The 72089-nt window shown below is 45.5% G+C and overlaps 1 protein-coding gene and 1 pseudogene across 1 annotated transcript; one reads left to right on the top strand and one right to left on the bottom strand.

Annotated features, from left to right (window-relative positions):
- Window positions 1-56018: 56018 nt before the first annotated feature.
- Window positions 56019-57482, top strand: SOX3 (SRY-box transcription factor 3). The gene has a single exon (XM_070366729.1). It carries the CDS (start codon window positions 56019-56021, stop codon window positions 57372-57374), a length of 1356 nt encoding a protein of 451 aa, XP_070222830.1. The 3' UTR covers window positions 57375-57482.
- Window positions 57483-68214: 10732 nt separating this feature from the next.
- On the bottom strand, window positions 68215-68522 carry LOC102272407 (U6 snRNA-associated Sm-like protein LSm3 pseudogene; annotated as a pseudogene).
- Window positions 68523-72089: the final 3567 nt, after the last annotated feature.

Here is a 72089-nt window from a genome sequence, read left to right as displayed (position 1 = left end):
GAAGGAAAGTTATGACCAACCTAGACAGCATATTAAAAAGCAGAGATGTTACTTTGTCAACAAAGGTCCATCTAGTTGAGGCTATGGTTTTTCCAGTAGTCATGTATGGATGTGAGAATAGGACTATAAAGAAAGCTAAGCGCCGAAGAATTGATGCTTTTGAACTATGGTGTTGGAGAAGACTCTTGAGAGTCCCTTGGACTGCAAGGAGATCCAACCAGTCCATCCTAAAGGAGATCAGTCCTGGGTGTTCATTGGAAGAACTGATGTTGAAGTGGAAGCTCCAATACTTTGGTCACCTGATGCGAAGAACTGACTCATTTGAAAAGTCCCTGATGCTGGGAAAGATTGAAGGTGGGAGGAGAAGGGGATGACAGAGAATGAGATGGTTGGATGTCATCACTGACTCAATGGACATGGGTTGGGATAAACTCTGGGAATTGGTGATGGACAGGGAGGCCTGGTATGCTGCAGTCCATGGGGTTGCAAAGAGTCAGACACAAATGAGCTACTTAACTGAACTGAACTGAAGAATATCACAAATAAATTCAAAAACAAGTCTGAGAAATACAAAATAGAAAAAAATACTCTTGTATGTTTGTGAAGTAACCTATTACTATAAAACTATTGGGTTAAAAAGGTAAATCATGAGTAAAATTATAAATTGTTAGAACTCAAGGACAATTAAAACATCATAGATCAAAAATGTGTGGGACACAGAAAGAACTTTAAGGCTTTAAATACATTTATCAGGAAACCAAAATTTTAAAACAGTTAAGCATTTAGATCAAGAACTTGGAAACAGGGCAACAGAGCAAACTCAGAGAAAAACAGGAAAAAGAAAATAACACAGGTAAAGGAAGAAATCAATGAAATGGTGAAAGGACATTGAAGATTAAAAAACAGAGAGCTGGTTCTTTGAAAAATAGTAAGATGGACAGGTCTTAGGCAAGATTTTTTTTTAAGGGGGAGAGAGACAGACAGACAGATATATACACACACATACATGACCTCAATGACAAAAAGAAAAGAAACACAAAAGACCTAGAAAATGATCTGAATAAATGGAAAACCATTCCAGCATCTTCCATGGGACAACTTAATACAGTTAAAGATCAATTCACCTCAAAGTGACATATAAAAAGGAAATTCTGATCAAAACTCTTGTTGCATTCTTTGAGGAGCTTGAGAAACTTACTCTAAAATTTACATGGAGGGTGAATTTCCACTTCAGTGGTGTGTGTGCAGGGGTGCCTGGATCCATAGACCCTGATCATGGCAACGATCCTGGGTTACTTGCACCTCCATAGGCTAGCTCATATAGTCTGCCTGCCTGCTCCTGGAATGCACAAACTCAAACTATGAGGAGAAGAAGTACAGGATAGGGGACAGTCCCAACTATGACAGCAGCATCCCACTCTTCTTCAGTGAAGTCATCCTTGACATTATGCTCTCTGCTCCAAGGACAACCAGACCGTCCTTCCTTTCTGTGTGTTTTTTTTTTTTTTTTTTTTTTCTGCCACGAGTCACTTCACCAGAACCCTGGCCTGCAGACTTCAGGCCTGATTTCCTCAGCACTGCCCTGAAGACCAGTCCTGGCCTGGTATGCGGACCCTGCTCCCCCAGTGTGCTCCCTACCCAGTCCTGCCTGATTACCAATAAAGCCTTAACCACAAAAAAATAATAATAATAAGTAAAATAAAATAAAATTTACATGGAAAAACAAAGGTCCACAAATAGCTAACTTGGAAAATAAGAACTAAAAAGATCACAATGTTCCATTAGCTACTGACATACTTAAAATCTGTAGCAATATTTTTTGAATATTTGCTAACCAGGGGCTTCCCAGGTGGTCAGTGGTAAAGAATCTGGCTGCCACTGCAGGAGCCGCAGGAAACGTGGGTTCCACCCCTGGATCGGGAAGATCCCTTAGAGAAGGAAATGGCAACCCACTTCATTATTCTTGTCTGGGAAACCCCAAAGACAGAGACGCCTGGTGGGTTACAGTCCATGGGGTTGCAAAAAGTCAGACATGGCTGAGCAACTAACACTTATCCTTACCCAGATTGTGGTCCTCAAATACCGTTTCCTACTAAACAAAACCAAAGCTACTTAGAGAAATGGCTGATTGCAGGTCTATGAAAGAAAATGTACAAGATAAACCTGAAACACATTGGCTTGCCATGTAGGAAGGAGGCAGTACAGAAATCACTAAGTCATGCTGAAAGGACCACCCAGGAGCCAACATGAAGAGGCTCCCAAAGACCAAAGGCAATCAAGTTCAGCATCAATAAGAATAATGACTGCCATAGATTGAAGCACATCAATTATGTTTAAATCCATGAATTTACAATGACACCAAAAACATAAAACAAAATTTTAAAAGACTAGTTAGTTACTTTTAAAGATGCCAATAAACCAACTTATTATTTTGGAAAATATGTAAATAAGAAGAATCAAACTGTTACTCTGACTCCTAAATGAATTGTACCACTGAATAACCAAATAGTAGATAGGGGGATGTTTTTCTTTTTTTTTTTTTTTGGATGTTTTTCTTAATTGAAGTATTCCAACTAAAAATAAGGGAGAAGTGAAAGAATTACAGTTTCATTATTTTGCATTCCTAAATGAAATAATGTATCGAGACACTGATCATCAGAAAAAGAAAGATAACAAAGCCTCCTGATGGAAGAAAACACCACTGTTTACAAAGTCACCTCAGAAAACCAAACCTGAATCTGATCAAGTCTCTAGATTCCACTATGACTTTATAAGAAATACAGAAAACAGAGGAACATATTAACAGAATAGAAATGCATTCAACAAAATCAAGAATAGGAAGTTTCACAGGAAAAAAGAATCAAATCTCTTCCTTAAATAAAATGCAAAGGGAAAGAGATGGAGGGCAGAACCAGCAAATTAAAATCATTTAAGAGACATATCAATGAATCACACTTTATTTGGATTCTGATTCAAACTACAGACACGTTTATGAAACAATTAGAAACTTAAACACTGATTAGATATCTGATCATGTCAATGAGTTATTGTTCTTTTCTTCTTGTCATAATTGTATTTGGATTGTTTTTGCTTTAATTCTGTATCTTTTAAAGATACATACTGAAATATTTATACATAAAATGACATGTCTTAGTCTGTCTTTAAAATAATACAGAAGGTGTGGACAGTGAGTGGAATATAGATTTTAAATGACTGTAAGTTTATGATTATGGAGGTTTGGCAATGATTACATGGTAGTTCATTATATTAATCAGTCTAGTTTTGTTTATGTTTGATGTTTCTCTTAATCATGAAATGTTTAAAATAATACGATACTTTCAACAAGACTATATGAATTAATCAATGAAACAAGAGAAAGGTCAGAATCTGGCTCTGTCTTTCTATCTATCCAAATGGCTAACAAATATATAAAAGAAAGCTCAAACAGATTGGGGATTTAAAAAAATGCAAACTAAAGAAACATTGAGGTATCACTTGACAAAAATTAGGAAACCAGATGCTGCCAATTGTTGGCAGAAATAAGGAAAATTCAACTATTTATATATTTTCTGGTGGGATCTTAACATGTAGACCTATAGTGTGCTTACAAATACTTAACAACCAGCTCTGGAGAAAGAAAAAATATATAGCTTTACCATATATATACAAGTGTATATATATATAGTATATATGTTTTTGTGTATACATTATATATAGTTTACTATGAACTTTATTGATATCTAGGCATATAGCATACAATTCATAAATAATGATAAACAATACATTTATTGTAACTTCCATAGAATTAATTGATTTTCATAGAATGCTTTTGTTGATTTTTGCCAAAGTGTTTTCCTGTGGATGCAATCCAAGAAGGAGTGCAGATCTGATATGAATGTTGGTTGATATTTTAGTGCATATTAGGAAGACAGCAAGGGCTTCCCCAATGACTCAGTGGTAAAAAGTCCGCCTGCAATGCAAGAGACATGGGTTTGACCCCTAGGTCAGGAAGATTACCTGGAGTAGGAGATGGCAACCTACTCCAGTATTCTTGCTTGGACAATCCCAAGAACAGAGGAGCCTGGAGGGCTACAGTCCATGGGGTTGCAGAGCATTAGACATGACTGAGCGACTGAACAGGCATTAGGAAGAAGGCAAAAGTGAAGCAGTGAAGATGGAGATGTGTTTGTCAGTGATCTGAGCAACTTCATTGCTGAATCAAATATTGGAGGAATACTTCCTTAAACTTTTGTGTTATTTACAATGTAACAGCTACAGACCTAATATACTTTAAAATTTATTTATATTACTAACATTTTCTTCATCACTTTCCTAAGCCTAAACAATTAATGAAACAATAAATCAGAGGTCACCAAACTTTTCCTGTAAAGGGCCATATAAGAAATGTTTTAGGTTTTTGTGAGTCGTATGATCTCTGTCACTATTGAACTATTCAACTCTGCTGTGTAGCACAAAAGCCATCGTACACATTATGTCAACAAATGGGCAAAATTAGGCAGTAGGTTGGGTTTCCATTGTTTGGCAACCCCAGTAATTTGTGGCATTTGCTGATTTTGCTACTAATACGATGTCACTGAACGTGAAGTTGTGAAGAGATATGCATTAGCACACCACTATACAGCATTTCTACAATAGAAATAGAACACGCATAAATGCTGATAAGTGCAAAGATAATCATACTATACAGTAAAATAATTAGCAAGTGATGAGTTTTGAATATTTATTACTTTTGATTTTTATATAATTTATCTAATTGAAATTTTATACAATTTAATGTATAATAATGTCTCTTTAACAGTCAGCTTTGCACAGTTCCTAAAAATTAACCAGCTTTTGTGAGCCTATTTGAGTAAATTGGTAAAGATTATTGAGAAGAATCTACCATCCCTAATCCAGTGATGGAGAGGATCTTCCACTGATAGAAAGCATAGATATGATGTGGTGGATATAAATCATTAAATGCCAGACAACAGAAGAATGGACTAGACATACACATAGGAACCTGTTACACAACTCGAAGCATTCACATTACTGTCTTTGCAATGGCATCTCTTGAGTAAACCATAACAGTATGATTAGATCTTAAAAACATAGTGCTGAATTCTACTTCAAGCCATGATGGAATGACTAGAACTAGATTAACCCTCTTGACGTGAACTTTTAGAAAATTGTACAAAACATATGAAACGAAGTTTTTAATCACTGGGCAACAGGCAGCAGAAGACTGTGATCCATGCAAGAAGAGAAAAGAGATACAAAGTAAGCCCCATAATTACCCTTTGTTTCTTACCTGGATGCATTGTTAGACCACAGTGGAGGATGAGGTGGAGAGAAATGTAAGCACAACATGGAGGGCTTGTTGACTTAAGAATTCTTGATAGAAATCAGAGTCCTGGGAGCTTGAAGCAGTTAGAATTTGTAGGACAGAGTACTGGAGAAGACAGATCACACAGAAAACCGCTTTAGAACTCTACATTGGGAGAAACTATAAGAAACACTAGTAGCTTAAAAAAAAAAAAACAGACTAGTAACTAAAAGCTAAAGAATTTGTAGAATTCATAGAGCCTGGAGAGTCATTTGATTTCTAAACAATCAGAGTAAAGAGTCCTTGTTGAGGATGATGGAGGGAAAAAATATTTGAGGGGAAAATTGCCTTAAATTTTAAAAATTTAATAGAAACTCTAAACCACAGACTGAAAAGCTCAAACAGGATACACATAATGAGATCCACACCAAGGCACATCAAAATCAAATTGCTGAAAATCAATTATAACTTTAAAATCATAAAAGAATCTAGGAAAAGAAAACACATTATATAGAGATATGAGAACAAACTCAGATCATAAGACAGAAAGCATGCCAGCCAGACAAAATATGGCCTATCTTAAGAGAAAATACAATCAATGGACACTGAATCCAATATGACACAGATGTTGAGATTATTATGCAAGAATTTTAAAGCAACTATTTATCACTATGCACAATAAAGTAAAGAACAGAGAAGATAAAAAATCTCAGCAGAGAAACAGAAAGTGTAAAACTGTGAAAGGGAAGTGTTAGTCGCTCAGTTGTGTCTGACTCTTTGTGACCCTGTGGACCGTAGCCCACCAGGTTCCTCTGTCCATAGAGTTCTCCAGGCAAGAATACTGGAGTGGTTCACCATTCCCTTCTCCAGGGGAGCTTGCTGACCCAGGGATTGAACCTGGGTCTCCTGCATTGAAGATTGTTTACCATCTGAGCCACCAGGGAACCGCAAAAAAGAGAAGCAAATGTAAATTTTAGAACTGAAAATATAACTCTGAAATTTTAAAAAGCACTAGACGGGCTAACAATATAATGAACATAACAGAGGAAAGATTCAGTGAGATTTGAACACAGTTCAACAGGAATTATCAAATCTGAAGAACACAGAGCAAAGATTTTTTTTTAATGAATAGAACTTCAGGGACCTATGGATCAATCTATATATGTTAAAATTCTAACACAAGTGTAATTGCAGTTCCAAAAGGAGAAAAAAGAGAAAGAATGTGGCACAAAGAACATTAGAAGAATAATGGCCAGCATTCCCCCAAATATAGTAAAGACATACATTTACAGGTCTAAGATGCTAAGTGAAATCTAAATAGGATAAATATGAAGAAAATTAGATTAGTCACATTGTAATAATATTGGTGGCATCATTTTGAAATATTCTAGTCAAAGCTATGGTTTTTCCAGTAGTTATGTATGGATGTGAGAGTTGGACCATTAAGAAAGCTGAGCACTGAAAAATTGATGCTTTTCAACTGTGGTATTAGAGAAGACTCTTGAGAGTCCCTTGGGCTGCAAGGAGATCCAACCAGTCTATCCTAAAGGAAATCAGTCCTGAATATTCATTGGAAGGACTGATGCTAAGCTGAAACTTCAATACTTTGGCCACCTGATGCGAAGAACTTACTCACTGGAAAAGATCCTGATGCTGGGAAAGATTGAAGGCGGGAGGAGAAGGGGACAACAGAGGATGAAACGGTTGGATGGCATCACTGACTCAATGGACATGAGTTTGAGTAAACTCTGGGAGTTGGTGATGGACAGGGAGGCCTGACGTGCTGCGATTCATAGGGTCCCAAAGAGCCGGACACGACTGAGTGACTGAACTGAACTGAACTGAACTGATATACTCACAGATTGGGAAATAGTGGAAACAGTGTCAGACTTTATTTTGGGGGACTCCAAAATCACTGCAGATGGTGACTGCAGCCATGAAATTAAAATACGCTTACTCCTTGGAAGGAAAGTTATGACCAACCTAGATAGCATATTAAAACGCAGAGATATTACTTTGTCAACAAAGATCCGTCTAGTCAAGGCTATGATTTTTCCAGTGGTCATGTATGGGTGTGAGAGTTGGACTGTGAAGAAAGCTGAGTGCCAAAGAATTGATGCTTTTGAATTGTGGTGCTGGAGAAGACTCTTGAGAGTCCTTTGCACTGCAAGGAGATCCAACCAATCCATCCTAAAGGAGACCAGTCCTGGGTGTACATTGGAAGGACTGATGCTGAGGCTGAAACTCCAATACTTTGGCCACCTGACATGAAGAGCTGACTCACTGGAAAAGGCCCTGATGCTGGGAGGGATTGGGGGCAGGAGGAGAAGGGGACGACAGAGGATGAGTTGGCTGGATGGCATCACCGACTTGATGCACGTGAGTTTGGGTGAACTCCGGGAGTTGGTAATGGACAGGGAAGCCTGGCGTGCTGTGATTCATGGGGTTGCAAAGAGTCAGACACGACTGAGTGACTAAACTGAACTGAACTGAATATATACTGCCACAGACAGGATAACAAAGAAATATGAATAAAAATCAAAAGAATTCATTGAAAGCCCTGTAATCTTAATTTGAACTGGAAACATCACTCTGAACTCACAATTCATTTTTCTCTTTCTAAAAACCACATAGCACCTAGTTCTGCTCACTAAAGAGGCCTTTAAAAGTAATGACAACCCAGTAGTAATGAGCATCCCTAACACTCAGATGCTGGTCTGAATGGTCTCAAAGTAAAGCATTTGCCCCCAAAAGGAGCCAAGTCCCCTTAGAGAAATGACTGATCCTGTTAGAACAATATTCAAGATGAGTCTGTAACATCTTGTTTTGTCCATAAGCAAGGAAGCTACCAAACAGTAGAGAGATCTGTTAAAACGAACCAAAAATTAAATTTATGGGGCTCCCACTGGCCAAAAATGAGCTAATATCAGCATTAAAAAAATAAGGACTTCACTGGATTGAAAAGTAATGATCATTAACAAATCCATGAATCTGCAATGCTTCTAAAAATCTAGGAAATGATTATCACAAATTCTCAAACCATGAGGTGAAATGTTGACAGGAAAATTTATAATTGATAGATTGAGCTGCCAGTACCTACACTCACTGATGAATCTGAATATCACTAAAAGTTGGACAACCAAACGATATGTGTCTACTGATAATTATAGGAAATACACATTAACACCTATGAAGTAATTTTGCTAAATGATAATAATAATCTAATCAAGCCTCTATGTCTAACTATCTAATTACAGGAAATACGGGATATGGAGGAGATATTACACGACACCAACAGATCAACCAAATCCAATATGCTGGAAATTTAAAGAAAAAATAAACTTATTTCTTCAACAAAAATGTCATTAAGGAAAAACAGAATGTGTGTGGAGGGGGAAGTGCTATTATAATAAAAAAGAGAGAGATTTAAGAGACATAGCAATCAAATCCAATGTAGTTTGGATCTGGCTTCTAAGAAGGCAAGTGCAAAAACAAAACAAAACATTTTTTATACAATCAGGGAAATTTGAACACGGAGGATTTAATATTAAAGAAGTATTATTCTAGTATACATGAAATGATATTATGACTATGTTTTTTTTTTTTAACATGTCCCCAGTGTTAGCCCAATGGCTACCCATGCCAGCGTACCATCTTTCCCTGGTAGAACTTATTTTTAAAGAACTGAGTTTTAAAGAACCCACTCCTCGGTAAAGATTATCTTTGGCTACTAAAATCTTTCCTTAGATCTTTGTTTAGCTGCTTAATTCTTTGTTAGGGAAGATTATAATGGATGGATCAGGCTGTCACCAAACCAGCTGAGTAATCCTAGGAGCTCTTCTACTCCAGCACCTCCTTAAACATTGCCCTCTGGACCGTGTAGCCGTTCTTGGTTCAGGTTTCAGATGGCCAGTGGTCTGCTTCCTAGCCCTGATGCCATATCACTACAACCATCGTAGACTCAGCTTCTGCTACCTTGGGAACCGCATAGTTATCCACCAAGGGTTATCTCTCTTCTTGCTTCATGAGGAAGCCAATTTTCTCCTTTCTGGTATTACAGCTGTCTCTACTGACCTCTGGAGGGCTGGCTCAGAAATGGCCACAGCCTCTCTAATGGCAGTTCAGATGGACAATTCTATATGTCAAGGAGGAGATGATGCCACAAAGCCAAGATAGGAATGTCTACCTCTTCATATCTCCTCATGGGCTAGGGCATCTCTACTGGTCAGCACTCTGCCAGGGCACTGAATGGCTCTGGGGCCCTTCAAATTCTCTCCTCTCTGTCTGACTTCCTGAAGAACCCTTGACTGGTCCCCACCCCTGCTTTGTGCATGGCAAGAGGAATGGGGGTATTAATCTTAGTGTCCTTGGAGCACCATGTTGCTTCTCCCTGAGGGCTCAGGGGTTCTCATCAAAACGGACCCTAGGAATTGCATCTATACCACAGAATTCCAGAGCTCTGCATGTAGATAGGCTTATCCAGGACACCACAACCCTTCAGAGAGAAATGAAAAGCCATCTTTTCCTGGAACAAAAATGAAACACAGGAGGAGGAGACAGTAAGCACAGGCAGCATTAAGAGTGAAAGGAAAGAGCTGAGCAAGCAAATTAAGGCCTTTTCTCTAGAAAGTAAAGCCAGGCAGAGGTACCACAAGGGCTTCTAATGCTCAAGCAGTGATTAACACCCCAAATGGAGACTGAACAAGAGCTGAGCACAGCAGCACAAGATTTTAGCCTCTAATAAAAGTTCAGGGTGACTGAAGGACATTTTTTAGTTCATCCCAGTAAGGAACACCACTTAGACAAGAAAAAATTTCCAAATGCTCATAGTTAAACCATCTAAGTGATTTATTTTGATAGATAGACTATAGAGACAGACTAAAAATGTAGATGCATGTACATTTCTACAGTCTGTCTTTTCATTAAATACACACACATGATATGAAAGCTTGCTTAAAGTGTATCCTTGGTGCCACTTCAGGGGGTACAGGTTCAACCCTGGTTGGGAAACTAAGGTCCCACAGTGTGGCAAAAAATAAATAAATGCAGCATATCTGAAGTCTAAAAAATAATAATAAATCATATTGTTTATTGTTTATTGTTGCTTTTCCAGAAAAAGTTCTGACCAACTAAGTCATGGGCTTGGTTCCTTCGCCTTAGCTGTTATTCAGGAAAAACCCACAGCCCCTAGCCAAAAGGCCCCGCTTTCACTGCGTTGTAGATACCCACACTGCAGGTATGTGGCCCAGAAAACCACCCCAAATCATACAAAGACAAATGACCCACACCCACTTTGTCCTTTCCAAAGTTAGACTAGCTCCCCAAGGTACCCTATGGTGTCTTATTCCACCCTACCCACCCCAGAAGTAAGAAAGCACGCCTTCGTTATCTATTTACATACAAAGTAGACTTGGGTTTCTTTTTTAATCATTTAGTAAAACCTGATGGCGCATACTGCGTGCCAAATACTGCTATGAACCCATCAACATAGAAATGCTAACTCCTTTATTTCAACCAGGAACTTGTACGCAGCCACGGTTCCTTACTCCTGTGCACACTGGCCTCTTACACCAAGTTCATGTGTGTGTTTCAAGGAGGGTGGGTATATATACATTGTCCTTGAAGCAGACCCCCACCTATTTGTAATAAACACTTGCCAGATAGAAAGAAAAATTCTCAAAGGCTATTTATGAAGTTCCTAACTTCCTCGGGATGCCATGTAGGACACTGTAATTACAAGAAACATTTTCGACTCTGCTTCTTTGACCGCGTGGCTGGGAGGCCCGGGGAGTGGACCATGGTAACCATTCTTCATTTTCCTGGGCCATTGTAACTCTAATGAGATCCGTTCTGATTGCAATTAGAACAGTGCACGGCAGGTGAAGCCATATGGAACCTGGTCATCTTGAAGCAGAAGCAGAAAGCAGGCTTTTGTCCTACTCGGCTCTGCACATGCATTTTCTAAAATCAAGTCCCACCTGGTCCTGCCACTGCGGTGTAAGAACGGAAATTGTCTGAGGGCCGAAGCTTCACTTCATGCCTGCATTGCAAATAGAAAATTAATTGCTGAGTGCCTACTGCATGCTTGGTGCTGGGCTGTCTTGTTCTTCTGTCTTCTCATCAAACTCACGGTGAGCCAATTATCCTAAGCGACATTCTACTAAAACTAAGGCCCAGAGAGGTCATCAAAACTGCCTTAAGTTGCACCACTTAAACGTAACAGCACCAAACCTCCTCACCCTAGTGCTTAAATGTTTTCTCTCCCCAGGGACATTGTCATTGAACTCTTAAACTTTCTGTACTTTTTTTCATTGCTTGACTTGGATAAACAGATGGTCATAAAAGATTCCGTTCTCCAGAGGGACTCTAAGCTCTTTCTGTGCCATATTAAGTGATAACTGACTGTGGGTAACTGCTGACAAGGCAGAAGCCCTCACAGCCCACCTTCCTTTGGCATTTTCCATTCAGAGCGGTGGGGGGAGGGGAACGTGGGGGACAGGAGGGGATGGGTTGGAAATCAGATCCCAGAACCTCACATATCACTGTGAGTCTTACCCTGCTCACCTGGACTACTGCCCTGGTATATAGGCTGGATAAATTCAAGTACGAAAAACTCTTTCACTGCACATAATCATTTTTTATCAGAATCACAGTACCTCTTTCCTTCTTTCCCTCCCTCTTTTTCCTGCCACCCCCACCCCCGACGTCTCCCTCCACCATGGCTAACTCAGCCAGTAGCATGGAAAAAGCAAACTTAGAGTCTGCCAGTTCAGGGTCACATTGGTCTATTAAAGCCTAACAAAGAGTAAAGCTTTATGCTGAAGAAAACAGGTTTACCTTGAATTTGTGAATTGAGAGCCTATTGAAGGAGCCAGAGAAAACCTTTAATATTGGGCCAACCTATTATTCTATAGACTGCAATAAAATAGTATTTAATTCTAGGTGGCCACGTGGCCTAGCAGACTCACCCTCAGATGAATGTGTGCTCTGCACAGAAAGGAGCTTAGGTTCTAATTAGAGAATTTAAGTATTGGCTATAAACACCAAGAGATAATACAATTATGTATTTGTGTGTAAACATGTCAAATGATTGATGCAAAGATGAATTATTTTCTAAAAGAGAACTGACTCTTCTCAAGACCAGTGTGAATTCCTATCATCAAGGGAGTTCAGATCTCTCTCAAACCTCTAGAAAACATGTAATGACTTGCCCTGGGTTCTGCCCGCACAGCCCCCTCCCCAAACCACTGTCCAACATGCAGACTCACCTCTGCTCAAAGCTCTAGCCCATTGTCACAGCCCCTAGGCATTGTGGCCTTAGGCACACTATTTAATCTCTGGGGGACGTGGTATCAGGTCAGTTTTTGCTCCGTCTTACTGTCAACGTGCATGCTCAGTGGCTCAGTTGTGTCCGACTCTTTGCAACCCTATGAACTGTAGCCTGCTAGGCTCCTCTGCCCACGGGACTTCCCAGGCAGGAAGACTGCAGTGGTTTGCCATTTCCTTCTCCAGGGGATCTTCCCAACCCAGGGATCGAACCCACGTCTCCTGGGTCTCCTGCATTGGCAGGTGGATTCTTTACCACTGCACCACCTGGGAAGCACCTTACTGTCAACATTAGACCTCCAATTCCTGCCATGGATCCTGTTGCTGGACCTTTATTCTGAAACCTTGGTCTTAGTCTCAATCTTGACCTGCTTACAACTTCAGTCTAGAAGCCAGGAGACCCCGGCAGGGCCCCAGTGGTCTCTTCCTGCACAAAGAGATGCCTTCCCTCAAACCCCAGCCTGGAGACTGGGTCCCATTTATATGTTGGCAGCCAGTCTTCTTGCAGCTGTCACCATGCTTTTCTGATGCCATGCTCTGCTTGGCTCCTGGCCACCTCCTCACTCCTGTTCTACTGCTTCATTCATACCAGGTAGTCAGGCTTGGTTCAATGTCAGCAAACTCTTTTGAGGTTGGCCTGGACACTCAGCTCACCTAAACCTCAACTTCCAGTAGAATCTACCTAGCAGTGTTCCAAGTACCACTGTCATGCCTGGCCTCTCACATGACTATGGGCATAGAAGAAAAAGCCACAGCCCCATAGACTCAAATACTGAGGGGAAATGAATTGCATTTTTTCTAGCATCTGGCTGAACCAGTGCAACAAAATGGTTTTGGGGGGATTAAGAACGCTTTAGAAAGGGGACAGTATTTCATATGCCAACTGCTTTAATTTAATAGTCATTCTTCGCTGTGCCCATGAGCTGTGGAGGCCAGAGAGACTGACTAGAACTACAGATCAAGGAAGCAATTTGCCCAGCCATCATTTCCATTCCTACTGAGAAAACAAAACCATTCAAACATACTTGCCTCTTTTTCCCCTTAAAACATCTCTTCCTCTATAAAAATGAGAAAGTTCATCATAATAATGTGGAATTTCAAAGAGCAGGAAAAAAAACAAAAAAACAGTTGTCCTAGTACTCAAAGCCAAGAACGATCTTTTTTTTTTTTTTTTTACCTTTTTCCTATCTTCAGCAGCTGAAACCCGTTTTGGAGCATCTTAATGCCCAATGAATGACGGACGCCTTTTCCCTGTCCCAAGTGTCTGTCAGGTATTCTGGGAGCACTGTCCTTCACAAGGGATGCGGCAACCTGTTTCAAGAGGAGGGAATATAACAGCCGTCCTGCCTGTCCTCACCCTACCCCTGGATTCCCCACTACTGGGGACAAAGAACAAGGGCATAAATACACCTTCAAAACACCATCATTTTCTAAGTACTTACAGATCTACCACCTTCAAGAAGCTCTTAAGGTAATTCAAGAAGGGTTAGTATGTATAAAATAGATAACTAATGAGAACATATTGTACAGCACAGGGAACTCTGCTCAATACTCTGTGGTGACCTAAATGTTAAGAATTCCAAAAGGGAGGGGATATATGTATAGCTGACTCACTTTGCTGTACAGTAGCAACGAAGTCAACATTGTAAAGCAACTATACTCCAATAAAAATTAATTTAAAAAAATAAAAAGGGACTAAAGTTGAGCAAAAAGAAAGGAAGTGCATCCCTCTCTGACAACTGAACATTGTTGAATACCGATGAAGAAAAACCATCAATGGGGGAGGGAGGTGGGCAGGGGGTTCAGGATGGGGACCACATGTATACCCATGGCTGATTCATGTCAATGTATGGCAAAAACCACTACAATATTGTAAAGTAATTAGCCTCCAATTAAACTAAATTAATTAATTAAAAGAAAATAAAAACCATCAATGGTTGGAGAACCAGGCTCAAATCTCATCTCAGTCTCTATGGTTAGAGACAGTCTTTGAACCTTTATCTTCTGGGCTAGAGATTCTTCACTTGCAGGGTGAGGGATTTCCAACACTTTCTAGAGGCCTGCCCAGTTCTAGGACTTATTTGAATTCCAAAGGCACCAGAAGAACTGTGTTGGGAGTTGAGAGGAGGGGTCAGGCATGACAACTAATAACCAAGATCTGAGGTGTAAAGTTCCAGGCATCAATTTTCTGCAGCAAATCATCACTCAGGCTGATGCAACAAATCCTTTGTGATGCCAGCACAGGAAGTCTGGTGCCCCAGTTCCTGGATAATGTCAGAAAACATGGAAAACCTGAAGAACAGATTGAATCCCATCCCTGAGGGATCACTAATACGTCTTTCCAAAAACGCCTGAGAGACCATAGACACATAGGAATTTCTCATATTTGTTTGGCACAATAAAGTTCTACCACTGACCTATGAAACAAGATCTCAAGTCAACCAATAAGGCAGAAGTTGAACAACAGGAAAATAGTTAAATAAGTAACAGAATATCATTCATCAATTGAAAATGCTTTCAAATAATAGCTGATGAAATAGGAACATTCACAGATTATGTTAAGGGGAAAAAGTAGGATTCAGAAATATATAAATAGTGTAATCCCAACTATTTTTAAAGCCAACACATGGATAGAGCAAAGACAAGAAAGAGACATACCAGCAATGTTACAAGGAAGCAGGACCAGCTACATAAATTGCAGGACTCAGTGCAAAATGGAAATGTGAGGCCCCTTGTTCGAAACTTAAGAATGTCAAGACAGGGACTTCCCAGGTGGTTCAGTGGTTAGGACTCTGCACTTCCACTGTAGGGGCCACTGGTTGAGTCCCTGGTTGGGAAAAAAAGACGCTTCATTAAAGTATTTCTGGGTGTTAATAATATCAGTTAGTTTGTATTTATCTGTATTTACCAGATTCTATTCGTGAACATACACTATCTTTTATTTTGAGAAAATATGAGTGAGGTTTAAAAGAGCCAACAAAAGTTAACGGATATTGACCTATAATTATAAAGGAGCCTGATTGGGAACACCAGCCATACTATTGCAATATATCACAGACAGATGGAGATTGAAGCTGGGATGAAGGGAGAAGTGGCAATCTGGCCAGAGGGGAAACAGTCAGAAGGTGCCACAAAACGATAGGGAGAGGGTAAGGAAGCTCTACACCTGACTGAGGAAACAAGACCTTAGCTGGCTGCAGAAAACAAAAAAAGTCCCTCCCCCAATCTAGGAAGACATGAAAGATCAGCCTAGTGTACGGACAAAAATTATGGTTCTACAGCAGTTTTATATATATATATATATATATATATATATATATATATAGCTGATTCATTTTGTTGTACAGCAGAAACACAACATTGGAAAGCAATTATACTCCAATTAAAAAAAATTTTTTTAAGTAGTGGTCTGCTAAGGAACCAAAGGCACCCAAGTAGGGAGGGGCACCCAGGTGTTTCCCCATGCTAGGTAGCAGAGGCAAGGCCCAGAGGACTCGATGCTAGTATGGAGTATATCTTTGTACCTTCAGGCTGGATGATGGGGAACCACATCTATTTTACTGATTTATTTAAACTAATGTTTATTGTCTGTCTCTGCCCAACTAGAGTATAAGGTCATCAAGGACTAGAATTGTTAACTGTTTGTTCACTATTGTACCCCAGCCCTTAGGAACATGCCTAGCACATGTGTGCTGTGCTTAGTCACTCAGTTGTATCCGACTCTTCGAGACCCCATGGACTGTAGCCCACCAGGCTCCTCCTCTGTCCATGAGGATTCTTCAGGCAATAATACTGGAGTGGGTTGCCATGCTCTCCTCCAGGGGTCTTCCCAACCCAGGGATTGAACCTAGCTCTCCTGCATTGCAGGCAGATTCTTTACCATCTGAGCCACCAGGGATAGTAGGCACTCAAAACAAAAACAAAAAAAAAATCATTGAATTAAGTAATTGTGAGTTTGGTCCAATTCTTATCTCATTACGTGTAAGGCAGAGATTAGTAGTAGATAGGCTAGGCCAAGTCTCAGGAACAATCCCAATGGAAAAAAAAAAATTCCTTATTTTTAAATTCCAAAGGGAACATGAGAGATTCCTTCTTAATTATTCACTGCCTTGATTATTCATTGTTCATCCCATAGGGGATGGGGAAAAAAAAATATACAACAGGGTCAGGTGTGAGCAATACACCTATCTACATCTCATTAAGATAAATCAATTCCTGGGAATTCCCCAGAAGACAGGCAGTCTCTTCTCTTAGCTTCACTAGGTGACCCCAGACCCCACACAATCTCAGGGTCATTCTGAAATTGTATTAAAAATTCCTGCCACCACATTGTGAACAGGTGGAAGAGAAAAAAAGGAAAGCAATTACTGAGACAGTAGGAGCTGAGAAAGGGTTAAATATGGGCCTGTGAATGAACACAGCCCACCTCCTTCTCCAACCAGATTGTGTGCTTGCCCTGTGCCTGAAGCCCCTGATGCAGTCTGGTACTGCTCCCTCACAATGGTGGCCACCCTACCCCAATGCCAAGAGGCCTCTCCTTCACATTTCTCACCTACTCTCAAGCACTTTGAGAAGGTGAACGTAGCCACAAAATTCTTTTTTCCCCCTCTTCTTTTTGGGCCACCCATCTCCCCAGCATAATAAACAGGAAATGTCTCCAATGTTCCAACATTATCTGCTGCAGGTACTTTTCTGAACCAACAGATAAATGCAGGCACGTACCTCCCCCTTTCTATTTTCTTTCTCCGAGGCAGCCTTAAAGAATGCAGTTATCTCAAGTCAAAAAATAGCAGCTCAGGAGAATGTTTTCAGCCCTTGTAGAGACACGGGCTGTCTTCCACGTTGGCCTACAATGCAGGGTCCAACTAAAGGGTTGAGCTGAGACTCATACTTAAAGAGTGGGGAAAGGAGAAGAATGTCCTTTTTGAACCTTGGTTCACAGCTGTGAATTCTAGGCTGTGTGTGGAGACATTCTAAAAGGTCCAGCTATCCGCCTTCCTAGCCTGGAGTTAGGACAGAAGTGGGACATTTGAGAGTCTCCTGGTTTAGCCACAAGACTGTGGTGTGCACACAGGGGCTGTAAAGTCCCAAGCCCTGGCTTTGCCACAGAACTTGTGGGTAGGATGCAGCCCCTGCAGGAGAAATGAAGTACAGCTGAGCCCCATGGGTAGCCAACTTAGGGATTTAAGACAAAACATAATTTTTCCTAAGAGAGCACATTCAAACTAGTAGTAGAATAAACCGCCTGCTACCAAGGAATTTGAAAAGTTGAATCCAAAAGTGGAAAATAGCCAGGTTTTCTCACTGCAGATGAATGAAAATGTAGACTTAAACAGTCTATGCTAGCCAAGATAAAATTGGTAGGACCAGCCTCCTTCATACCAAGAGAATTTGTTCCATGAACTTTGCTAACAGTGTGTATCAGTAGTGTTTGTGCTCATAAAGCTTCTACTAGCTGGATGACCCCAGGGAAGTTAATAACCTCTTTGTGCCTTGGTTTCTTCATCTATAAGATACAGGCAATAATAACTAACTTAGAAGGACTGTGTAAAAATTAGGAATGATGTGTATAAAGTACCTAGGACATGATAGATAAGATAGCAGTGATGTTCCAGTTACTATGTGATAGAAGAAGTGATCAAGAAGATAATTTTCCCCTGTACCTCTGCCTTTGCCCTTAACTGCTACCAGTTTATGGGATATTTAGAAGAAAAAAAAAACACACACAAGAAAATTCAAATTACGACCATTCTATAATGATGAAATTATATGGAAGTGGGTATGCTGCTGCTAAGTCACTTCAGTCGTGTCCAACTCTGTGTGACCCCATAGATGGCAGCCCACCACGCTCCCCCATCCCTGGGATTCTCCAGGCAAGAACACTGGAGTGGGTTGCCATTTCCTTCTCCAATGCATGAAAGTGAAAAGTGAAAGTGAAGTCGCTCAGTCGTGTCTGACTCTTAGCGACCCCATGGATTGTAGCCTACCAGGTTCCTCTGTCCATGGGATTTTCCAAACAAGAGTACTGGAGTGGGTTGCCATTTCCTTCTCCAATGCATGAAAGTGAAAAGTGAAAGTGAAGTCACTCAGTTGTGTCCGACTCTTTGCAACCCCATGGACTGCAGCCTTCCAGGCTCCTCCATCCGTGGGATTTTCCAGGCAAGAGTACTGGAGTGGGGTGCCACTGCCTTCTCCAGGAAGCAGTTATAATCAAAAGTTATAAAAGAACTTCCAGAACATGTATGTGAAGTATAGTTGACATGGAGATTATGGTGAGCAATGAGGTAGAAAAACACCAAGGATGGACACTGGTTCACAAGCTGCCCATAACGATCAGCACATGGCTGATAATGACTCAATATGGCTTTTCTGAAGAAATGAGGGTGAAGAAAGATCACTGGTTTTCTATTAATAGTAACAAGACTACTCAGTGATCTGTAGAGACCATGCCTGCTTCCACCACTGAGCAGTTGTCTCCATGAAGACCATCTCCATGCTTCCCTGCTTCCTCAGAACCCTATAGCACCCCCTAGTCCCCTAGAGGCTCTCAGAGCCTCCTTGACATGCTAAGTTGTGTTTCTTTTTCACAGATCCATTTTCCCAGGTGGCACAGTGGTAAAGAATCTGCCTGCCAATGCAGGAGACACAAGAGCTGTGAGTTCAATCCCTGAGTTGGGAAGATCCCCTGGAGTAGGAAGTGGCACCCCACTCCAGTATCTTTGCCTGTAAAAACTCATGGACAGAGTAGCCTGTCAGGTTACAGTCCATGGGGTCGAAAAGAGTTGGACACAACTGAGCACACACACACATTGGTGGCCCACAATCATAAAGTCCTTTAGAGCAGGATTTGATCTTACACTTCTTTGCTGCTGCTAAGTAGCTTCAGTCGTGTCTGACTCTGTGCAACCCCAGAGATGGCAGCCCACCAGGCTCCCCCATCCCTGGGATTCTCCAGGCAAGAACACTGGAGTGGGTTGCCATTTACCAGGCTCCTCCATCCACAGGATTCTACAGGCAAGAGTACTGGAGTGGGGTGCCATTGCCTTCTCCATACACTTCTTTAGGACTGTGTAAAATTGACCAACCAGGAAAAGTCCCTGACACTGCCCCGTGTGCTCAGCAAATGCGTTAATGTGATGAAGGGCAGAAGAGCTGTGCCATCCTGGTCTCTGATCACAACATTAACCCCAATTCTCTGGATGGTTCTTAAAATCCTGTCCTTTCCTCCTCCCTTTGTAGCCCTCACCTTGCTGAACATGGGACCCATCAACAAAGGAGGTCAACAAATAGGCTGAATTAATGAAAGGCATGCTGCCAAGATTGCTGACATCGTACTCTTTCATCACCATACAGAACCGAGCGGCTTGCTGATAAGAGGGTAGGAGGTTACTTGTTGCAAACAATTCAAAGCAAGCAGGAAATATGCCTCCACTCTTTGTATGTCAGGAGTGGGGATCGAGAGTCTTCTCTACTGACAAGCTTTAAAAATGGCAGTATTACCAAGTAATGACGAGACAGCCTACAGTATTAGTGTGGGCTAATGAAGTTCAAGAACGGATGCTTTTCAACTGTGGTGTTGGAGAAGACTTTTGAGAGTTCCTTGGACTGTAAGGAGATCCAACCAGTCCATCCTAAAGGAAATTAATCTTGAATATTCATTGGAAGGACTGATGCTGAAGCTGAAACTCCAATACTTTGGCCACCTGATGCAAAGAACCGACTCATTGGAAAAGACCCTGATGCTGGGAAAGATTGAAGGCGGGAGGAGAAGGGGACGACAGAAGATGAGATGGTTGGATGGCATCACCAACACAGTGGACATGAGTTTGAGTAGGCTCTGGGAATTGGTGATGGACAGGAAAGCCTGGCGTGCTGCAGTCCATGGGGTCGCAAAGTCAGACTGAGCTACTGAACTGAACTGAACTGAATGAAATTCAGTCATAAAAGTCACATTAGTTTGCAACATAATGCCTGGAGAACCATCACCAGTGGTGCCTGTGAAGTGAGTCCTTCCTGACAAGATGGGAGGCATGGTATGGAAGGTAACGTCCATTGAGATTCAGAAGGGGGGACACTTGAAGCCTGGAAGAAATGAAGACCTTTAAGCTACTTTCCAAAAAGATAAAGCAGTTGAAAAAAAGAAGGAATCAAAAACTTAAAAAAAAACTCTGAGTGTGTGTGTGTGCATGCGTGTGCATGTGTATGTGTGTATTTCTGACTAGACTTCCAGGTTTTTTTGAGTACAGGGACAAGATCTGCTTCCTCTGAGCAGTCCAGCCCCTGGTACATGCCATGTGCCTAGTAGATGCTCATGGAATGTTACATAAGATTATAAAGTACAGATAAGGGAGCGAGAGAGCTTGGCAAAGATAAAAAGGAGTCTTTATGAGACCCCTGAAAAAGAAAGGTAAAAATCACCCCCACAGCAGAGAGGGCTAATGTAGGATTAGAAGTGTACCCCTTTCACTTCGATGCTTTCATCTTGAGTACAAGTCCTCACTTGGAGGACAAGTACTTGCTTTTTTTCTTTGCACTTGCCAGCAGACAGAGTGGTTAAGTTACCAGTTGGTCTTCTCCCTGGGGGTTGGTCACTTTTTCCAACAAAGCACTGTGGACCTCAGACCCTACCCCATCTAAACACCAGGAACTAGATATTTCCACCAGATCTCTGGTAGGACCCACTCTGGTTCAGCACAGCAGGGAGCCTTTGCTATTTCCAGGCCCAATGGCACATCTACGTCTACATTCCTATCTTCCGTTGTTGGTGAAAAGCTGTCAACAGAATCAGTAACCAAGCTTCATTTCATCTTAAAATAACTCTTGGGGATAGATATTATTTTTTCCATTTATAGGAGAAAACTGCTGCTGCTGCTGCGAAGTCGCTTCAGTCGTGTCCGACTCTGTGCGACCCCATAGACTGCAGTCCACCAGGCTCCCCCCTCCCTGGGATTCTCCAGGCAAGAACACTGGAGTGGGTTGCCATTTCCTTCTCCAACAGGAGAAAACTAAGACTCAGTAAAGTGTCCTCATTGAGTTCAGCTAGCTGGTAAGGTGGGCTTCCATCTATGGGGTCGCACAGCGTCGGACAAGACTGAAGCGACTTAGCAGCAGCAGCAGCTGGTAAGGAGCAGGCCTGGTAGCAGGACTCAGGCCTCCAGAATTCACCCACCTACCTTGGGCGAATTCTTAGATGTCCAGGACTAAAAACCAGGATGTGCATGAGTGCATAGTTACTTCAGTCGTGTCCGACTTTATGCAACCCTATGAACCATTGCCCACCAGGCTCCTCTGTCCATGGGAATTTCCAGCGGAAATTATAAAGAATACTTGAGTGGGCTGCCATTTCGTCCTCCAAGGGATCTTCCCCTGACCCAGGGATGGAACCCACATCTCCTGCATTGGCAGGTGGATTCTTTACCACTAGCACCACTGGGAAGCCCCCAAACCAGGACAGTGTCGGGCAAACAGAGACGAATGCTGACCCTGGCAGAGACGGTGTTACCTTGTTCACTGTTGTATACCTGTGGTGCATTGTGGCTGCTCAACAAAGATTTGCTGAATGAATGAAGTGAAGTTAGAATGGATGATTTTATGACGGCTCCAGGACACCTTTAGGTGCTCCACTTCCTTTCTGAAAGGCCATTCAAGAAGTCTCTTAGCCCCCTTCCCCGCCTCATCAAATAGTAAGTGAGGATCATTGAGTCACCCCGCAGAAGAATTTCAATGTGAAAAAGGAAGACGGCAGATATACCCCAACAAGCAACCGAAATTGTGTACTGCTTGTCTTTGTCGCCTTAGAGGAGGAAAAGAAATGAACAGCCAAGTTGATTCTTATTTTCAAATAAATTAAACATTCATCAATGTGTGTTTGTTGCCTACATTTAATAGCATGTTTCTTTCTTAAGCCAGACTCCAAGCCAGCCTCCTGTCCAAGTTTTCTGTCATGCCTTATTGTCGAGTCTGTTCAGCTATTTTAAAAGATGTTGAATATCCATAATGGCTTTCAGGCGAGCATTGTCAACTTTTGTATGAAGCAATCTTGGTTGAAAGAGAAGATCCCAGAGCTTATAGTCGCCGTCTACTGTGCTGCCCGGGGCTGGGCTTGAATGTGTGTGACTGATAACAGGACACATTTCTACCCTCGTTATTAAATTCCTGCTCCATAATTCATTGGCCACTCTCTTTTTAGGAAAGATCTTTATGGCAAAGTGGGCAGGACAGCAGGTAAGTGCTCTTAGGAGGAAAGTGTGAAGTCCAGCTGCCAGGTTGGATGCTCATCTCCCGGGACCCCTGACTGGCCCTGGAGTGGCTCTCCAGGAGGGCTTTCCAACACCAAGCAGTGAAAGCCCATCCATCTACCTGCCTGCTGCGCTAAGAGTTCAGGCTCTATAATAAGGGCATATTTACAAGAGACTTGCCCCACCTTGGTTTGTTTTTCCTTTGGCTAGGCTAGAATGAAAAACGAATATGATGATTTGGAATGGCCTTTCTTCCCCATTGCTGGCTGGTGCTCCTCTGGAGGGTTCTCTAGGAGGTGCAGCATATAATTTCCTGCCTTTGCAGAGGGCTCCTAAGCTTCGAAAGAGCCTTTACTTTTTTTCTGTCCTCAGGTAAACAAGGGTCCCAGGAGGGGCCAGGCCACTGATCCCAGATAACTTTAAGATTTCTGTTTCTTCCAACAAAAGAAATGTATTGAGTTTGACAAACTGCTCTGTGTTCCCTATCAAGATAAATCACACTTTGAGATTGCATATCTTAGCACTGAAACCCTCAAAGGATAATTCCTGGGGAAAGCTTTGGGAGCCGTCATGGCTAACTCAGCCTGTGTGACAGGCTTGCTTCCTGGGTGACTGGCTTAGAAAAGATGACACCAAGTCTTTCCTGAATCTGAATGCACTGCATAAAGGCAAAGACACAGGCCCCAAGTCATTCTGGGCAAAAAACCAAAAAACACGTCGATAAGTAACTTGAGAAAAACAGAAAGGCAACAAGGGCCCCAGTAAGATGAGGTGGGTGGAAGAAGAAGAATGAGGGTGGGAAGACATGAGGGAAGACCTCTTCATACAAACTACTTATCTGTGAATAAAGCCACATCCTGAAATCTAGGGGATTCTAGCTGGGAAGGGGGAAAGGAGTGAGATATCCCATAGTGTGTTAACTTGGTGATGGAGCCATCCAGACTCCTGAGTCCATTCATGTATCTGCTGTGGTCCCCTCATGTCAAACCCAGAACCTTTGTCAAGGCCTCGCCGTGCACATGCTTCACGATGGACACAGGAAAAAGATGTGCAAAGCGCTTTACAATCACTTCCAGTTTCTGAGGAGCAGCACTCCAAAATGGTATTTTGGTTGGCGTGTATTTGGCTTTCCAACAAATATATGAGATACATTAGACTTTGCAAACACACAAATTAGTGGATGACAGCCTGGCTGGCTTTCCCTTTTTTTTTTTTTTTTTTGCTTTCGCAGGTTTAGGTTTACCATCTTCCTGAGGTTTTCTTAGGTTTGCAGGTTTCATGGTTAGAAGTTCTTGGATTTTGCATTTAAGTATGCTACTAGTGAGAGTCAGAAAAGGCAAATATGCTAGAAACTTCCTTTTTTCCAAAAAGAATGCTATTTAAAAAAATACACGTGTGAAAGATTAGCTGGGGAATTAGTAGAAAGCCACACAAGTTAACATTGGCCAATAAATTGGCCAACGTTGGTCTTGAAAAATGGGAAAATAAAGATTGCATGCCTGCGTGCTCAGTTGTGTCCGACTCTTTGCGACCCCATGGACTGTAGCTGGCCAGGCTTCTCTGTCCATGGGATTTCCCAGGTAAGAATACTGGAGTGGGCTGCCATGCCCTCCTCCAGAGGAGCTTCCTAACCCAGGGATCAAACCCTCATGTCTTGCATCTCCTGCATTGGCCGGCATATTCTTTACCACTAGTGCCACCTAGGAAAGGCCAAAATAAAGATTGCTACTGGCTTCTCTGGTGGCTCAGATGGTAAAGAATCTGCCTGCAATGTGGGAGAGCTGGGTTCGGTCCCTGGGCTGGGAAGATCCCCTGGAGGAGGGCAGGGCAACCCACTCCAGTATTCTTGCCTGGAGAATCCCATGGACAGAGGATCCTGGCCAGCTACAGTCCATGGGGTCGCAAAGAGTCAGACATGACTGAACGTCTAAGCACAGCACTGTTCTGTTAGTAAATAATAGTCATATGTATAGTGAATTTAAAAGAATGCAGGCATTCACATTATTTTTCTAGTACATCAATGATTTTTTTTTCTGGTTCAGCCTTATTTACTTTTATTTTTAATTAATATTTACTGGAGTGTGGTTGCTTTACAATGTGTATTAATTTCTACTGTACAGCAAAGTGAATCAGCTATACCTCTACATATATCCCCTCAAATGATACAGATGAACTTATTTGCAAAGCAGAAATAGAGATGTGGATGATTTTTAAACTTGACACCCTGGGTCAGGAAGATCCCCTGGAGGAGGGCAGGGCAACCCACTCCAGTATTCTTGCCTGGAGAATCCCACAGACAGAGCCTAGTGGGCCACAGTCCATAGGGTCACAGAGTCAGACATGACTGAAGCGACTTAGCATGCATGTGTATGAGGCAACAGATTTAGGAAGATATATTTCATCTGTTGATGAAAAGAAAAATATGTGAGGATTTTAGTCTTGCTCTGCCACCAACTATGTGCTGTGTGACCTTAGGCAAACAGCTTGCCTTTTCTGCGCTTCAGTTTCTGCCCTTATTTTGAGATAGTCATATCAGATGAGTTCCTTCTAGTGTTTACAGTCCACGATTCTCTTTTATTCAGTCTGGGAATGGGGAGCATGGTCAATGGGAAGGCCTGTAAGGGGACAAAAAACAGAATCAACTGAGAGATGTTTGGAGTAGGTGGGGATAGAGAGCCCGAAGAATAAAATAGCAGCAAAAAGTGAAATTTAACTCTTTTGAACTCACGCCAGCCATTCAGCTTAAAATAACAGGACTTATGGAGTAAAAGAAGGTTGCAACAGTGAGTCACCACACACAGCAAACCAAAGTAGGAAGATGAGTGGTAGGATGATAATCAGAGAAGTTCACTCTCTAAAGAGGAAGGACAGTAGTGCTTGGGTCCAGCCAAGAATGCAACATTCATTGAACTATGAGCGACTGCTGAGTACCAGTGACCGTACTCAATGAGGATATGTCATAAATATTATGAATTATGAATATGTACTCATTATTGGGCTTCCCTGGGGCTCAGACGGTAAAGAATCTGCCTGCAATACGGGAGACCCAGGTTCGATCCCTGAGTCAGGAAGATCCCCTGGAGGAGGGCATGACTACCCACTCCAGTATTCTTGCCTGGAGAATTCCATGGACAGAGGAACCTGGAGGGCTACAGTCCATGGGATCGCAGAGTCAGACACAAATGAGCCACTAACACTTTGACTTTTTTCACTCATTATTAACAGGACATTATGCAAAACACAAATGAAATAAGTCATAGTCCTTTTGCTTAGCATCTAAATAAATCCAATAGATTAGATTCACAAAGGAGGGAGCTGGCCATCTTGTGGAAGGGGAAGACCCCCTATAAAAGCAGACTCCTGAGGCTTGACCCCGAGTTGTGTGCAACTGGACTAGACGACTGTACCTGAGCTGAGCAAAAGAAAATGGAGAAAGCTCCTGGCAGGGAAGAAAGTCAAGGGCCAGGAAAGAGGAATCAGAGGAGAGGCCAAAACAGGAGGCTGGAGAGCCGGGAGGTAGGACTACAAGTCTACAGCAGATATGAGAACCCAAGGTGATGGGAAAACAGGGTCTTTGCGAGACACACAGTGTGGAAGTGTATGTTGGCTCAGTCGTGTCTGGCTCTGCAACCCCATGGACTGTAGCCTCCCGGGTTCCTCTGTCCATGGGATTCTCCAGGCAAGAATACTAGAGTAGGTTGCCATTCTCTTCTCCAGGGGATCTTCCTGACCCAGGGATCGAACCAGGGTCTCTTGCATTTCCTGCATTGGCAGGTGGATTCTGTGCCACCTGGGAAGCCCCTGACATGGAAGTGGGACTCGCAAGTACAGAGACAGGAGGAAAGGGAACACGTGAGCCCAGATGGAGCAGTGTGGGTGGGCCTCAGCAAGGCACTCCTGGAGGCCAGCGACTAAATCCTGGGCTTCTCTGTCCCCACCACTGCCCCACCCCTCTCCAGGCATAGAAATGGAATAGACAGCAAAGGCAGTAAGCAGAAGCCATCACCATGGAGGAGGGAAAAGATCTAGGGCGCTTTAAAGGTGAATTGCTGAAAGTTCACAGGCTCTGAACACTGAAAAGAAGTGAAAATTCCTTAGGATACAAATGACAAGTAGCCATAGCGCAGGCGCCTACAAGGAGCGAGCAGGTGGAGGGGCATGGAGCCGTTGTGAAGCACAGCCCTTACTATGCAAAGAGTGCTCCGAGGACCCGCCCGTGGGTATCACCTGGGAGCTGGTTAGACGCAGACTTTCAAGTCAGGCCCCAGACCCGGTGAATCAGAATCTGCATTTGAAAAAGCTCCCCAGGGGATTCATATGCACATTAAAGTTGAAGAAGCGCTGCACTAAACCGGGGTCAGCAAACTTTCTGCTAAGGGCCTGATATGCTAGGCTTTTCAGCCGCCTTCATTTTTGGCCCCTGCTTCCTCCTCCCCCCCTCTTCCTCTTCCTCCTCCTCCTCCTCCTCCTTTACAAGCCTTCAAGTTGAGCCCACAGGCCTGGGTCTCCACCCCGCCACAGGGCTGAGCTCTGGGAGGGTGGTGTCAGGGCCCGAAACCAAAGTAAATAAGAGTTGAAATTCCCAGGGCGAAGTGTGAGCTTCCCATGTGTCTTAACCTCTCTGTGACCCAGTGTGCTCGTTTGTAACACGGGGCTGCTGGGGCTACTAGGAGTACAACATCTCACAGAGCCCTTGAGGGTAAACAGTAATGGGTGTTAATGGACTTTACAAACTATAAGACTATCATCTTGATCATTTTTGGTTCATTCAAAGTGAAGGAAGAGCTGGCTTTCCTGGCATGCAGTGGGTTGGACGACAGCTGTTCTCCTCGACCCAGATCACCGATTGGGGGAGCTGGCTTGTCAGCTTGAGATTCAAAAAGCTGAAGCAAAACCAAACAAATAAAACAATCAGACCTGAAGCTCACTTCAGCTACATTTTTTGCTTTGGCATTATCCTCTTTGTTCCCTTCTGGCACATTCTAAAGTTCTTTTAAATTGGCATTTCCCTTGGATTCACCTACAACTAACTAATTCAACTTGGGCCTCAAATCCCCAACCTCCGGGATCTAACGCCTGATGATCTGAGATGAAACTGATGTAATAATAACAGAAATAAAGTGCACAATAAATGTAATGTGCTTGAATCATCCTGAAACCATCCCCCACCCTGTCCGTGGGAAAACTGTCTTCCATGAAACCGGTCCCCAGTGCCAAAAACTTTGGGGACCCCTGCTGTAGACCACAGAATATCCTGCATCATGTTTAGGCTTCACCATATACTTTTCACCTGAGCTAAATTCTTTATATACATTAAAGTATTATCTTTATAACAACTCTGTTAAGTAGCTATTATCACACATAATATTTTACAGATGAGAAGATAAAGTCAAAGAACTAACTAGTCCAAGATGAGATTCAAACTCTGCTGTCTAAGTCCAAAGCCCATGATCTTAAGAGCAAAGACTTACAACTAAAGAAGAAAATGAATGTTAGGGTATAAAGATACTAAATAAACATGAGAACAGACTTTAGGGAAGTCTTTTTCAATACAACGATACCATCTGTGCAGACTGTGAGTGGTCATAAAGGTGTCTAGCATTTCTAACATACATGTGCAGAGGTGACAAAAGGCAGGAGTTTTTGGTTCTTTGGTTTTGGTTTTTTGTTGTTGTTGTTTGTTTTTTTGTTTTTTGCCATGCCATGAAGCTTGAGGGATCTTAGTTTCCCTGACCAGGGATTGAACCCAGCTGCCAAGCAGTGGAAGTACAGAGTCCTAACCACTAGATTGCCAGGGAATTCCCCACAATTTGTAAAAAGGAAAAGGCACATGTATAATGCATCTCACCTTCCTGCCTATGCGGCCTAAACTTTTCAAGCTCTAGGTGATACATTTGTTCTGTCTTGTATCCATCTCCCCTAGTCTAAGGCACTTAGGTTTTCTTGCCCAGAAGCTCAGAGGTGGCCAAGGCCCACACATCATGAGGTGTTCACGGCAGCAGGGCCACGATGGAGAACCAGCAATGCATACCAGGCCCAGAAAGCCACAGCACCCTCTCCCCGTAGTTGGTCAAGGTTACTATTTTGCCTTTTTGACATACTATCAATTATGCTGCTGATAGAGATACTGGACCTTTAGTTTTCTTATAAAATAGGAAACTGAGTTTAATTAAACCATCAGTAACTTGGACCTAATTATTTCAGACAGTATTTAATTAATGTTTCATGGGTACCTAATGTAATTAAGGTTCCTTTAATAAGACCTTCTGTGACATTAAAATATATGACCTTTATCTTCCTTATCTACCCCATTCTGACAACTGAGATTTGTCATTTTCACTAAAAGGTATAGTTTGATTAAATAGAACAGACCATAAAATTAATCTGGCAAATTATACTTGTTTGTTTCTTTTTTTCCTCCCCCCTCAAGGCCTAATAAGTTAAGTCTTTTAATTAGCTGTGCAGATACAAGTGTTCATGCTACCATTCTACTTTTAATTTGCCAAAGCGTTTCTTTTGTACCTGAATTTTTGTGACCAAAGCAGATAACAACTATCCTTTATTAATCATGGTGAAGGGTTCAATCTTTTAAGATATGAAAAATAATGAGCTGTTCTTTACTTTAACAATGACTGGTGATTGTTTTAAGATGTCCAGCTGTTAATAAAAGGGTTTAATTCCCGATACTAATAAGATACTCTAAATACGAAAACCCCTACTGGCATTGCAAACAAACTGCATCCTAAAATCTAAGGTGATTCAAAAGGTGCTCATGACCTCAAAAGTCAAAAGATCTTCATGACCCTACGACCAAAATTAGAAAGGTCTCCATGGCCTTCGCCCCAAAAGATGCAAATATTCAAGACCCAATTGGGAAAGGGGAACAAGTTAGTCTCATATTGGCTAAGTATATAATTTGCTAAGAAATTATATTGTTGGACAAAAGCAGGGAAAGGTAGGCTAAGAGAATTATAATTCAGGCAGGGATCCTAATATTGCCTTCCCACTTTCAAGACCCCCAAAGACTAGACTCTCTTCTATTTTAGCAACAAAGAGAACAAATTTCTTTTGAAAGACAAGACCTGCCCCCACCTTCAAGGAGAAGAGCCAAAGTTAGGAAAGGAAAAAGAAACAATGAGGCACTAGCTGCTGCTGCTGCTAAGTCGCTTCAGTTGTGTCCGACTCTGTGTGACCCCATAGACGGCAGCCCATCAGGCTTCTCCTTCCCTGGGATTCTCCAGGCAACAACACTGGAGTGGATTGCCATTTCCTTCTCCAATGCAGGAAAGTGAAAAATGAAAGTGAAGTCACTCAGTTGTGTCTGACTCTTAGCGACTCCATGGACTGCAGCCCACCAGGCTCCTCTGTCCATGGGATTTTCCAGGCAAGAGTACTGGAGTGGGGTGCCATTGCCTTCTCCGGAGGCACTGGCTACAGGCTTGCAAAGTAGTAGACATAAGGAAGGAAGTGGGAGCCAAGCAGTAGCATCCTCAGAGGTCTGCAGAGTCTGGGGTGCACCTCAGTCTGCTGAGTGAGATTCTCAGCACATAGCATGTGCTGTCTAGACCAGCAGGATCCAGTAGAACTTTCTGCAATGACAGAAATGTTCTATATCTGCTTTGATCAATATGGTAGCCATGGGCTATTGAACACTTAATCTGGGGTTCCTGCAACTGAGCAGCTGATTTTTCAGTGTGACTTAATTTGAAGTAATTCACACTATAGTCACATGTGACTAGTGGCTACCTTATTGGACAGGGTGGCTCCAGATAACCTCCTTCCTGGCCCCGCCCACTCACAGAAGGGCAGCCTCCTTTGCTGAGCACTGCAATATCTGCAAGTTCAGTTTATTTGCTCAGTTGTGTCCAACTCTTTGCAACCCCATGGACTATAGCACACGAGGCTTCCCTGTCCGTCACCAACTCCCGGAACTTGTTCAAACTCGTGTCCATCGAGTTGGGGATGCCATCCAACCATTTCATCCTCTGTCATCCCCTTCTCCTCCTGCCTTCAATCTTTCCCAGCATCAGGGTCTTTTTCAATGAGTCCGTTCTTCACATCAGGTGGCCAAAGTATTGGATCTTCAGCTTCAGCATCAGTCCTTCCAAAGAATACTCAGGACTGATTTCCTCTAGAATGGACTGATTGGTTCTCCTTGCTATCCAAGGGACTCTCAAGAGTCTTCTGCAACACCATGGTTCAAGAGCATCAATTCTTCAGCGCTCAACTTTCTTTATGGTCCATCTCTCACATCCATACACGACTACTGGAAAAACCATAGCTTTGACTAGACAGACCTTTGTAGGCAAAGTAATGGCTCTGCTTTTTAATATGTTGTCTAGGTTGGTCATAGTTTTTCTTGCAAGGAGCAAGCGTCTTTTAATTTCATGGCTGCAGTCACCATCTGCAGTGAGTTTGGAGCCCAAGAAAATAAAGTCTTTCCCTGTTTCCACTGTTTCCCCATCTATTTGGTATGAAATGCCAGGACCAGATGCCATGATCTTCATTTTTTGAATGTTGAGTTTTAAGCCAGCTTTTTCACTTACTTCTTTCACTTTCATCAAGAGGCTCTTTAGTTCCTGTTTGCTTTCTGCCATATGGGTGGTGTCATCTGGATATCTGAGGTTATTGATATTTCTCCCAGCAATATCTATGAATCAGCTCACAAATCCCCAGCTAGTCTTCTGAGCCTGACTATATTGCCTCACTTTGACACTGCTTCCAGTCCATAGTGGCTTCCACAGTGGCTCTGGGATAATGTCCCTATGGAAGGACTTGCCCTCATGCTGCCACTGCCATGTCTCACTGGTTCAACAGATGATCAAACTACTACGCCTTGTGAGGTAGAAAGGGGATGCAGAGAAATAGCAATGCCTAGAGGCCACTATCCTGCAGAAAACAAAATATAAAGGGAGAAAGGATAGCATTTTGGAACACGGGGACAAGATTCTGTAGGTTTTCCTGCTCTATTAAGTAGCTTGGAGGTCAGATGGATCTAAAGTAAAATTCAAATACCTCTACTTTCTTGCTGTGTGATCCTAAGCAAGTCATTTCACTCTCTGAGTTTTCGTACCTTCCTCAGTAAAAAAGGAGAATACCCCAGGCCTTTCAGAGTGACTATGAAGACTCAAGAAAGTAATGAGGGAGAAAATGCTCTAGAAAATGCTAAAGCATTAAATCAAAGCTACATATGGTTATACCTGCTTCCCTGGTGGCTCAGATGGTAAAGAATCTGGCTGCAATGCAAGAGACCCAGGTTTGATCCCTGGGTCAGGAAGATTCCCTGGAAAAGGAAATGGCAACCCACTCCAATATTCTTGCCTGGGAAAACCCATGGATAGAGGCTACAGTCCGTGGGATGGCAAAGAGTCGGACATGACTGAGCAACTGACACTTTCATTTTGTTAACCAGTTTAACACTGTGCCCAGGATCAGGGGTGAAAGTGATTCTTTTTGCTCTTTTCCCAGATCCTGGATTGAAACCTAGAAGGCTGGGCTGAGACCTGGGAATCCTGGCCCTCAGGCTATTGCTCTGCTTACCAGCAGGTCCTCTGGACTTGGACTCTACAATAGAGAGAGTCAGAGAACAATAGGCTATTTAGGAGCTCCACTTGCTTAAGAAAAGAGACTGCAGAAAAGTCACAGTAAATCCCAAATATATATATATATATTTGTCCCCCATCCCCATCTGGGTGGTGGCTGCATGTCATTGTTCAGTGGCTCAGTTGTGTCTGATTCTGTGCAACCCCATGGACTATAGCCCACCAGGTTTTTCTGTCTATGGGATTCTCCAGCCAAGAATACTGGAGTGGGTTGCCACTTCCTCCTCCAAGGGAATCTTCCCAACTCAGGGATCAAACTGTAGCTCCTGCATTGGCCAGTGAGTCCTTTACCACTGAGCCCATCTTCAGGTGGCAGCTGTGCGGGGAGAGATTTGGGGTTTCCTGGGCATCAGATTATTGGAATCCCTGAGGCTTATGGCAAGAGAGTGGAGATGTTAAAGATGTGAAAGAGGAAAAGCTAGAACTTTAAGAAATAAATGGTAAAATTTCTTGCAACTCAGCTCCTGGCTCAAAAAAATAGCTGAAGCCAAAATGTTTTGAACTCCCTGTAGATTATCCTCGGAAAGTTGAATTACATACTTAGAAAAGGAACAAGAAATGTAAAATCATAACAGAGGAATTCTGGTAACGACTGATGACTTTTTTTTAAATTATAGCTGATTGAATTTCCATGAGAAATTGTGTTGATCAGAATGATTAATTTAACAAAATAGTTATGAGATGAAGCTTACATGTAATAAAGTAGTTCTAAGACTCTGATATTAAATACAGAGAAAATATTTCCAACATAGAGAACAACTACACTTGGACTTACAAAGTGATCCTTTTCCCATGAATTCCTGAAATCAGAGAATATGTGCCATCTCAGTGGATTGCCTCAAGAAACAAATAGCTATTTTTGCTTATAACTTCTTTCTTTAAAAGCTTCTTCATTTTAAGAATGTGGGAGCAGGGCCATGATGGAAAACTGATCGATCATCTTAAAAAATAAGGTAGGGATAGGAAACATAGACTCCCGTGTATGAATTTAAAAAAAAGTCTAATAGCTACAATGGAATATTTCATCACCAACACAAATCAGGCATCGTTTTAATCAAATTGAATTTAGATTATAGACTTTCATGTAAAACCTAATTTACTTTGAATTCCCCGGTCACGACTTGTGCGCGCCTTACAGGACAAGGTTAAAGAGATTACATCAGGGTTCATGTCAGCAGCATCTGCTGGTTAGTTCTCTGCATGCTGATTTAATGAGAGGTTATGCACAGTCTGTCAGAAGGACTTCTGTTCCAGGCAGGTGCTTGAGAGAAATCTTCACTTCCATTATGGTAACTAACGGGCTTTCAGAAATATGAACTGATGCACGCCTGTCCTCTGATGTATAATATCGTATGATATTTGTCACCACTTAGCTAAAACTTACAAGCAGAAATTATGACCAGACCCATTTTTCTTTTGCAGTTCCAAAAGGAAGTAGCATTGTCACTCTGAAATGTAGCTTTTCAGAAAACCGATTTATGCTTGTTTTCCTTAAAAGGACAGTCATCCTAAAGAGGTATATTTCTAGGCAACACAATGCTACACATAATTGTATAAATAGTTTGCAGATTCTAGAAGGAAACTGCGTTAAAGACTGCTTATGAGCAGGAAGGGAACAGACACATCATTCCTCCTGAAATTTCTAATACGAATTTGTAAATGTTTTAAATTCATTAAAACATTTTCTATTTCAATTCAGAAGTTCTTCAGAGAAGAGCTTAAAGATGTTTCTGTAATTATTGTAACAGGAAGGGGTTCTAGCCATTAAAATAATCTTTGGCAATTCAATGTGATTCTCCTTATTTATGCAGCACGCTTTTCTGAGTGTGTCTAAGTCCCCTTTTGCCTTTGCTGAAACGGTCACTTCTAAGCAGTGTATCACAAAGAGGTTCAAATTCCAAAATCAATCAAGTCATTTTGCCAAAGAAGAAGGATTTAGAATCGAGTAATCCGTAATCATATGGATGCCTTACAATAATTATCTTCCTTTGGAGCATATATTTCTGACCAGGGGTGTTAGAAAAAGGGAGGGTGAGGATGGAGGTGGTTCTTGGTATTATATAAGGATGAGACTGAAAAATCCCAAGCATTTTATCTTTATATTAAAACCCCTTTCTGCATATGCCCTACTCATCTACCATTGTGCCAGCCTAAGGACTGGACATAGCTCTTGACAAATCACAGTTGAATATTCATTTTAAGTATGCACAAAAATTATAATAAGAAGATGGGCAGTTTTCTCAACAGACTTATAATCATGAGGAGAACTGATTATTCGTGTTAGGGGATACAGAACAAACAGGTGTTTGGGCTCAAGAGAATGCATTAATTTCTCCAATTTCAACAACTGGGATCTCTTCTAAAGATGAGAGAAGTTTTTTCTGGTGCCTGTGTACTGGAAGGAAGCAGGCATGAGCACCCTAGGGTAAACTGGAGTCGTCCTGAGGCAGCTCCACACGTGGGTTTGCATCTGCTTTGGAATGTATTGACTGGTGCTTGTTTCCCACTGACTCATTAGTGAATTGTAAACCTCTCATCAAGCTCCCCATCTCCGACACAGAGAATGTCACCAGAATCCTGGTGGCTAATACAAAGCTGGAGAGAAAATGGAAAGAAAATGGCCTCAGCCACAAGGAATGTGAAGGATTAGGACGTTTAATGACTTAGAAGCTGAGTGATATTGACAATTCTCCCGGTGTTTAATCACACACTGAGGACAACTTGAAGAGTCAGACAGAGAGTAGTTTAATTTGAGGACAATAAAAGCAAACAAACTGTCTTGTCCAGACAAGTCAATTTCTGGTAGAGTGACAGCATGTCCGCGACAGAGTTTCTCCTACCCCACAGCTACAGTAGTGGATAGATTCAAACAGCCAGATGCTCAAATACATATTGGCCTGAGTTGATCCCTTGTCCAAGTTGATAATATATGTAGTGAGAATGAATGACCTTAATGGAGATCTACGACTATCTTTTGGTCCTCACTGGTATGTACATTAACTATTAAGGCAGACTTATGATTATTTACATGTCTAAAATGTATCTTTTGTGATTTTCCTAGTACCTCTCTGGATGCTCACAGGATAAACATGGGTAATAAACTCAATTACAAACAATGTTATGGAAACAAGGGCGAATGACTTTTCCTGTATAAGCAAGGATTTCTCAGTTTGGCGGAAGTCTCAGCTCTTTAGTCAGCCTACAGATCCACTGCTTGTTGGAATTCTGACTATTAGGGAAATTACAGGACAAAAATTTTAGAAACAGTTTTTCAAAGGTTTCCTCAGAGGTCGTAGAGGTGAGTGGCTAGGTAAAACCTGGGGTGAGCAACTTAGAATTTGCATGCCAATAGATGAGTTTACCATACATTAACACATTGGCGGGTAATGAACCATTGTTTATGTGTTAATGAAGACATTTTCCTGATGATGGGTATGCATTTTTGCATAACTCTCACGTAGAAAGTTGGTGGAAAATTTGACTTTGCCTAAGCAGTGAGGGAAAGTAAAATAGTGATTCCCCCAGTAAGGAATTGAAACATACCCAGAAGGTGGCCAAAGCAGAATAATCCAGCACGTTAATATCTAAATGGGCTTCTCTGGTAGCTCAGCTGGTAAAGAACCCGCCTGCAATGCAGGAGACCCCAGTTCGATTCCTGGGTCAGGAAGATCTGCTGGAGAAGGGATAGGCTACACACTCCAGTATTCTTGGGCTTCCCTGTTAGCTCAGCTGGTAAAGAATCCGCCTGCAAGGCAAGAGACCTGGGTTCAATCCCTGAGTTGGGATGGTCCCCTGGAGAAGGGAATGGCTACCCACTCCAGTATTCTTGCCTGGAGAATTCCATGGGCAGAGGAGCCTGACGGGCTACAGTCCATGTGGTCCCAAAGAGTCGGACACGACTGAGAGACTAGTACTTTCACTTTCAATAACTAAAACGTCACTATCAATCAATCAACTAGAAGGATGGGGAAAAAATATTTTCTTCAGCTGTGGCATGAAACTGTGGTTTCAAAGTTGAAGAGATTTATCCTTCTCAGCACGAGGTTGTAGATTCAAACATGAATCCAGGCTCTTAGTATGTTAGGAAGGCGACTGCCTGGAAGATACTGTCGCTTCCAGTGACATGCCTTCCTGGCATAAGATGGGGATGGGGGTGGGAGGGTGGGGGGCGGGTGGTGGGGTGTGGGCGGGGGTTGATAAGTAAACTAAGTACCTTGGACAGAGCTTTGAGCTTGTGCTCCAGAAACCCTAGTTCCCCCAAGTCCACATTCACCTAGACCTGAAGTAATGCCCTAAAAGCCTTTTGGGTGAAATGACAACTTCCTTATTACTTCTTCCCTCCCTTCCTCAAATCTAAATAAGCATCTGTTGTCTGCAGCGCCCACCGCCAGGTACCGAGGACACCTGCCATCAAGGGCTCACATTCTCAGGGAGGGGAGGAGAGGAGGGGAGGGAGCTGACAAATAGAAAAGGAACAGAAACCATGGCCACGAACCTGGTCTGAGATCAGGGAACTTGACACACCTCCTCTCCGGGTGACTTCATGCTTTGGGAGAGCTAAAATGTTATCCCCCTCAAAGCTGGAAGACATCTAAATTATATACAGGGGAGTTTTCACTCAGCAAGGGAGGTGGGAACAAGTAGGAAAGATGGGAACCAGGTGGAAGGGCACCCACCTACCCCCAAACTCCCTTCAAAGCATAAACAGAGTGGCGGGGGGGCTTAGCAAAGAAACCGACTTTTGCCAAACCAGAAGATAGGGTGTCTGTCTCTTTTGTTTAGACTGTTTTAATAGCACTTTACACAGTATTTCTTACTTTAAAACATGGTATCCAAACATTTGCTTCTTTTTCCCCCAGTGGAATCCCTTTGCCTCCCACCCAAACAAAAGCTTCCGTAGAATCCCCAGAATAAAAGAGATGGGCAGGGCTGCTGCTGTGGAAGCCAGGAAAGGAGGAAAGGCATTCCCAGGGCCACTCCTAAGGGTCTGTGGGCTCCATAGCCTGCATGTGACAACTTTTGTCCCCAGCAGTTTCCCGACTAGATTGTGAGACCCTCAAAACAGCAACTGTATAAGATCTTGCTTATGTTCCTATTTCCAAAAACGACCACACTGCCCGGTAAATAGCATGAACTGAAGTGAACTGAAGTGAAAAGGAATGCAAGAGAAGGAGAAATAAATGGTGTGTGTCAGGAGACAAGGAGAGTAAGTTACTCATTGTCTGATGTGGTGAAAAGAGGAAGAAAAGAGTTGAGATACAAAAATGAATAATGCCTGTCTCAGGTAGCTCAAAACACAGCCCATGGAGAGAAAAGCAAGCAAACGATCAGAAGACTATAATTACAGCAATATTGTATACAGAATCCACCAAGGCAGGAACATAGAACACCACCAGGTATGCAGGGGATGGAGGAAGTAAAGCTTGAGCTAAAACGTAAATATCTGCTCACAGGACAGGGAGGGAAGGAAGATAGAGGCAGGTAGGGACGAGATCAGGAAGACCCTGAAATGCCACATTCATGGGTCTAGCTTTACTCTACAGGAACTGGACAGCTGCTGAGTGATTCAAAACAGGTTAAGTGATAGGGTCACATCTGGATATTAAAAAGCTTAGAGCAAAGAAGGTGGTGAGGCAGTGGTTTGGGTATGGAAAGGAGACCGTGAATTTAAGAGCTATAAATCGAAAGAGCAGAAGGGCTAGAACTTGATAGCCCTCTCTGGTTATTTTTGGTTTCTGGAAAGCAGAGTGTCATTTCTAGCCTGATCTCCATCTCAGCAACAACTAGACACTCAGGGGCACTGGAGGACAGAGGGAGGAAGGACTGGGTCCAGAACATGTAATCTGCCTTTCTTCTCTGTGCCCAGTTCTACATTTTCCAAGTCCCTGCATCCTCCTCTCCTCCTTCTATGCAATCTGGAGGCTGGGGCTTTCCCTTCTTACTGCTTCCAACTTGGACCATGCGATACTTGTTATTAACTGAGTAGCTATAATGGGAAAAAGCTAAAAGGTCCAACCACTCTCATAATTTCCTTAATATTGTCCCTCTCTAATGAAGGGGCACATGACTTCATCTTTTAAAACTGAGGGTTTTGGGGGGGCACCACCCCATGTAGCTTGCAGTTCCCTGGCCCAGGGGACCCACCAGACCACCAGGGAATTCCACAAAACTGAGGATTTTAATAGAGAGGCCCCTCCATTATATATGATAAAGCTTGACCACCAACCACATCACATCGACCTGCCTACTGCAGCAGCTAGGGAGAAAACTTCTTGAAAACAGTCGCATTTTGAGTCCACTGGGGACTGCTGATGAAACAACGTCACCAAAAGCAATGGAAGAGGAAACACTGCCAGCACGTGATAAGGCACTGGCAATCGGAAAGACATCAGCAATCCCCAACAAGGCCATTTCCCTCCCACTTTCACTTTTCAGAAAGAAGGATTTCCTCAGTCAGACTAATTGCTTATGCTGAGAGCGTGTGTTGAGGACATATATTTTCATTACTCAACTCTTTCCACCACTGGCCCTAGGCTGAAACGCTTGGCAGGAATCTTTTGAAATCCACCTTTATTGAAATGTTCTGTTCTTAATGAAAAACAGTTCTTTACTTACAGATAGTATCTGAGAGTTTACAAACAGATCCTCTCTATTAAACCGCTTGATTAACTGAACAATCTGAGAAGGGCATGGTCATCCCCCTAACCAGGGAGGACCACACAGGCACCCACAGAAGGGAAGTGACTTGTCTCCAGACTCAGACTCAGGTCTCAGGCTTTTGCGTGCAGTACCTCAAGCTTCTCCACACTGCTTCTCTTGTGCACTAAGGATTACCAAGACATTTTATTTTTTGGACTGGGATCTCAGAAGAATTTTTTTAAAAGCCCCAATTTCTCCATTGCAAGGTTATAACTGATTTGGGGCATCATTATAATGATTACCGTTTTGTTTAAAAATCACTGTATGTAAATCCTACCTGAGGTGGGCAGAGGGATGGGCTGGGGTGGGGACCACTGGTGCTTCATTGTACAGAGAATGAACTCAGAGTCTTCTGCATGGCCTTCAATATCCTCCACAATTCAACCCTAACTCCTCTCCCCTACCTTTACACTGTGCTTCCTTCCAGCTCTAAGTCACATGGATCTTACCATTTCCCAAACACACCTTGCACTATCATATTTAATGAGCTTTTGTGCTCATTGCTTCCTCATCAATGATCTTTGCCCATCTGTGTCTTATATACATAGCTCACAACACAGAGCCCACCTTCTCCAAGAATCCATCTAAAATACCCCAGACAAAATGGTACCCTCTCTCCCCTCTACTCCTACAGCACTGGACACCTTTGTAAATGCCCTGAGGATACCCTGGCTTTTGTTTCAGCGGCTGCTGCAAAGTCACTTCAGTCGTGTCCGACTCTGTGCAACCCCATAGACGGCAGCCCACCAGGCTCCCCCATCCCTGGGATTCTCTAGGCAAGAACACTGGAGTGGGTTGCCATTTCCTTCTCCAATGCATGAAAGTGAAAAGTGAAAGGGAAGTCGCTCAGTTGTGTCCGACTCTTAGCGACCCCATGGACTGCAGCCCACCAGGCTCCTCCGTCCATGGGATTTTCCAGGCAAGAGTACTGGAGTGGGGTGCCATTGCCTTCTCCATTGTTTCAGCTACTCTTCTGATAGACTGGGTTCCTGGAGGGCAGCATCTGTCTCTTCCACACTGTCCAAGATAGGGTAACTGATCTTTTAAAAATGGGCATTTATACTATGGAGAACAGTGCGGAGATTCCTTAAAAAACTGGAAATAGAACTGCCATATGACCCAGCAATTCCACTGCTGGGCATACACACTGAGGAAACCAGAATTGAAAGAGACACGTGTACCCCAGTGTTCATTGCAGCACTGTTTACAATAGCTAGGACATGGAAGCAACCTAGATGTTGATCAGCAGACAAATGGATAAGAAAGCTGTGGAACATATACACTGTGGAATATTACTCATCCATGAAAAAGAATGCATTTGAATCAGTTCTAATGAGGTGGATGAAACTGGAGCCTATTATACAGAGTGAAGTAAGTCAGAAAGAAAAACACCAATACAGTATATTAACACATATATATATATATGGAATTTAGAAAGATGGCAATGATGACCCTATATGCAAGACAGCAAAAGAGACACAGATGTATAGAACAGTCTTTTGGACTCTATGGGAGAAGACGAGGGGGGTATGATTTGAGAGAATAGCATTGAAACATGTATATTATCATATGTGAAATAGATCACCAGTCTAGGTTCAATGCATGAGGCAGGGTGCTCAGGGCTGGTGCACTGGGATGACCCTGAGGGATGGGATGGGGAGGGAGGTGGGAGGAGGGTTCAGAATGGGGAACACATGTACACCCATGGCTGATTCATGTCAATGTATGGCAAAAACCACTATAATATTGTAAAGTAATTAGACTGCAATTAAAATAAAAAATAAAATTAAAAAAAATAAAAATGGACTTTTAACAAGACTAAGCATCAGCCTAGCTTCTTGACTTAATACAAATGAAAATGGCTGAACAATCATTCATTTTCTTCCTGCCAAAATGAAAGTTTATTGATGTCAGATAATATGCCTAATCTCTACCTGAACTTTGCATACGCCCGCCTTTGTTCAATGCCCTGTAGGGCCTCAAAAGTCAGGAGTAACTTTCCAAAATGAGGACAAAAGGTAAGCGCAAAGCCTCTTAAAATGGTGTCTGCTTTCTCATGTACAGACTTCTTCCTGGAGCCCACTGCTATAAATGCCTCTTTTCAGAGAATAGCATCATGGATTTTAAAAAACCCTAAATCAAATGAAAATTATGTCAGGTAGACAATATTAAAGTTCCAATGACATAGACTGGAAGACAAACCAGATTATCTGGTCATGGAGCAGAAAGAAAGAAGCAAAGAATAAATGAATGAACAACTAACAAATAAAACAAATAGATAACCTGCATTTTACAGCTGAGGAAACTGAGAACCAGGGGGAAGCAAGTGATACCTCTCAGGTCATAGGCACTTGAGCTGATCAGAAAGAATTGAACAACCAAAAGAATAAGCATTTATCAGGTACTATCCAGTATATCAGAGGTTTTCAGAGGTATTTAACACTCACAAATCTCCTTGGCAGATATAGTCAGTAGCCAAGATGACATTCCAAGGCACAAATCCAGATTGGCACTCCCCCGCTAAAAAGTCTTCAAAGAGATTCACAAACTTTGGGAAGTGGCTTGGAGAAGTCTCTCACCTAGAGAGACTTCTATTAAACGAGTCAAAATTAGCAAAGATAAGTATTCAGAAACTCCAGGAGATGATCAAAGGCTTATAGCAAACTGAGAAGCCTTTATTCAGCATGATCCCTTACCTTGGGAATCCAGAGCATTCAAGCAGAGGCTGCCCCCACCCCCTGCTTTCCCCCTTCACACACAGGGCAACTTTACAGATGTGAAAGTCAGATTCATATCATTTAAATGACACCTGAAAGGCCACGTGAGCCCAGAATAACTTGATTCCAATTTTATCACTGCCTCCTCCTGACCCTGGGCATGAATGTTGGTCAGCTGAGAGGAGAGACTGCAGCCTTTATTTCTCTGTATTACTACAGGCACTCTGCCTGCTTTGCATCCCTAGTTTGGACATTCCTCATCTCATCAGCACAGAGAACACCTCTCTTCTATGGGTCCAAAGACTGCTCCCACCTCTTTTGGGCTGGAAATGTGCGGACAGACCCACGATGACAGTGCCAGGCCTGAGAGCACTAATGCACACGAGTATCCGCTCTTCTGCTCATCCTGGGGCCCAAAACATCAGGGCCACCAATTAGATCATAGGACTCTTCTGTGCCAATCAGAACAAGGCACCTTCTTGCGTGCAAGCAGCTTGTAGGTTCATGGCTTAGTGAGTGAAGAATGCTTTTGCAACAGAGGAAGAGAACCTCTCCATCCACATAGATGCAGGCCAGTGCCAGGGCACACAGGTCAGCAAGGGGAGCATGGAACGTATAGCCATATGTGCTCCTGTCCCCTCTTACACCACCTCCATTGATAAAATTGGGAGGATGGCCAGAGTACCTGCCACATCAAGAAAATCAATGTCACATTCCTGAAGGTGCCTCTTGCTCCATGCTTTCCCAGCAGTCTCCCACAAGCAATGCCAGAGCTGAACCCCAGAGGGCCAGCTACTCCCTACGGAGCTGACAGCTCGTTGGGGGCATGATCCAGATGTTCTTTGGCTCTATGAAATCCCATTTTGGTGTCCACTGTGGGTGGTCCTGATCATATGCTGTTGTCACACACTTTGTGGCCCCATGGCCCTGGCTCTAGCTAGGTGCTGAAAAAACCAGAACGAAAGAAGAAAATCCCTGCCCTCAAGGAGCTCACAGTTAAAAAGGATGAGGTGAACAGATAAACCAATGGTGGTTAAACAGTGTGGCAAGAGCTCTGAGAGAATAAACACATTGAGGGGGGCGGGGTTCTTGGGAGCATCATAGAAAGGCACCCAATCCAGCCTGAATTGTGGGGCTGGGGGAGAATCAGGAAAGATGTTCTAAAAAACAGGCAACCTGGGCTGAATCTTGAGGACTGAATAACATTTAATCATTTAACAGAAGGAGGAGGGGAGGGCAGTTAAGGAAGAAGCTCCAAGCAGACGAAGCAAATCTGTGAAGATGAAAGCCAAGAGTAGAAACTGATCAAGAACACTAAGGAAGTGATTCCTTGCAGTGCATTAGAGCCAAGGCGAGGTGAGTCAAGAAAGATGAGGCTAAAGAGATGAGAAAGGGGCAGGCATGTGATCCCTGGCTTCCTCTGTCTCCTGAAACCCACCCCAAGCTCCTGGAAGGTGTGGTAGGTAACTAGCAGTGGGTGACTGCTCCAGGTCATCTTATTATCCGTGTACTCTTCCAACCTGTCTTGGTCAGTTCAGGCAGGCATAACAAAATACCATAAGAGACTGGGTGACTTAAAAGACAGAAGAGTATTTCTCACAGTTCTGGAGGCTGAGAAGTCCAAGATCAGGGAGCCAGCATGGCTGAGTTCTGCTAAGAGCAGGCTTCCTAGTTGAAGACTGTCCATTTATCGTATCCATCCTCGGCAGAAAGAGAACAGGCTAGCTCTCTAGCCTCTTCTTATAAAGCACTTACTCCCATCCCCATGAGTGCTCCATGACCTTATCACCTCCCCAAAGCCCCACCTCCAAATGCCATCACTCAGGGGATTAGGCTTCAACATAGGAATTGGAGAGGGACACAAACATTCAGGAACACAACTACACAGGCTCTCCTCCAGCCCCAGCCCACAGCAGATGTGGGTGCCTTCTCTTGTGGATAAAGCTCTGGAACCTAGCTTCCTCAGCTTGGTTCTGCTTCTCCAAGAATTTGCTTGCTGTCAGAGGTGGTGGAGCTGATGGCTCTAACTAGCACATCTAAGAGAACTGCCATTTCAGAAGAAAATCCAAGACCACTTCCATTTACTTACTATTAAAAATGGCATCACATGGAAAGTTTTGGAATCTTCAAAATCTTCCAAGGGAAAGGGCCCTGGGAAAGCATCTAGTCCAATGCCCTCATTCCTCACATGGGGCAAATGAGATCCAGGGAGGATATTCTTTGTCTAAAATCACACAGTAAGGGAATCAGGCCCTCCTAGGGCAGTGTGGTAGAAAGAATCCATCATTTCAAGATAGAGATGAAATCTCAAAGCTTTGTCACTCTGTAAGGTAGCCTTAAACAGGTTGCTAGGATTAAACAAATACCATAACATCTGTAAAGACCATGTACAGTGTCAACCTATAGTGATCACCATCATTACAATTTTCTGGAACCTCTGGCAAACCTACCTTTGAATGCGTATGACATAAGCCAAGAGATAAACTTGAACCGTGGGCAAAGTGGGAGGTCACTGCTGGTGAGTTGCATGCTATATCATCAGACTGCTTTGGTATGGCTTTCAGTGTGAGGCCTACCTGACAGGGCTGACTAACAGAAAACAGAATTGTTTCGACTCCTAAGCATGAAGGGAGATAGGCTGCTTTATTGACTATGCCAAAGCCTTTGACTGTGTGGATCACAATAAACTGGAAAATTCTGAAAGAGATGGGAATACCAGACCACCTGACCTGCCTCTTGAGAAATCTGTATGCAGGTCAGGAAGCAACAGTTAGAACTGGACATGGAACAACAGACTGGTTCCAAACAGGAAAAGGAGTACATCAAAGCTGTATATTGTCCCCCTGCTTATTTAACTTATATGCAGAGTACATCATGAGAAACGCTGGACTGGAAGAAACACAAGCTGGAATCAAGGTTGCCAGGAGAAATATCAATAACCTCAGATATGCAGATGACACCACCCTTATGGCAGAAAGTGAAGAGGAACTAAAAAGCCTCCTGATGAAAGTGAAAGTGGAGAGTGAAAAAGTTGGCTTAAAGCTCAACATTCAGAAAATGAAGATCATGGCATCTGGTCCCATCACTTCATGGGAAATACATGGGGAAACAATGGAAACAGTGTCAGACTTTATTTTTTGGGCTCCAAAATCACTGCAGATGGTGACTGCAGCCAAGAAATTAAAAGACGCTTACTCCTTGGAAGGAAAGTTATGACCAACCTAGATAGCATATTCAAAAGCAGAGACATTACTTTGCCAACAAAGGTCCGTCTAGTCAAGGCTATGGTTTTTCCAGTGGTCATGTATGGATGTGAGAGTTGGACTATGAAGAAGGCTGAGCACTGAAGAATTGATGCTTTTGAACTGTGGTGTTGGAGAAGACTCTTGAGAGTCCCTTGGACTGCAAGGAGATCCAACCAGTCCATTCTGAAGGAGATCAGCCCTGGGATTTCTTTGGAAGGAATGATGCTAAAGCTGAAACTCCAGTACTTTGGCCACCTCATGCGAAGAGTTGACTCATTGGAAAAGACTCTGACGCTGGGAGGGATTGGGGGCAGGAGGAGAAGGGGACGACAGAGGATGAGATGGCTGGATGGCATCACTGACTCGATGGACATGAGTCTGAGTGAACTCCGGGAGTTGGTGATGGACAGGGAGGCCTGGCGTGCTGCGATTCATGGGGTCACAAAGAGTCAGACATGACTGAGCGACTGAACTGAACTGAACTGATGAGAGATTAGGGTGTACTCTTTGAGAAGCTCACACTAGCATATTGGTTTATCTATTTACTCCTGAATCTGACTCAGTGTCAGTTTTAATGTTTCTAATTTGTGTAGTTTGAGAACTGGTGGTGTCTCTCTGAAGCCCTCCTCTGCAGAAACAACCTAGGGCAGGTAGAGTCCCTCTTCATTCTTCCTCTGCCATTTGTCACTGTTCACTAAGACATCTGGACATCATGAGGGGCTTTACTTAAATACAGGAAGAAACGATATCCTTCTTAATATGGTTCAACAGCACTTAAGGCTTTGCATTTTAATGAAAATAACACTGACAAAGTGCAAGCAAACTATAATTTGGTGGATAAGTAACTAGACATGGAGTCAGGAAGGGTCCTTTCTATGGCTGCTTTTGGTCCCAATACGCTCTGCCATTTTGAACAAGACACTAATCCTTCTAAGCCTATTTCCTCATCTGTTAAAATATAAGTAAGTTTGTCCACATCTGTGTACATAGCTCACAAGATTGCTGTCATCTTGATAAACTAACATTTACCGAGTCCTGTGACTATGTACCCAGGCACTGAGTTTGGTACTTTACTTACATAATATTGTTTATTTTCCCCAATCATCCTAAGGTGTATCAGTTCTCATTTTTATAGATGAAACTGAAGCTCAGAGAAGTTACTTAACTTCTAGTAAGGGCCAGGGGCAGGATTCAAACCAGGTCTGGGCTCTTGACCTTTCCTCTGGGCTGTACTTTTATCCAGCAGAGCCTTCCCTAGTCTTTCAGCAAAAGTTGTAACTAGGAGTCAATCAAGGTTTCATGCCAGATCTATTTCTTCAAATGCAATGAATGGCACAGACTAACTATAGAATTACTCTTAGTTTGAACTGAAGTCTCTCCAACTTATTTATTTTTAAAAAATGGTTTTTGTGATTCTCTAAGTCTTTTTAGAGGCTGCTGTAAGGAATGATAAGACTCTAATCTCTGCAGGTGATTAGAACTACTTTTCTTTCCTTGGCTTGGTCGACTGTGCCTATTTCTGAGACCTCAGAGAAAACATAAAAGCTATGAAATCAGAACAAGGCTCCTGCTTCAACACGACTCCTGATGCAATCTGTTGAAAGAATATCTTTTCTATTGAGCTCTGAAGGAAAAAAATTTAAACTTACATTTTAGGCAAAAATAAAGGATGTAAGACCCAAGTGACACTAATTGTACATTTTTAACAGGAGGCATGTCTCTACTATTAAGGATATTTTATGTTATCTCAAAATTAAACACAAGAGGCCCCTCTGTCACAAACCAAAGCTCCCCTCATGTCAGTGAGTGCTCTCTAGACGGCCCTGACGGAAACAATCTCAAGTGATGGGCTGAATGTGGGAGACTGAGATGCCGAATTGGAACCATGGAGTAATTAGTTCATTTTTTTCTCTCATTCAAAGAGGACTTCCTCAAGGACTATGATTCATTCCAGAAACATCTGTGCATAGCCATGTAAGGGGGAAGAAAAGTGACATGGGCCCCTCTCCCCCACACTAGAGGAATTTTCAATCCTGTTTCACAGGAATAAGAAAGCCCAGTTGAAAAACAAGATAACTCTTAATTGAGGGTGCTCTGTGCTAAACAGAATGCCAGATGCTTTCAGTTGTATTATCTCACTGAATCTCTACCCTAAGCCACTGAAGAAGGCCTGACTACCCACTTCTTTCAGATGAGAAAACTGAAGTTCAGGAAGAATAATAAACGTGCCCGCTACGGTTAATAATACTGTATTGTGTATTTGAAAGTTGCTGAGAATAGATCCTAAAAGTCCCCATCACAAGAAAAAAAATGTACCTATGTATGGGGATGGATATTAACTAAATTTACTGCAGTGATCATTTTGGAATACATACAAATATTTAATAAATCATGTACAGTGAAACTAATATAATATTATATGTCAATTATCTCTCAAAAAAAAAAAAAAAACAACTTGCCCAACTCATTCAGATAAGTATAAACACCCAGGCTCCACTTCATGTCAACATGCTGAGAAACATTTCTTTCTATATTCCCCTTCTGAATATATTGTCCCATTCCAAAGCTGCTGAAGTTAAACCTTCAGGCCTCTCTGCAGGCAGTTTTTGTACTCTCCCCCAAACTTCAGCTCAACTGCCCACAACATCACACACCTGAATCCTTCTTCAAAATGAAAGCCAAGTGCTATAATATAGAGTTGGACCCATCAAAATAATCATGCAGCTCTCGGTCTGGACAACTTTCAGTTACTGATCTGTGATCACACATTGCTGACCTCTGCCACGAAACCTCGCCTTGGCAAGCTAATGATTTCCAACCAGCTCCTGTGGAATTCTTTCTGAAAACAGACACCATCTCATGGTCTCATGGAATCAAGGGACTTCATGGCCAAGAAAGAGTCCCTTCTTCAGCAGGCATGTGTGCATGCTCAGTGGCTCACTTGTATCTAACTCTTCGTGATCCCATGGACTGTAGCCAGCCAGGCTCCTCTGTCCATGGGATTTCCCAGGCAAGAATACTAGAGTGGGCTGCCATTTCCTGCTCCAGGGGATCTTATCAATGACATGGCAACTCTGTGCTCCTTGGCAAAATGCTTTCGGTAACTGTATTTTGATATCCATTTGAACAAAGTAGCAAAGAAGTAAATGCTCAAGAGTCAAAGCAAACATAATAAATAATTTACTTGATACAAAAAATATGGTAGGAAACCATTGAATAGAAGCATACTCAACAAGGAATGCAAGTGGAAACAGGAGCATAAACCATTTGGGTACCATTTTTTGTAGTTGCTCTTTGGAAACACTTTGAATAATCATCCTAGTGGCTCTACTCTTGTCCATTCCTTCCGTCTAAATTGGCAGACTATCTCTAGGTTGTTTAAAGGATTAAAGGAATGACATCCTTCATGGACAAGTTAATGGTTATTGTGTTATTTTATTTAAATGATTTTATAGTTAGGTAAAAAAATATTTCTTTAGTTTTACAGTGAACAAATAAATCCTCTTTGAATTTTTAAAAATCATTTTAAATCCTTTTATGAACACAACACAAATCTGCAAGTTCCCAGACTAACCCTATAGTATTGCCCTATTATTTAGTTCTCCAGAGAATTGACATAGTGATTCACAAAGATAAGATGATAAGTATTTTACTTTCAAGGGAAGCAAAGCCTTCCCATCCCATGACTCTGTTTTGATGTTTCTAGAACATGCAGCCAAAGGCTTATTAAGACTCTTTGGTATTAGTACTAAATATTTTTCTCATATTTTTGGTTTATGTATGTTGAAGATTTTATTTTGTAGCACACCCTACAAATGGGATTTTTTTCTTCCTGCCGGCTAGATAATTTCACCCAAATGGTGAAGACGTCATAATTTTTTAAAATGAAATTATATCTAATGACACCAAGCCAATGGGGTTGGCAAATTTCAAAATGCATATTTTAAAAACACAAAGATGTATAAACCAAATTATGGTCTACAGGGCACAGAAAAATGATCTGGAGATGGATTTAGCTCTGTGAACAATTAGAAACAATACTGAAAGCTGCTCATTTATGTCCCTCCCCTGTCATCACCTCGTCTGGGTCTTTCAATAATGGGCTAAGAAATATAGGAAAAAAAACAAAGCAGGGTTTTCAATATGGTTTTTCTTTGAGGAACAATAAAAACATTAAACTTTATACATTTAAGTGTCTGTGCACCGAATGGTAGCCCTTTCATGGGAGTCCAGCTTGGGTTTTGTCTGTGTAGGGAAGGGGGAAGAGAGTCTGTGAATACCCTCAGAGTCATTTAAAATATATAGTATTAGCTAATTGATGAGAGGACTAAAAACAATAGTAAGTAGGTAGCCTGGCTGCATGCCAGGAGCAAGGCTTTATGGTGAAAGCGAGTTTACATTAGAGGCCTGTTTTTCCCCTTTCCTTATATGAAATGAACAGCTGTAATTGAAAAGCAAGGAGCTCTATGGTTTATAGAAATAGGTGTTGTGAAGAGCCTTGGCCGTCTAATTTTCTTCCTATTGCAGGGCAGGCTTCCATTGTCTGTTTTTTAGAGCTAATTTCTTTTCTGATCAAAAGGCCCACGTCGTTGAAAAGGTAGTAATGACTATTCATTTGGCTGAAGCCGCCATTCTCCAGACTGCAAGCTTTATTTAGAAATGGCTATTTCTTTCTAAAAGGAAAAGCTCATTTATGTCCTCTATAATGTCAATTAAAGTAGAATATATTTTAATTATTTATCCTGAGGAGAAACCTTTTAGGAACTTAATTTAGTATGCCTATGCTATGCAGACACTACAATATGTGAATGTGGAATGATATCTAGGCACATGGGTTTTATTTTATTTTACCACTAATGAATAGTTTATTTGCAACTAATTAACAAGTTAAATCGGCACAATTAGTGTCGGATTTCTTTAATAATATAACTCATAAAGGGATAGCCATTGGAACTAGAAAATAAGGTTGGTTGTTGGCTTTGTAAAGAAACCATTCCACAAAAGGGGCAGTTTTTTTCCCATTAGGAAGGGTTATCGCGACGTTCGGCCCGTTGCTTGTTCAAATGCGAGCCCGGCTGGGCTGGGGGAAGAAGGATGTTCGGAAACGAGGGGAGATGGTGTTAATGACACAAACATCACCTTTGCCCAGCCTCGGGGTTGTAACCCGGCGACGCTTTCCCGAGAAATGGAATCGGGGTGACTGCAACCGGGGCGCCAAAACGCCGGCGCTGCCGGGCCGCACCGCAGACCTCGCCCTGTCGCACCGTCTGACAGCCGACCCGCGCGTCAACGGGGCGGCCCGAGGCTCGGCGGCCTCCGTACCTGGCAGGCGGCGGCCCGCTCGCCGTTCCCGGGCCGCGCGTCCTCCGCCCGGCTCTCCGTCGCCAGCAGCCGCCCCGGAGCCTCGCTCGCCCGCCACTCGGACGGCGGCGCTGGAGCTCCCGGCCCACGGGCGCTTCTGCGTCTCAGCCGCTCGGGCCGCGCGGCTCCGCGCCGCGGAGGGGAAAGCGCGCGCGGGGTGGGACGAGCGTGGCCCCCGGCGGCCGGGGCGCGCCACGGTCCCCAGCCCTCCGGGCGCTCCCCCGGGCCGCCGCCGCTCTCAGCTGAAGGACGCGGAAGTAGGGGGGCGGTGGTCTGCTCCCGCGCCGGGCGGCATCGGCTAGCCCATAGTAGGTGTGCGGCCGAGGTTTAGTGCCAAGAAAAGCAATGACGGCCGGCAAGGCAGGGGAAGAGAACTGAGAGATTCCGCGCATCGAATTCCACGGCTCTCCCCTCTCTTGAAAGAAAGTGAAAAGGCGGCGGGGGTGAGGGAGGCGGGGGGAGGGAAAACAGCTTTCTGCTGCCTTGAGATTTAAAATTTGCTCCAGGGCGCGCTCTCCCCAGCCCCCAGCCCCATCCTGCGCCCCCTAGGGCTAGCGCCGACGGGCCGGCGGGGTCCCACGGGAGGTGCCGGGAGGTCCCGTGACCAGACGGGCATCCTTCCTCGGGAAGCACCGCCCGCCCGATGGAGCCGCGCCACAACCTCCTCCCCCCAGGTCTCGATAAGCGTGTAGATGAGATACGGGGACGTGGAATAACTCCCGCCACGTTCCGCAGAGATAACGATTTTCTGATTGTTTCCCCAGGCCCGATTTCTGGCAGGCCACCTCGCTGCCGGAGAGGGCCGTGCCTTTGCAGCCACAGAAGGAAGGGAGGAAGGCGACGGGCCCAGCGGGAGGGCAGGGTAGGGTGCTGGGTGCCGCGAGGCTGCTCCGTGGGGGGCGGGTCCCCGCAGCTCAGAGGGCTGAGGGCGTGTAGGGGTGGGGGGCGAGGCCGGCAGATCGACGACAGTGACCCGGAAGACGCTCCGCCAGTGGGACCCAGTTCCCTGGCAGATCCTCCTTTCCCACGGGGGAGGTGGCTGTATTCGGGTGGCGTTTGGCAGTGCTCGCGTTGTGAGGTCGGCAGAGAGGGCGCTGAAGGTAGAGATTGCCAAATTCCTGGCAGTGGCTCGACACCTAGGGAAAACGCCTGGCATCCTTGTCGTCACACCCTGCGGGTGGACAGGACTCTGCAACTGAGCGCCAAGGTCTGGGCCAAGGGGATTCCCCGTACCCACCGACCGCAGCTCAGCTAACCCAGGGAAGCCAATTCGGAAACTCTTTTAAAAGTACACCCTCCTTCCTAAAAAGGGCTACATCAAAGTGCGATAGAATACAGTTGGCCCGCCCACAGGAGACTTTTTGGTACCCTGAGGACCGTGTCACCGCACACCTCGGTGGCTCCTAGTAAGCTTTCCTTGGAGAGTGTCAACTAGGCTATTACTGCAAACTGCACCGCCAGCCTAGGACCGTCAGCTCCTTCCCAAACTCTGAAGGACGAGAGCTTTATTGGAAGCTGCAGGGGGGTGGGTGGGGGATGAGAGGTGCTGCGGGTATCAGACTGAGACCTCGACAGCTGCGAGGTGCTCGGCTGTCTCTTCCAGCCTCGTTGGAGATCTGGTGACCTTTGCGACCTTTTGCGGGAGATGATTCTACAACAGACCTAAGCTCCTGATTTCTTGGTCAAGGCCCTCAATCTGGGGCCTAAATACACCCTCTTGGCCAGGAGCCAGAGTAAATAATCAAGGGTTGTTCTCAAGGAAGAAATAAGAAAAAAGACTGTCTCTAGATCAGCAAACTTCCTCCACCCCTTGCTGGCAAGCAAAGCTTCTCTAAAGGTCTTCGGGATAAGTTTTTCGCACTTCCTCAAAGCTGGACCCCTCGCTGGGCTCGACTGCACTTGAAAAAAGGCGAACACTTGACTATTGTCAGGCCGCAGATCCCGGAGCGGACACTGATACACACCCATTCCATCCCACCCAGCACGAAAGGGCACCTCTTATAAGAGGCGGGGTCCTAATCGAGCCGCGGACTCGGGAAAGAACCCCCCCTTGAGCAGTGGCGGAGCAGGGTTCCACGGAGGCACCCCCGCGCGAGCCCTGGGACAGCCCCTCCCCTGCTCAACTAGTAGCTCTCAGGCCAAGTGCTAAGGAGTTCACTTTGCAGATACGGGGCTCCTGGGACACTGGATTTCCGCAAACCGCAGGAAGGCAGAGTTGGAAGCGCCCTAGGCACCCGGAGCCTGCAGGGCCACCCACACTAGAGCCTACCCCAACCCCCGAGTTTTGCCATCACCAGCCCTCTAAGGAGAGTCCCACTTCTGCCCGCAGCGATGCAGCTGCCTCTCCTTGGAGGGTTGGGGCGACCTCGAAGCCCCGTAGCGGGAGAAGGGGCGCCTATAGGTGAAGTTTCCAACCGAAGCCAACAAACGGCGCTGTTGCCGCGCCCTGGGTCCTGGAATCCCCAGGCCCAGCCCCAGTCCGAGGGAGCCAGAGCTCTCTCCAGAGGGCGGGGAGAATGGGGACGGCGTGTTTGGCCGAGTTCCCTACCCGCCGTCCGGGGGGCTCTGTTTGCCGCCCAAGGGCTCCCGGAGGCCCCGAGGGAGAGAGAGCTACCGAACACGCTCTCCTCCCGCAAAGAGCGGAAAGGACTCTTCCCGAATCCCGCTGTGTCGCTCTGCTTTCCTCGCGGGGTGCAGGTGCGGGTCGGAGACACCTGTTGGGGCTCCACCGGACGTCTAGCTTCCCCGCGGGCCCCGCCTGGACCGAGCATCCTCGGGCGGTAGTACCTGCCGTGAAGCTTCTCCCGACCCGCGAGGAAAGTCGCGTCGCTCGGCCGGTGCCTGCGCTGGTACTGCTAAGAGAACCGTTTCCTTCTACCTTCCCTCCATCTCCCCACCCCTATGATGGTAATCTCGCTTGATTACTGAAATGGTAGTACGGGCTGAGAACGTGTCCTCTCAAATGTTCCGAAGGCGGACCACCCCAGAGCTACCAGGCACAGAGATCGGTTTAATCGTGACCTCCGAGGGAAGCCAGGAGTGTGGGAGAGGGTGTCTGATCCTAGCAAGACTGCTATAAATCTGGAAGAAGGACGTTGATGTGAGAAGGAGCTTACCTAAACCGCGGGATGGGTGTGAGCAAGTGACAAACAGCTGGGAGCAGTGACCAGTTCCCCCAGATAACCTGCTGCGGCGAGAAGCGCCGGCCGGGCACCGCACCTCTTGCCTAGGCAAGTAGGCAGCCCAGGCACTGTCACCACAACGGCTTACTTGGGTCCTAAAACTTGGAAAGAATCCTGACATCTGTCAGGCTACTGGACGCCAGGCCGCGCGTCGGTTGGGTAGTTTCCTAAAACGCGCTTCACTTAGCAACAGCCTCAGAGGCCCAGAGAACCCGAGAGGGCATCTGGAAAGGCGGCCAAAAGGGCAGGGCTACTGCACACTGACTTCTTGGGGAGAAGGTGGGTTTGCCCAGGAAATTTTGTCTGTGTCACCCAGTCTGGCAAGAAAACAGTTGCAGGTGGAGACTGTCGAATCACTTCTGTTTTCTGAAACATGCCTTCCAGTCCATGTCAACTTAAGTACACATACCCGTGCGCGCGTGCGCGGGCGTGCACACACGCACACACACACGACTCATACACAGAACCATTCCACATAGTTTACTTCAAAACCCTAAATGCGCAGAACCATTCAAATGATCGCAGCAGCCCTTGACTGTATACGTTCGCTTCCTTCCGCCCAGAAGAGCAACAGAACCAAGTGGAACCCAAACTTAAGAGGCGGGTTTCGAGACCCCAAACTTCCAGGAGACGTTGCTGCTGGGAGCCGGGATTCTGGTGCTAGCGGTCCGCGGGCCCCAGGGCGGGCTGGCCTGCTCTGCGTCCCCCAAGTCACAGCGGGTTACTTTATAATTTGTGCAAGAAACGGGGAAGCAAGCTCCTGGCACGCAGGCTTCCCAGGATCGCTGGGTCTTGCATTATAAGGAGCTAAAAACCTCGGTTTGGAGCTGTTTTTGTTTTTGTTTTTTTTCCCCACACTTAGGATATACGCCTTTCTTTGGGTTCCCCATCTTTCCACGAGGCTGGGGGGGTTGGTGGGCCACACCGTGGGGACACTTATTTCAGTCTTTGCCACCTCTGTCCGGGGTTGGCTTTTCCTTCCCACCGGTCGCCTCGGGCGTCTTCGGGAGTTGCAGACGCTGAGCCACTAGCTTGGGCTGGAGGCGGCGATAGTCAGGGTGCCAGCTACCCGCAGCCGGGCTTCCCCGCGCCGCTATTCTTCCGCAGACAACCCCGACAGGCGGTTGAATGTGGCGCTCAGAGTCTCGAGGCTCCGGTCGGGAAGGCTATAAAAAAATAAAAAAAGGAAGACGGCATCCGTTAGCAGCGCCTGCTCCCCGGGGAGGCGGCGCGGCTGCGCGGCGAGAGCAGCGCTCAGTGGTCCCGGCAGGTGCGCGGCCGGTGGAGGGGGCGCCCCAGGACGGCCTCGGCTCCTCTCGGGCCACCATCCCCCCCCCCCCTTCAAGAAACTTTTCTTTCACTTGGAGAGGCTCTGTGTTGCCATGAAAACGGATTTTCCAAGGGGCCCGACCCTCCCCCTCAGGGGCATCGGACTGGAAAAACCGAAATGGCCAGAGAGCAGAGACAAAAAGGGGCCGCTAAACGGGGGCCCGGAGAAGAGAGCTGAGGCCGGTTCACCCCTCCGCGCCCCCCTCAACACTCCCCGCACCACCGCATGGGAGCGTTTCGGCCCGGCCGGGGCGCCGGGCAAACCACCGAAAGCTCGCAGCCCCACTGCGCCCTGCGGTCCCCAAGCCTGTCTCCCGAGCCCCGCTCCCTGACCCCCGCTCAGTGCTGGGAGCGCTGGCCCGGGGCTTCCCGGCGGAGGGTCCTACCGGAACGGGGCCGATTCCAGGGAGGGCTTCTCGGAGCCCAGCACCGGGGTACCTCCACTGTGCCCCGAGTCTCCAAGGCCGCCTGGGTAGCTGGCCGTGTCCTGTGTCCCTTAGCGCTGGCAGCAGAAGCGGTTGGAGTACCTCCGCGCAGACAGCGGGAAGCTGTGCAGGGTGGCCCCGGGACCGGACGCCCCCCGGCCTTGACAAAGTTGTTTTCGGAACCCTGTGGGCGCCCCCTGCCTCCTCCCCCCCCCAAACCGGCTCGCGCCCCCCTCCCCCCTCCGTCACCTCCTCGAGTTTCGTTCTTTCAAACTTTTTGAGACCCTAATTGGTGGTCCCTGAGCGGCTGTCCGGGACTCCCGCCTCCTGAATAACTCTTATCACGTCACCAGGCCCCAGAGAGGCGTGGGGGTGAACGAAAGGACTCCCCGAACTTTTTTTTTTTCCAGCTTGGCCGAACAAGGGCTCCGTGATGATTGGCCAGGGCGCATCACTGCAAGCCTGTCAATCACCGGGCCTCCGGGTGGCTAGGGGCGGACCGAGCCCCAACCCCGGGGGATCCGAGCAGGTATATAAGAAGCCCGGCGAGCGCCCGACCAGACTGCGAATGCGACCTGCCCGAGACCACGCATCAGGTGCCAGCAGCCTGCGGGGTCCCGCTGACTTGGCGCGGACCACTGCGGCCAGCCTGCCCTTCCCGCTCGACCCGCGGGCCCAGCGGCCCCCAAGCGCCCCTCCGACGGAGTCCCCGGGCCTTTTCACCGTGGCCGCTCCAGCGCCGGGAGCGCCTTCTCCTCCCGCCACCCTGGCGCACCTTCTTCCCGCCCCGGCCATGTACAGCCTGCTGGAGACTGAACTCAAGAACCCCGTGGGGCCACCCACCCCAGCGGCAGGCGCGGGCGGCCCGGCAGCCCCGGGCGGCGCAGGCAAGAGTAGTGCGAACGCCGGCGGCGGCGCGAACGCAGGCGGCGGCAGCAGCGGGGGCGCGAGCGCCGGGGGCGGTGGCGGGGGCGGCGGCGGCGGCGGCGGGGGCAGCGATCAGGACCGCGTGAAGCGGCCCATGAATGCCTTCATGGTGTGGTCCCGCGGGCAGCGGCGCAAGATGGCCCTGGAGAACCCCAAGATGCACAACTCCGAGATCAGTAAACGCTTGGGCGCCGACTGGAAACTGCTGACGGACGCCGAGAAGCGGCCGTTCATCGACGAGGCCAAGCGGCTGCGCGCGGTGCACATGAAAGAGTACCCGGACTACAAGTACCGGCCGCGCCGCAAGACCAAGACGCTGCTCAAGAAGGACAAGTACTCCCTGCCTGGCGGCCTGCTGCCCCCCGGCGCCGCGGCCGCCGCCGCCGCCGCCGCTGCCGCCGCGGCCGCCAGCAGCCCGGTGGGCGTGGGCCAGCGCCTGGACACGTACACACACGTGAACGGCTGGGCCAACGGCGCGTACTCGCTGGTGCAGGAGCAGCTGGGCTACGCGCCGCCCGCGACCATGAGCAGCCCGCCGCCGCCGCCCGCGCTGCCTCAGATGCACCGCTACGACATGGCCGGCCTGCAGTACAGCCCCATGATGCCGCCAGGCGCCCAGAGCTACATGAACGCCGCGGCCGCCGCCGCAGCCGCTTCGGGCTACGGGAGCATGGCGCCCTCCGCCGCCGCCGCCGCCGCCGCAGCCTACGGGCAGCAGCCCGCGGCGGCCGCCGCCGCCGCTGCCGCCATGAGCCTGGGCCCCATGGGCACGGTGGTGAAGACGGAGCCCAGCTCGCCGCCGCCCGCCATCGCGTCGCACTCTCAGCGCGCGTGCCTCGGCGACCTGCGCGACATGATCAGCATGTACCTGCCGCCCGGCGGGGACGCGGCGGACGCCGCCTCGCCGCTGCCGGGCGGCCGCCTGCACAGCGTGCACCAGCACTACCAGGGCGCCGGGACTGCCGTCAACGGCACGGTGCCCCTGACCCACATCTGAGCGCCCGCCGGCGCTCGCAGCCCCTCCGTCCCACCCCGCCCCTGCACCCCCGAGTGGGGACGCCTTGTTGTTTAGCTTTGCTTGCCTGGGACTGTTGCCTTGTACCGATGATGGGGAGGATGGAAAGTTTGGCTGTAGCTGTCGGGTTTTGTACGAAAACTGAAAGGAGTCCGGAGCGGCGGAAATGGGACTTTCTCGAGCTCGCCGGCCCCTCGCCGCCTTCCCTCCCTTCCCCTTCTGTAGGCTGGGAATCCGCTGTGTTGTTTGCCAAGAAAAAGCCGCCCCCCCCCCCCAACCTCCTCCTCCTCCTCCCGGGTTCCTGGGTTTTTCTGTTGCATTTGAAAATGTTGTCGCGTTAGTTTGCTGTTAGCCGAGGAGTGAGTGAATGGGGCAAACGGACTCGGGTGAGGCTGGCTTGAGAACTGCAACGCCTCCTCCCCCAGTCGCGTTGCATCTGTTTTCCTCGTGGGCTCGGGGTGGTGGGGGGTGGGAACTGACCGCCGCGGCGCGGCAGCCAAGGCCGATGTTAATTTATAGCCAGGTGTGCGTGTGTCTCCCGCCTCGCCGCCCCTGGCCGCGGGACAGCTTTCTGTCCAGTCCGCATTTAAGCTGTTGAGTTGGTGATTTCTGCCGTGATCTGTTTGATATTTCGTCGCGCTAATGTATGTGGATTTCGTTTGGGTGGTAGGGCTAAGGGGCTATTTTGTTTCAGGGTTTTCAAGGTTTTATTCAGTTCCTAAATGAGAGATCAATAAATTTTATAACCAACATAATGGAGTCCTGGTAATTTTGCGGGCCTGAAACTTTAGGTGCGGGTTAGGGAGGGAACCAGTCCTCGGTACTGCGACCGTGGTCCGGTCCCGGGGCCGGGGGTGGGGGGCCTGGGGGGAGGCAAGCGTGATCTGGAACGGTTTCTTCTGTAACTACTGGTGATCGCAAACACGGCGTCTCTCGGTATTTTCAACTGAAACTCCAAGGAGAAAGCGATTTGTCTTTCCGGGAGCGAGCATACTCAGGCGGAGGCTAGCACCCCGCGGCCACGCACTTGTTGATTTCGGCGGCGGCAGCCGCCACGCGGGGCGGGGAGGGGCGGCCGCGGAAACTGGCCCCGAAAGGGGGCACATTTACCTTTGTGCACTGGGGCGGGAAGATACTCGAGTCAAGCCAAATGATTTACAAACGAAAACTCTTCGGAAATCTCAGCCTATTAAACAGAAATAGTTCAGGACTCCCTAGCAGGAAACCAATACATTTCGACCGAGGTGGCTGAAGCGGCAGAGCCAGCATTCAACTCTGGAAGGTGTGGTTTTCAACAGTCCACCTTAGATTTTTGCAAAGATCTCTGAGACTCCTCCGATGGCTTTCTCTTTTTGACTTGTCACTCCAGCCCACTGACTGGTTTTCTAGAAGAGGCCCCCTCTCAACCCGAGCCTCTAGCTAGTTTTCGACTCCCTCCCTCCCCCCACTCTCCCTCCATCCCTGACCCTCAGGATTTCCACTGTGCCCCCCGAAAGGCCTTTGGTTTTGCGCCTGGCCACTCGGCCCCAGTGAATCTGTTTGAGGCCTAGGAAGAAAACAAATAGAACCAGTGTTTTTTTACCCCCTCCTCATCTGTTTGAGGTGATTTCCTTAATCCCTCTAATCCTGTTACCTCGCTATCCCAGAATAACTAAACTCGGGCTTTCCAGTAAGCGCGGCCTGGTGTACTGTGTTTTATCCTCTTCCACTCCCGACCACAGGTTTCTTTGCTTGAGGTCTGCTGGACTCGGGGCGACAGGAACTCCCGTTAAATTGGTCTGAATTCCACATTTCCAGCCGGCTTCCTTTGTGCGGGCTGACCATTCACCTGCGAGCCGGGGCGGGCTTCGCGGGGGGTGGGGGGTGGGGTGGAGGAGGGGCGGGGGCTTTCTGCGGCTTCGGGGGTCGTGCCCGCTTTTTACACCTCACTGCGGATCCCGGAGACTTAAGCTCACCACGCCTCTTGGAGAAAGGTCGGGTCTCCCTGGGAAGGCGGCACCACCCCTCCCCCGCAGGCGCTGGCACTGGCCTCCCCCGACGGTACCGCACGGGGTGGGAGGGATCCTGGTCGTGATGCACAGACCCCGGCGCATCGCCCTCCACCCCGTGCTCCTCCCGGGCGCCTGCTGCGTCCGGTGTGGCGAGGCCTCACTACCGCTCGCTCCCCTTCCCGTCCCACGGATCCCGGGCCCCGCCGAGCGGGTCGGCGCTGCCAGTCTTGCTGCCGTGACTGGAGAGCAGGGTCCCATGCTACCAGGTTCCCCTCCACCCGCGGTCCGCGTCCAGAGGGGTGGGGGGGCGGGAGGCAACTCTCTGGTCATATCCACCCCCTATTCGTATCTTTCACAGTGTTTGGGCGTCCGTAAAAATACCTGTCCGTCGGTTACTCTGGGTTCAAATTGCTAGCAATTGTGGACCCAAGTTTGGTCTGAAAGACTCCGGGCAAGGGAGGGTTGAAAACAAGCAATTCCGCCCCACTGAGGGGGCGGTGCCAACGCGGGAATAAATTGATACCGCTTCTTTCCAAGAGTCCATTGTGCTGCTGCCTTCTTAGAAGTGCCAGGGTCACCCTTTCAACCGGTCTCACACACTACTGGCCCCCCCTCTCTAAACATCCACGGCTTTGTGCTCTACTTTGTCCGATTTCCAAATTGCCTTTAAGAGAAAGGATTTCATCAATCAGCACATTTGGAGGATTTAAATATAGATGAAAGATAATTGTTTTTTAACTTCAGCCACAGGAAAGAGAACTGCACTGGAGTGCAACTTCCATCCCCTGGGCCAGAGTTTCCAGACTAGCGCAACACCCCCTCCTCCTCTTCCACTCCTCCCCCACGTCTATGGGGACAGTTGCCCCTCAATCTGTTTTCTAGCTTAGGGTTCTGGTCAAATTTGATTTGAAATAAGGGTTCTGAGGCTGAAATGGCAACAATAACAAAATCTGGTCAAGCCCCAACTCCTGCCTTTGGGGACTTGTTTTACACATAAGAAAACTGGCCCCTGCATGGGAAGTGACAGCGCTCAAGGTTGCTTAGCTGGTCTCTGGGTGCACAGGGGAACGGGACTCCCAGGCCTGGTGGACGCCTGACTCTGCCACAAGATGGAGAGCAACTGATGAAATTCCAGCTTCAGCTGCCTCTCAAGCCCTTAATCTAGTGGGGTCTCTGTAGAAAAGATGTAATTTCTGACATACAGACACCTAGTGGCCAATGCTTAGCAAATGGTGAAGTGATGGGCGCCTCAGGTCCTTACAGAGGGATAAACACAGTCCATCTTTAGGGTCTCCTGACAGGAGCAGAGTTATCTTTTGATGGGAATTATCCCAGGGACGGGGGAGCCTGGTGGGCTGCTGTCTCTGGGGTCGCACAGAGTCGAACACGACTAAAGCGATTTAGCAGTAGCAGCAGCAGCATCCTACATGGAGATGTTCTTTGCTGGCTTGTCTCTATATCTTCCCTCATTAATCTCCTGTCTAAAAATCTACAGGGGGAGAGGGCATCCAAAACACAGGTATAGATTTATAAACAAAGACGTTCATCACAGACCTGCTTGTGATAGTAAAAGTTATACCCAACCCAACTGTTCAACAGATAGGAAAAGGTTATGAAAATTCCTTTTCCCCCAAAAGACTACTTTGCAGATATTAAAAATTGTGCTGGGAGAGATTACAATGACACAATACAACACTTAAAACAGATCTAAAAGAGCAAGATGCGCAAAAATATATTCAGTACGTGTGACCTACTGAAGTATGTATGAGTCGGAGAACATACAAAAATGCAGGGTACTATCATGAATATTGGTTAGTCTTCCTTCTATTTATTCGTACTTCAATTTTCTCTGATAGGACTGTATCCCTACTATCATCAGAAAAGTCAGCTTTAAAATATATTCTCTTCCAGTCACAAATACAGTAGTGTGTCTCCTTGTGAAAGAAGAAAGTTCGAGCTTTCCCTTCGTTTGTTTGGGGTAAGGGGGGTCGGGAGCCCCAGCAGCAGTAATTCCCCAGCTCTCCTCCAGATCGGGGGCTGCAGTGAACACAGCAGAGCAACCCCCTGCCAAGCGCCCTCATCAGTCAGCGGGAGCAGGAGCAGATTAGTGACGGCTCTGTCATTCTTCGGACCCACTCAGTGGAGAAAAAGACCTCCTTGGGAGCCAAGCTGAACAGCTTGGGCCGCGGGAAGCAGGGGCCATTGAGGAACCAGAAAGCGCATAAACCCAGGAGCCTGCAACTCACTGCCCTCTTGGGAGGGGGGTTCGGAGCAAGCCCACAGGGTGTGTCTGGGCCAGGAGGGGAGGGACTAGGTGAGCACCCAACTCGCACCCACACAGCTGAATGAACAAACATGGTCGGTTGTGCCCTTTCTCCCCGTCACTGCCATCTTCATCCACACCACCATCACTGCCTGCCGGACCACTGCCATGGCCTCCTACCTGTTTTCCCTGCATCCACTGTGCTCCTCACCAATCCACTCTCCCCAGAGTGTCCTGTCAACTTTTCAAACAGAAATCCTATCAGTGTCACTTCCTTTCTTCATAACCTTCTAGTGACTTCTTATTGTCTGATCAATGCTGTGTCCTGTGCCTCTCTCCTCCAACCCCCACCTCCCCCACTCCCACCTCAGGATCCCCCTGAGAAATGTTTGTTAAGTAAATCATGGTTCCTGATGGTTTCATATCTAAATAAAATTTGAAGTCCAGTAGTTTTCTCAGATACAGATTATTAGGCACTGTGCTGTGCTTAGTCACTCAGTCATGTCCGACTCTTTGCGACCCCATGGACTGTAGCCCGCCCAGTTCCTCTGTCCATGGGGATTCTCCAGGCAAGAATACTGGAGTGGGTTGCCATGCCCTCCTCCAGGGGATCTTCCCAACTCAGGGATCGAACCCAGGTCTCCCACACTGCAGGCAGATTCTTTACTGTATTAGCCACCAGGGAAGCCCTTACTATGCACAGTGCACTTTTCATCTTGCATTGGCAAGATTCCCCCAAATCTCCATATCAAGCACAGATTTCTTGATAATTAAAAAAGTCTACTAGCAAAAGTACATAAATTCTTCCCTGCCCCAGTGCTTTTGAATGTGCTGTTCCCTTTTCCTGGAATGTTCTGCCCCAAGCTCTTCCCTCAAATGGTCCAATGTTGTCTGCAAGGTCTCAGTTCAAACATCTCTTCTGGTGAAAGTGTCCATGAAGCTCTACTCAAGAACAAGACAGGTGTCCTGTTTTAAACTCTCACAACACTGGACCCTCTTCCCAGCCCTGATACCAGTGGTCATTTTACATTTGTGTGATCCTGCCAATCGCTGGTCTCACTCCTAGTCTGTAAGTTCCTTGAGGGCAAAGACAGTGCCTGGTTTGTTCACGAATACCGAGCACAATGCCTATTCCGTATTAGGCTCTCAAAAATACATGTGGAGTGTTTACTGTGTGTTTAAGGAATAGGGGCTCTGGGGACTTGAAACTAACAGAATGAGTGCAAGCCTGTGAAAATCATCAAGAATGAATCTGCCACTTTGGCTCCATCCCTTACCAGCTGTAGGCTCTTGAGGATACCATTTACACGGAGGTTCAAGTGGGAACAATAATGTCTCTGGTTTGTTCTGAGGGTTCAAAAAAAAAAAAAAAAAAGATGCTTTGAGCACTGAGCACAGTGTCTGGCACTCAGCCTTGTGCAGTATGTGTTAGTGATGATTATCACCTTCCTTAGGAGCCTCTGTTGACTCTTCAGGGAGGAGCTAGTGCTTTCTGGTCAAATTCTATATTTCCCACTATTACAAGGGATGTTTCTCATTGCTGAGGCCAGTTCTTGCTATAGAAAGAAGGCAAAATAAAAGATCACCATTAAAAATGAATGGATCCTATGACACCAAAAGCATAAACACAAAAGAAAATAAAAAGCTGGACTTCATCAAGATTAAACAGTTTTGCTTGCAAGGGCACCATCAGCAAAGTGAAGAGAAAACCCACAGAATAGGAAGAAATATGTATCAATCATATATCTGATAAAGGAATTATATCTAGACTGTATAAAGACTTAAAATTAATAATAAAAAACCAAATTACCCAATTAAAAATGGGCAAAGGAAGTGAATAGTTTTTTCCAAAGGGACTATACAAATAGGCAACAAGCACATAGAAAGATGCTCAACATCATTAGTCATTGAGGGCAGCAAATCAAAACCACGATGAGATACTACTTCATGTCAACTAGGATGGCTGTCATAATTCTTTAAAGATAGGCACTAACAAGTGTTGCCGAGGATGTGGAGAATTTGAATCCTTATATAATGCTGGAGGGAATGTAAAGTGGTAAAGCCACTTTAAAAAACAGACTGACAGTTCTTCAAAAATTTAAACATCCAGTTACAATATGACCCAGAAATTCTACTCTTAAGGCTAACAAAAACATAGGTTCACACAAAAATGTGTTCCCTAATGTTCACAGAGGCATTATTCATAATAGCCCTAAAGTGGAAACAACCTAATTGCCTCTGAACTGATTAATGGATGAATAAAATGTAGTATATCTATGCAATGGAACATTATTCTGCAATAAAAAGGAATGGAGTACCGAGACTTCCGTGGTGGTTCAGTGGCTATGACTCCATGCTCCCAGTGCAGGGGGCCCGGGTTTGATCTTGGTTAAGGAACTAGATCCCATATACTGCAACCAAGATTTCGAGTTCCACAACTAAAGATCCCACATGCTGCAACAAAGACTGAGTGCAGCCAAATAAATAACTATTAGAATTTTTTTAAAAAAGAAAAAAAGTGAGTACTCATATCAATATATATACAAGGTTAGTATTCACACATTTATTACCTAGCTCTGCCAGCAGTGAGTAGGCCCAGAAGCAATGACATCTCAGTAACAACAAACACATCTAAGTATCCAGGTCTTGGTTTCTAATATCATTCTTCAATGAAAGGAACCAGGGATCTTTGGAAAAGTGGCTGATTCTAGAACTGGGGCCAGAAATATACAAAGTGAGTCTAGAGTATCCTGCAGTGCCAAAAGGTAAGGAAAGGTAAGAAAGAAGGCAAAGAAGGAGGAAAGAAAGGGAGAAAGAAAGGAAGGAAGGAAAGATGAAGCCCAATAATGGAAGTGAATCAAAAGGGCATATTATTTGTTTGTTAGCCGCTCAGTCATGTCTGACTCTATGTGACCCCATGGATGATAGCCCACCAGGCTCTTCTGTCCATGTGATTTCCCAGGCAAGAATACTGGAATGGGTAGCCATTCCCTGCTCCAGGGGATCTTCCCAACCCAGGCATCGAAACTGGGTCTCCTGCATTGCAGGCAGATTCTTAATGGTGTGAGCCACCAGGGAAGCCTCAAAAGGACATAGGAGCCACCTAAAACAGTTTCCAATGACCAAATCTGGATAAGTTTGAGCAACAAAATGAATATAGTACTGGATTATAACCCAGAGAAGGCAATGGCAACTCACTCCAGTACTCTTGCCTGGAAAATCCCATGGACGGAGGAGCCTGGTAGGCTGCAGTCCATGGGGTCGCTAAAAGTCTGACACCACTGAGTGACTTCACTTTCACTTTTCACTTTTATGCATTGGAGAAGGAAATGGCAACCCATACTAATGTTCTTGCCTGGAGAATCCCAGAGACAAGGGAGCCTGGTGGGCTGCTGCCTCTGGGGTCGCAGAGTTGGACACGATTGAAGTGAGACTTAGCAGCAGCAGCAGCAGGATTATAACCCAAAGTATACAACAAATAGGCACCATCCACACTGATATAAATAAATAAGCAGGGACTTCCCTGGTTGTCCAGTGGCTAAGATTCCATGCTCCCAATGCAGGGGCCCAGGTTCAGCCCCTGATCAGGGAACTAGATCCCTCATGCTGCAACTAAGACCCAGCACAGCCAAATAAATTAATATTTTTAAAATAAATAAATAAGTAAATACACGAATGAGGGAAGGGGAAGAGACAAATCTGTGCGTAACTCCCCACGCCTTACGTGTGGGCTAGTCATAGTGACTACCTTCCAAAGAGAACAGTATGGAAAGGGGGAAAAGAGTTAACATTGCAGCTGAGAAATCGAACAAACACTATCTTAGCCAGAAGATTAAAGTCAACATTGGCAATTACAAGTCATGTTGACAGTATGTACCTTGACATGATGTGACAAAAATGGTATTTTTCTGCTGTGGCCCCAAACCCATAATCAATCTAATGATTAGGAAAACATCTGACAAATCCTGACTGACGATGTTATTATTGTTTAGTCACTCAGTTGTGTCCAACTCTTTCACAACCCTGTGTAGGGTAGCCTGCCAGGCTCCTCTGTCCTTGGGATTTCCCAGGCAAGAATACTGGAGCGGGTTGCCATTTCCTTCTCCAGGGGACCTTCCTGACTCAGGAATTGAACCTGTGTCACCTGCATTGGCAAGCAGATTCTTTACCACTGTGCCACCAGGAAAGTCCCAACTGAGGATACTGTACCATATATCTGACCAGCAATCCTCAAAACTGTCAAGGTCATAAAAAGCAAGGAAAGTCTGAGAACCTGTCATAGCCAAGAGTAGCCTAAGGTGACATGACGATTCAACATAATATATGATGATTCAAAGTAATATAAATGTAATATGGTATTCTGGATAGGATCCTGAAACACTCAAATGACTTTAGGGAAAAACTGAAGAAATCTTAATAAAGCATGGGTTTATTTAGTAATAATGTATCATTGTTGGTTCATCAATGTCAAGCGTGTACCATACTATTGCAAGGTGGTAATAACTGAGGAAACTGGGTACGGCAGTATATGGAGAGTCTCTACTACAGCCTCAATTTTTCTGTAAATCTAAAACTCTTCTAAAAAGTGAAGTTCATTTTTAAAAAAGAAATGAAGTATTGATACATACTACCACATGGATGAACCCTGAAAGCATTATGCTAACTGAAAAAGGCCAGTCAAGAAAAACTACACATTATATGACTTCATTTATGTGAATATCCAGAATAGGCACAACCATAGAGAAAGAAAAAAGATTATGGACTGCCTAGGGCGAACTGTGGTGTTGGAGAAGACTCTTGAGAGTCCCTTGAACAGCAAGGAGATCAAACCAGTCAACCCTAAAGGAAATCAACCCTGAATATTCATTGGAAGGGCTAAAGCTAAAGCTCCAATACTTTTTGGCTACCTGATGTGAAGAGCTGACTCATTGGAAAAGACCCTGATGCTGGGAAAGATTGAGGACAGGAGGAGAAGGGGAGGACAGGAGGAGAAGGGGACGACAGAGGATGAGATGGTTGGATGACATCACTGACTCGATGGACATGAGTTTGAGCAAACTCTGGGAGATGGTGAAGGACAGGAAAGCCTGGCATGCTGAGTCCATGGGGTTGCAAAGAGTCACACATGATAGAGCAACTGAACAACAACAAGGTCAGGAGGGATTGAGAAGAATTGGGGAGTGACTGTTAATGGGCACAGGGCTTCATTTTGGCGTGATGAAGAAATTCTAAAATCAATTGTGATGATGGGTGCACAACTCTGATTATACTAAAAACCACTGAATTGTACATTTTGCCCAGATGAATTTTATAGTATTGAATTATATCTCAACAAAGTAACTGTTTAAAACAACAAAAACAAAATGTTCTGGTGGATGACAGTAGGAGAGGTGTTTGGTAGGCAGCATGTCCAGTCCTAGCGGCTGCCATAAACACCAGGTGCGATCTCAAAGTCAAATGTACTCTCCTAACCAAAGCTGTTAGAGCAGGAAGAGTCCTCAGTCTGGCGTTCTCATTTTATTGCTCCATCAAATTTAATTTGGGTTTGTATGGTAATAAAAGCCAATTCCATCTACTAATACTGCTAAAAGAATTCTCTCTGTTCGCTGCTTTATTAATTGCTCAATTGAAATACCATGGATTATTTCCAAGCACACAGTTTGAAACACTCAGAATTAGCCTGTGCACTCTATTGTAAAGCGACCTCCAAGGTGCCTTCTACCTTTAAGAATCTTGTACGAGCCTCTCAGTGCAGGAACGGGATATCTGTAATGTCAAAAGCCCCAAGCAGCTCAGCAAAATTGGAATGGTAACAAGCTTCTGTGCTCACACCCTGGGTAGGATAGTAGTGTCAACACCTCCAGCAGAGCTGATAGAGCTGTCTTTCAGTCTGTCTGCAGGCTCTGTTTACATTCTGCAGGTTAGCTGGAAACACTCTCACCACCTCCACCCCCTGAAAAAGATCTCTGGGTCAACTTGACATCTCCTAGATGCTCCATGTACTATATTTCTTCCTGTAACAAGCTCTCCTGCTATGTTGCTTTATATGATTTCTTTGCAAAGAATAAATTAGGCTGAGTGTGTAAACAACATATAAACTCTAGAGATGTTGACAATAATTACAAGCAATGGAAATCAACAGCAGATGTGCATAGCAGTCTCTCAACTGGAGCTTATCCCATTTGGAGAGGCTCAGGTACACCTGAAAGGTGGAAGGAGTCATGGACATTTGGAATCTTTAGTGAGGTGAAACTGGGTTGCAAATATGGCTGCAAAGTGAAGGGAAAGTATTTTATTTTATTTTTCTGCATCTTGGTGATCACGTTTATTGGAAGGGGTAGAGAAAAAGTAAAAATGCCATTTAACCTAAGAATTTGTGAGTTATCTGCAAATCAATTTATTTCAGGAGTGGAAGAATTCTTGATTATTCCTTAATATAAAAATGTAGATAGTTTCTCTCTCTCTCTCTCTTTTTTTTTTTTGACAGTTTCTCTTTTGAATATCTTCTAGGTTTAAAGCGGCAGTCATACAAAATCTCCTGCTTTCTACCCTGGATAAATTCTTTGTTTCAGTCAACTGTAAATGGTGGGACCACTAGCACAACACCATCTCCCCAGACAAAGAGCATCAGAATACTCCATTTTGTTGATTTATATATCTCTTGAAATGCTTCTCCTTCACTTTCTATAGTTGCACAGTTTCTTCCATATTTCCCAATATTGTGCTTAAATATTGATTGTAAGCATGTAACCTGCCTCAAAGTTCTCTGTTGTTTCTCATTTTCACATAGATTCTCTCATCCAGGCTGAGCCTGAGACGATCCAGGGGCTCTTCTATGGTGTTGGTAGTTTGTTGCCGGTCCATGCGGTCTGCCATGTTTGAAACCTGGAAAAGTATTTTAGAATGAGAGGCAACTGCTTGGGAGAAGATATACATAGACAAACACATACACAATCACCAATAGTTTTCTGATGATACAGGACAGTCTTTTAACTGCTGAACGTGTCTAGGGTCCTGGCCTTGGTCTCTGCACGTTTAAGAGTCACCTCTCCATTGGTCTTCCCAAAAGTTCAGTCTGTATGGTTTTACTGAGCCTCAGATCTTTGGTCCCAACTGCCTCTTGACTGTAGTACTGTCCTGCTGCTGCTGCTGCTGCTAAGTCGCTTCACTCGTGTCCGACTCTGTGCTACCCCATAGACGGCAGCCCACCAGGCTCCCCCGTCCCTGGGACTCTCCAGGCAAGAACACTGTAGTGGGTTGCCATTTCCTTCTCCAATGCATGAAAGTGAAAAGTGAAAGTGAAGTCGCTCAGTCGTGTCCGACTCTTAGCGACCCCATGGACTGCAGCCTACCAGGCTCCTCCATCCAGGCAAGAGTACTGGAGTGGGGTGCCATTGCCTTCTCCAAGTACTGTCCTACAGTCCATCAAATTTTGACTGGACCAAACTAACTCATCATTATCCTCCCGAAACCAGCACTTCTCTATTTTCCATCTCGATTAAACAGCACCCCTGTCTGCCTAGACATTTCTTTCCCCCTCACACTCTAATTTCCAACCAGTTCCGGAATCCATCTGTTCTTTTTTCTCATTGCCTTAGTTGGGGCTTGGTGTTACTTATCCGTTGCTGTGTAAGAAATAACCCCAAATGTTAGCAGTATAAAACAACATATAGTAACTACTCACCATTTCTGTGGCCAGGAATCCAGGCCTGGCTTAGTGGGTTCCAGGTTTCTCACAAGCTGCAGTCAAGGTAGTGGTTGGGAGGAGAGCTGGCTCCAGGCTCCAGTGGGGAAGGATGTGCTTCCAGCGTCACTGACATGGCTGTTGTTGGCCTGCCTCAGAAACTCCACTTCCCAGTTCACTCAAGTGGCTGTACACCAGCCTCGGTCCCCACTGGCTTTGACCACAGACATTGGTGATTTGCCATCTGGGCCCCTCCATAGTACAGTTCACCACATGGCAACTGGCTTCAGAAGTCACAGTCTTTCTGTAATCTGATCTTGGAAGCAATATCCATCATCTTTGCTGTACTGTCATAATTTGTCTTACTAGGGCCAGCCTGCAACCGAGGGGAGGGATTCCACAGGGCCTGAGTATCAGGAGGTGGACAGCTTCATCCACCAGAGAGCCATTGTCCTTTGTCTGGACTCTCCCTTGTGAACGAGCATCCTAACTCCTCTCCAGGCCTGTAGGGTCTCCTGTGCTAGATCATCCTCCCCACTGAGTCTTGGGTGACAGTTCCACAAAAGCTATCTGATTCTGCAATTTCACTTCGAAAGAACCCCTGTTGGCAACCTGTGCTGCCATAGGACAAAGTCTAAACTCCTTGAGCAGCCATTTGAGGCCCTCCATGATCTGTTCTTGGCTTCCTCATTCCTTACCACCACGCACATCCCAGCAGAAATACTCAACTTCCCATGGCTCCCAGGTTCCCTGAAATGAGCCAGGTTCCTTTTGACTCTTTCACAATTTCAGGTGATTCAGAAGAGCGTGTGGGCCTCTCACTGCCCGCTCTTGTTTTCTGTCACTCATCCTCCTCAGCGCAGCTTCAGAGGCACCTCTTCTGACATGTCTGCCCTGACTCTCCCTGTCTTTGTGGTCCCCAAGCCCTTTGGCTGTAGCTTTACTTGAGGAACTTGCACAGTGACAGGCACATACAATGGGCACTTGATGAAGGCTTGTCATTTTCTTCAATGAAATCAAATAACGCTAGAGCTGTAAGCACTTTTAAAAAGAAAAAAAGGAAAGGAAAGAGCATATAGCACTGAAGTTCAAATGAGGAAGGACTCAAAGGGTCTGAGAAGGGAAAGGAGAGGCCTTGTCCAAGGCCAAGAAGAGCTGGAATAACCAACTTGCTTAGCCAGACCTGCTCACTTCGACTCGAGGGCATTTCTACTTCTCCCAAGTACCTTCACTGTTTCAGGCTCCCTGCTGCCACCCAAAAACTCCAATTCTCTGAAGATGTTTAATAATAACTGTAGGTAATGTTTCTCCATCTGTCTTTGGGTCCACATATGTCTTAGGGCCGTCTCAAGCTTCTGTGAATATGAACTTTCTTTATAGGAAGAGAGTTAGAATCAAATCCTAATCTTGAGTAAATAAATTTGAGGCAGTTGCATGCTTTCAGTTTTTTAGTGGCAGGGCTGACTTGGTGGCAGTTTATGGGTCCCTAGGACCACACTGGGGCTTCCCTGGTGGCTCAGGAGGTGAAGAATCCTCCTGCAATGTGGGAGAGCTGGGTTTGATCCCTGGGTTGAGAAGATCCCTTGGAGGGAGGCATGGCAACCCACTCCAGCATTCTTGACTGAAGAATCCCGATGGACAGAGGAGTCTGGCAGGCTACAGTCCACAGGGTCGCAAAGAGTCAGACACGACTGAGTGACTAAATACAGCACAGCACAGGACCACGCTGGCCTTCCCTGGTGGCTCAGATGGTAAAGACTCTGCCTGAAATGAGGGAGACCTGGGTTCCATCCCTGGGTCGGGAAGATCCCCTGGAGAAGGGAATGGCAACCCACTCCAGTATTCTTGCTTAGAGAATCCCATGGACAGAGGAGTCTGGTGGGCTACAGTCCATATGGTTGCAAAGAGCTGGACATGATTTAGTGACTAAACAGCAACAAAGGATCATGCCTGGGCCTCTCCCAGTGTTGCATACTTCTCCATTTTCTGTGGGTTCACTCAACACTCCCCTGGCTGGGTATGTGGATTTCCATGTCCAGAGATACCAATGCCAGGATATGCACAAGGAGAAATACACATACTGGCCACAGAAGGTTCTCGGTTCCTTCTTCCTTTTCGACTGAATAAATCCTTAACATACCAGAAAGAGCAGTCCCAGAGATAACAGGGACTTCCAGCATGTGCTGCCTGAGTAGCCACAGCAGCCAGGGCCAGTCCAGTGACAGTCCAGTCCCCGACATCAGCAAGAACGAGGCATCTGACAGGAGGTGCTGAACAGGAATACGCTGCAACAGCTCAGGAGGTGCTGATGGGGGGAGGGCCGGGGCAGGACAGCTGGTTCTGTTTTAAAATCCTAAAGATATGGCTGGGTCCTTGCTGGAGATTGTGTACTTTCAGTCGGCAGAGGAGAGAACTGAGACTCAAACTACAAATCCAACCAGTTAAGTCTTCCAGAGCTTGGTTGTTCTAATCAGACAGACTTCAGAGCTCAGCTCCTCTCCAGGTCCCTACATTAGTAAAACTTTCCTCAAAAATGTGCTAACTTCTCTGAGACTCAAGCGACTCATCTGTAAAATGGAGATAAAGCAGTACTTATGTTATAGTATTAAGTTTAACTAGGATAATGCATATAAAGGGCTTATCATTCAATACATAGAAAATCTGACCTTTATTATTATAGACCTAAGAACCAAAATATCCACATTCTAAATGAATATTAGACCATACAGCTTCTAATATATCAACTCATGGAGCTTCTC

This window comes from Bos mutus, unplaced genomic scaffold, assembly GCF_027580195.1.
Source record: "Bos mutus isolate GX-2022 unplaced genomic scaffold, NWIPB_WYAK_1.1 CTG182, whole genome shotgun sequence".
Classification (NCBI taxonomy): Eukaryota; Metazoa; Chordata; class Mammalia; order Artiodactyla; family Bovidae; genus Bos; species Bos mutus.
The sequence above is the reverse complement of the archived record's forward strand: the minus strand, read 5'-3'. Positions and strand labels throughout refer to the sequence as shown.

Bases quoted from the DNA above. Each gene is read 5' to 3' on its own strand.
- SOX3 (XM_070366729.1), top strand. From the start codon at position 56,019: ATGCGACCTGCCCGAGACCACGCATCAGGTGCCAGCAGCCTGCGGGGT.